General features: G+C 36.5%; 2 protein-coding genes, 1 long non-coding RNA gene and 1 other non-coding gene across 4 annotated transcripts; 1 reads left to right on the top strand and 3 right to left on the bottom strand.

Annotated features, from left to right (window-relative positions):
* Nucleotides 1-19,544: 19,544 nt before the first annotated feature.
* Nucleotides 19,545-22,171, bottom strand: LOC145627759 (uncharacterized). Its single transcript, XM_081680109.1, has 6 exons — nt 21,990-22,171; nt 21,715-21,900; nt 21,341-21,451; nt 21,157-21,241; nt 20,964-21,062; nt 19,545-19,835 (listed from the first exon to the last, which is right to left on the bottom strand). The coding sequence occupies exons 1-6, from the start codon at nt 22,169-22,171 to the stop codon at nt 19,731-19,733; spliced, it is 768 nt and encodes a 255-aa protein (XP_081536235.1). The 3' UTR covers nt 19,545-19,730.
* An 862-nt stretch (nt 22,172-23,033) lies between these two features.
* LOC145629830 (small nucleolar RNA snoR2/U65) lies at nt 23,034-23,186 on the bottom strand. The gene has a single exon (XR_014111963.1). It is a non-coding gene; the product is annotated as a small nucleolar RNA snoR2/U65 (small nucleolar RNA).
* A 25,713-nt stretch (nt 23,187-48,899) lies between these two features.
* Nucleotides 48,900-50,153, top strand: LOC145626802 (uncharacterized). The gene is made up of 2 exons (XR_014111077.1): nt 48,900-49,120; nt 49,466-50,153. It is a non-coding gene; the product is annotated as an uncharacterized LOC145626802 (long non-coding RNA).
* A 21,468-nt stretch (nt 50,154-71,621) lies between these two features.
* LOC145627758 (peptidyl-prolyl cis-trans isomerase FKBP62-like) lies at nt 71,622-72,035 on the bottom strand. Its single transcript, XM_081680108.1, has one exon. The coding sequence runs from the start codon at nt 72,033-72,035 to the stop codon at nt 71,622-71,624; it is 414 nt and encodes a 137-aa protein (XP_081536234.1).
* Between the last annotated feature and the right edge of the window lie 54 nt (nt 72,036-72,089).

Raw genomic sequence — 72,089 nt, 5'->3', positions numbered from 1 at the left:
GGAGATTCCTCCAAGATAAGAGGAGTTACATTGATCGGTAAATTAGAGATGAAGAGCTTTAATTTACAAAAGACATGAGCGGATTTGGTTGAAAGGAAACGACCAAGTTCAAAGTTCAGAGCGAAACCGAGCAACAACGGCAGCAAGAGCAGAATAGGGAAGACCCGACTCCAGCGCCAGACAACAACATCTGGCGTCTGGAAATAGATTTCAGCGCCTGGCGCTAGATCCCTGCGTCTGGCGACGGAGCAAAATCGCGGCGCCAGAGATATTTCAGCAGCGACAAGGCTTAAAGCCTCTCAGAACAGCAATTTCGGGTTCCTTGGTACGCCAGTTAGCGCCTATAAGAAATTTGACATGATTGAGTAGTCGGCTTGATTAAAATCGCAAATAAGTGATCAACCTAACGAAAGATCGTCTTACTTAGCTTAAAGCGCCTAAACATTGGCTCATCATAAAGGCACCGACATACAGGTTCAGAAGCATAGACGTAATAGTTCACAGCACCGACATACTGGTTTACAAGCAGCAGAAGCGCCGACGCACTGGCTAAAGCAAAGTTCAAGCGAGATTTAAAGATCGACAAGCGTTGGTCTTCGGTAGTTTTCTTCGGAATATTATCGCAACAACTGAGGATTACTTAAAGTAAAGTTATTTTCGACAGCGTTCGCTAAGATTGTGGAATTTGTCACCAAAGATTTGAGAAGATAGCACGAGATGGACGGTCTTACGCTAAGATTGTGGAGGTTGTCACCCAAGATTTGAGAAGATGGCACGAGATGGGCGGTCTTCGACGGCATTCGCTAAGATTGTGGAGGTTGTCACCAAGATTTGTGAAGGAAAGCACGAGATGGGCGGTCATCGACGACATTAGCTAAGATTGTGGAGGTTGTCACCAAGATTTGAGAAGGATGGTTCGTGATGAGGTGGTCTTCGACGACTTTTGCTATGATTGGGAAGGTTGTCACTATAATTCAAGAAAAAGGCTCAAGATGTAGCAGCATTGATCGACGGCGTTCCCTAGCTTGCAGGGGGTTGTCACAAACAACTGGAGGTGATTTCAAGAGAAGTTATCTTCGATAGCGTTCTCTAGATTGTGGAAGGTTGTCAAATACATCAATGCAGCAACAAATCGGTTACCTTCAGAGATGTGTTCTCGACAGTGAAAGATACGCGTTTCTTAACTCTTTTATCTGTTTAACTAACGCTAGTTTTCAGGTATCGGCGTTACAAGAGTGATTTAGGATTGCAGAACGTTCTGAATCATTCTCCGTCCCTATTGCTACTTTGACTTTTGTTTTCGGAACTTGCGTTTCTCCAAACTCAGTCAAAGCGGGGGCTTCTATGGACACCCATTTGTGTCTCCCCAAAACCAAATCCAGTGATGAGTACCTTTTCATGTCGAATCATAATCGGATGAAATGAAAGTGTGGAAAGTCTAGTGTTGCGGCTATTTTTTATTTCTTTTCTTTCTCTATATTTTTGAAAACCTATTTTTAAGAAAACAGCCAATCCAATTTGGTTTTGTTAATGGAAAGGGTCCAATAAGAGTGTAGTTGGGTCGGGTTCGTAAAGAGCTTTCCAACGATATATTATAAGCCCAATTCCGATGAATAATGAGGAAGTTATGGCCAAATAGCTAAACTGGGCCCGGTTTGATCTTTATATGCGGCCCAATGATCTAGAGGAGGGCCTAATATTGATTTATCATTCCTAATGCAATTACAATTGATTTTAGTTTTTTAGATTCTTCTAGAAGATTCTTTTCATTCCTAATGTAATTAGCATTGATAAATTGACTTTGGTTGACTTTTTAGAGTTTTAATCAGAATAAAAACAAGTATTTTTAAGGAAAATACGATTTTGCCCTTCTGTACGGCTAAATTTTATCAAAGTTAAGAAAACGCGTGAAGCTGATTTCTAGCGCCTGACGACAGGATTAGCGCCTGGTGCTAAGGCTTGGCATCTGGCGCTAGCCTTAGCGTCTGGCGCTAGCCTTAGCGTCTGGCGCTAGCCTTAGCGTCTGGCGCTAAGTTGTTTTATTCTTTTCGAAACTCTGATTCGTTTTTCTATCCATCCGGCTGATTTTCTCTATAAATAGCCTCCTAAAATCTCCGTTTTCAATAATCAATTCTCATCAATAATCGTCAACAACAATTAGTTTTCTTATTTTCTCTAGTTTTCAAGAATCTGTTCTCTTTCTCTCTTTTCTAAACTAGCTTTCTCTACAAAATTCCGCATTCACAAGATCTAGAAACACCTAGCATTGTTCGAAGTTGCCTTCGCCCTAGACGTGAAAGGTTTTAATTTCTGAGGGTTTGGTCCCAAATCTCTCTTTCAATTATTTAATTTAATTGTTTGATTATTATTTTCCTTGAAGTTACTAACGTGTGTATTTTGTTATTAGAAAGAGATACGAGGCATCCAATTAATTACTTTAATTGATTTATTGATATTATGATATAGAAATCATGTCTGGGTTGTTATTATGATTCCTAGTATCATGTTAGGATGTTTTTCTTAATTTGATGTTTAGAATGACAACAATAAGTTCCTAGTATCATGTTTAGGGTAAAGAATATAATGTCAATTATGATTTCTATGATGCTTCCTATTGTCTTTCCTAATAGCATGTTAGTATCATGTTAGGGTTAAAGCTTTGATTTTTATTGCTTAGTGACATGCTAGGGTTTGTTATTAATCTTGTTAGTATCATGCCTAGGATCTTGCTATTATGCTTTAACATTATTATTATGATTATGATTATTATGATTATTATAATTGTTATGATTATTATTATGTTGCTTGATGCTTATTTATTGTTATTGCTTGATCACGCCTTTTATGCATGTTTAAAGGGAATTGGTACTTATAATCACACTTAATAAGATAATTAATAATCCTGTTTAGGGTTAATTTGATTATAATTAAAGTGATCGCCAATAATAGTTTTATTTGTGCATTAATATTCAACCAACATAGATAAATAGGTTTTGGGTAAACCTAATGTTTGCATGTTAGTCAGAAAGCGCACATGAATACGATCAGAATAAAGTAGAGGCCTATTATTAGGGCAGGTTCAATCTCTTTTAGATTGGATTTGTACCTTTATTCCCAAACTAAAATTCATGGTTCCAGACCTATTGGAGTTGACGATCTCCTGGATCGTTAAGGGGTGTAATCTTCACCTCGTGAACGGTTTACAAGTTCCTAAAACTTGTTGGCGACTCTTTTGCTCTATCTTCTTTCCTTTTGGACGCAACTATGCTTTAGTGTATGATCACAGTGGGGTTCAAGTTTGGGGTAATGCTTGAAATATTCCCTACAGTTTTTGGCGACTCTAGTGGGAAAGATTTCTTGGGAGTTAAAACACTTCATGCATGTGGAACAAGACTGAGAAAAATAAATAATGACGCATGTCTCATATACCTACTAAAAGTCACCAACAAGTTATGACTTGTTTAAAGCGGATACTCCCTAAACTTTATATTTATTAAAAGATTAACTTATTTTTAGCAGACCGTTCAAAGTTTGTACACCCTCCGTTTTTTTTTTACATGTATAACTTTAATTTTTGCACTATTCAAATACCATGTGTTTTGGGTAATTTTACCCATGCCACGTGGGCCAACTAGCTCATGAAACGTGTCATACCCTGATTATTCCAAATTGGACTAATCTCCATTTGACATGTGTCATTCCTAGAATCTGAGAGAAAAGGCGGCCTTCAAGGGACCAAATCCTGAGAAAGCCGTAATTCGGTGCAGCCCAACAAAATTAGGTCAGAATGACCTAATCAGGGGCACATTTTCCAATGACCCTATAAATAGGGAGATTTCCCCCATTTTTGGGGCACCTATAATTATTACAGCATACCCTACATCCTCTTACATAAGAGAAAACACCTGATCTTGGAATTCGAGAAGATCCTCTTTACTTTTCCGCACCTTTTACACTCTCCAGCACGTTCTAACTTCATCGTTGGAGGCGGAGCTCCAACCACCCGGAGTCTCCGTTATTTTACAGGTACAGGCTTAGTCGGATTAGTCTTCAAGCTGTAACTCTTCCGAGGGACAAAACACTCAAAACACCATGGTTGACTTAATTTTTTCACCTTTATAAAATAAATAAATATTATTATATAATAATAATATCATTAGATTCATCATAAAGTCTAGTTTCATTTTTTTTTGTACTATTCACATACCATGACTGACTTAATTTTTTCACCTTTATAAAATAAATAAATGTTACAAGTATTATATAATAATATCATTAGATTCGCCATAATGTCTAGTTTCATAATATAATATTGTTACAATTTTTATTAATAAACAATTAAATATATTAATGGTCAAAGTTGCGTCTCGGAAAATGTGCTGGTCAAACTGATGTAAATAATAATAACAAAAAAATAGAGGGAATATTATTTTGATAATTTTTCCTAATAAATTCAAATCAACTGGTTCAAATTTGATGAATTCAAATAATCTTGTTCGAATTTCTCTTAATTTGATTTTAATTTGACCCAAAAGAGTATTTTCATCATAATTTTGATTTTCTAATTTTCAACTTTTGTATTTTGAAATTGTACGAATATGATAGCTCTTAATTTTGGTTATTCGAATTTAACATTTTAATTTTGCTAGATTTTTTTAGTTTAGTGCGCTTGCAATTGAGGATTTTTGTATTTCATGAGCAAACGGAATTAAAAGGAGAAAATAGAATTAAAATGAGCAAAATTTGAAGATCTAATAACATAAGGAAAATAAAAAAGGAAGTACTGAAAGAATTCATCAACTCAAAATGAATAGAAATTCATCCATTGTAACTGCATTAATCACATGGAACACTAAAAACTTCTCTCTCTAAACTTGAGAGCTTCTCTTACTAAAAAGTGAGTTCATCCTAATTTGCTAGGGTTCTTCCCAAATATTTTCTGCTGCAATCTCTTGCCCAGATTCCCTATCTTCTTCTTTTAGTCTTGTGAAAGGATTTGTGTAGCTCCTACTAGGTGGGAAAGATCTCATCAGTTTGCTTATGTCTGTGGGTTACTAAATTCTTTTTAGAAATTCAAGATCCTCTTTTTCTTAGTTGTGTAAAACCCTCGTTTTATCATAAAAGACACAAACCTTTCATCTGCTTTTCTCTCATCCCAATAGCTGTAACAGCGCCACCTTTGGTTTGCTCAACCAATATATTTTGAGCAGTTATTGTTCTAATTGAACTGGTGCAGTGTTCTTATAGATAGAGGCGAGTAGTTAATCTATAGTATTTATTTTTCTCAGTCTTGTTCCACATGCATGAAGTGTTTTAACTCCCAAGAAATCTTCCCCAATGGAGTCGCCAAAAATTGTAGGGAATATTTCAAGCATTACCCCAAACTTGAACCCCACTGTGATCATACACTAAATTATGGTGGCGTCCAAAGGGAAAGAAGATAGAGCAAAAGAGTCGCCAACAAGGTTTAGGAAGTTGTAAACCGTTCACGAGGTGAAGGTTACACCCCTTAACAATCCAGGAGATCGTCAACTCCAATAGGACTGGAACCATGACTGGTAGTTTGGGGATGAAGGTACAAATCCAACCTAAAAGAGATTGAACCTGCCCTAATAATAGGCCTCTACTTTATTCTGATCGTATTCATGTGCGCTTTCTGACTAACATACAATCAATAGGATTAACCCTAAACCTGTTTATCTATGTTGATTGAACATTAATGCACAAACAAAACTATTATTAGCGATCACTTGAATTATAATCATATTAACCCTAAACACGATTATTAATTATCTTATTAAGCGTGATTACAAGTACAAATTCCCTTTAAACATGCATAAAATGTGTGATCAAGCAATAACAATCATATAAATCAAGCAACATAATAATAATCATCAAAATAATAACAATTATAATTAAAATAATCATAATCATAACAATTATAAAAATAATCATGTTAAAGCATAATATTAATAGCAAGATCCTAGGCATGATACTAACAAGATTAATAACAAACCCTAGCATGTCACTAAACATTAAAGGTTAAAGCTTTATCCCTAACATGATACTAACATGAATATTAGGAAAGAAAAGGAAGCATCGTAGGAATCACAATTGTCATATTTGATATTAGAAATTATAGTTATTACCCTAAACATGATACTTGGAAGCAATAAAACATCCTAACACGATACTAGGAATCATAATAGCAATCTAGACATGATTTCTAAATCATAATATCAATAAAATCAATTAAAGCACTTAGTTGGATGTCTCGTACCTCTTTCTAATAACAAAATACACACGTTAATAACTTCAAGGAAGAAAATAAACAAACAATTAAATTAAATAATTGAAAGAGAGATTTGGGACCAAACCCTTAGAAATATCAAACCTTTCACGTCTAGGGCGAATGCAACTTCGAATTTGGCTAGGTTTGTCTAGGTCTTGTGAATGCGGAATCTTGTGTGCAAAAGACTAGTTTAGAAAAGAGAGAGAGAGAGTACTCAAGAGATTCTTGATGAGAGCTGGTGATAGAGAGAATTGATGAGAATTGATGATGGAAAACGGAGGTTTTAGGAGGCTATTTATAGAGAAAACCAGCTAGATGTGATAAAAAAACGAATCAGAGTTTCAAAAAGAATAAAACGTGACCGCAGCGTCAAACACGCGCATGTCACCAAACGCTAGAGTGCAGCGCCAAACGCCAGTGGCGTCAGACGCTGGAAATAAATTTCCACTCGTTTTCTTATTTTGATAAAATTTAACCGTACGAGAGGGCAAAATCGTATTTTCCTTAAAAACACTTCTTTTATTCTGATTAAAACTCTTAAAAGTCAACTAAAGTCAATTTATCATTGCTAATTAAATTAGGAATGAAAGAACCTTCTAGAAGATTCTAAAAGACTATAATCAATTCTAATCACATTAGGAATGATAAATCAATATTAGGCCCTCATCTAGATCATTGAGCCGCATATAAATATCAAACTGGGTCTTGTTTAGTAATTTTGTCATAACTTCCTCATTATTCATCGGAATTGGGCTTATAATATATCGTTGGAAAGATCCTTTCGAATCTGACCCAAATACACCTTTATTGGACCCTTTCCATGGACCAAAACAAACTGGATTGGTTGTTTTCTTAAAATAGGTTTTCAAAAACAGTGTGAAAGAAAAGAAATAAAAACCAGCCGGATGTGATAAAAAAACGAATCAGAGTTTCGAAAAGAATAAAACGCGACCGCAACGCCAAACATGCGCCTGTCACCAAACGCTGGAGTGCAGCGCCAAACGCCAGTGGCGTCAGACGCTGGAAATAAATTTCCACTCGTTTTCTTATTTTGATAAAATTTAACCGTACCAGAGGGCAAAATCGTATTTTCCTTAAAAACACTTCTTTTATTCTGATTAAAACTCTTAAAAGTCAACTAAAGTCAATTTATCATTGCTAATTAAATTAGGAATGAAATAACCTTCTAGAAGATTCTAAAAGACTATAATCAATTCTAATCGCATTAGGAATGATAAATCAATATTAGACCCTCATCTAGATCATTGGGCCGCATATAAATATCAAAATGGGTCTTGTTTAGTAATTTTGTCATAACTTCCTCATTATTCATCGGAATTGGGCTTATAATATATTGTTTGAAAGATCCTTTCGAACCTGACCCAAATACACCTTTATTGAACCCTTGCCATGGACCAAAACAAACTGGATTGGTTGTTTTCTTAAAATAGGTTTTCAAAAACAGTGTGAAAGAAAAGAAATAAACCAGATTTTGATCTAGATGATAGTAATATAAACTATAACTCGTGTGCTATTGGAATATTAATTGGTCCCACCCTCCATCTCAAGCGTTCGTGCAACATCTAGTCCAATCTCGTTGGATTATGAGAGGTGAAATAAGGGTCCATAGATTGGGGCCTTTCTTTTTGAGTGTGAAATTAGTCAAGACCTAGGAAGGCTGATTCAAGTTGTTCGGCTATTATTGATGGAAGGATCATTAATCTAAGAAGGTATCAAAGAGACTTTTTCCCACACCAAATGAGCTTCACTCTTACTCGCATTTGGGTGAGGGTATACAGATTTCCACTTGCCTATCTCACGGCTAGCTGGGCTAGACAAATCCTACGCCATACATTGTGGAGCTAGATCATGAAGAGAATGATCTACCGCCACAAGCAGAGCTTAGGGCTCGAATGTTAGTCAATCTCTCCTTGCCGCTTATTCCGGGATGTTTTATCCCTTTGGAGGGAGATCGTGTTATTTGAGTTTACTTGAGATATGAAGGTGTAATCCCCCGTATTTTTAAATATATTATTAATGAAATTATATTTTATTCATAATATTTATTTGTATTTTTTCGGATTTAATTTCAAAAGTTTCAAATTATTTTTGGAGTTGATAAACGATTTTATTACAAAGAACTTTTTATGAACCTTTCTTCACTAATTTATATCCAGCAAACAAACCAAACCCACTTTCTTTTCTTAATTGGCCCATTAATTTTATGAGGCCCAATCTTAAAACTAACCCTACACCACTCTCTCTCCTATAAATACCCCATACATCCCCAAAATTTCCCACACAAAAAGGTTAGTCTTATTTTCATCCTCCTTTGTTTCATTATTTTGCTTAATGTTATTTTAATTGTTTTGGGTTTTGATTTTAGTATAAAGATTATATTTTTAGTATTAAATTATATTTTAATGGTATAAAGATTATAAATTTCAGATTATATTTATGTTATAAATTTCATATTTTATGAATTATAAACCTAGGGTTTCAATTTATTGAAAATCATGATTTTAGGGTTTTTATGAACAATTGATTTAGGGCTTTTATAGTAATGATGTTTTGAAATTTTGGTGATTATATTACTAATTAGTTTCCAGATTATTTTGAACACGTAAATTCGTATTTTAATGTTTAGATTTCGGTTCGTTAATATTAATCCCGTTTTAATCCCGATCAGGTTCTGAACTCATCCGATTTTGACAAAAAAGTAGTGTTTTCCATGTGGAAACGATGTTTTAAGAAAGACTCACTACCTTTGGTAGTGAGCACCACCCTCTCGTGGCCAAATTCTGCCTCTAAATATGATTTTCGGGCAGTTTTTCATTTTTAACGAAGTTTTTTATTTTTAAAATTTTATCCTTGAGTTTGATTAATAAAATTAATTATTTTTAAAGTTAATTAAGCATATAAATATATGTTTTATTTATTTTAATAAGTTTTTCATCATATTATATTGTTGGAAATTACTTGGGATAGTAATATTAATTGTTGGTTGTTTTCTAGGAAGTGATTATTCCCTAGGAGAATTTTAAGTGATTAAAAGTGGCTCAAAAGGATTGTTTGTATGAGGTACGTACATGTCTACTTCGTTATAAGTAGTATCATGTTTAGGTACCAAAAGGAAAGAACTTAGTTTCATGATTAGGGAACACTTGGATGGAAATTGTTTGGTTACACATTGATTTAATTCATGTGCTTATGTTTATGAGATATGTTTTGGTGAATTGATTATGTTTGTATGGAATTATGGATGAAAACATGTTGAGTTAGATTGGATTAATTGTTTGTATGGAATTTTGATACAAACATATTCTATTGGATTGGTTTGTTAACCACATTTGGATGATTAAAGGATTGGAATCGAATGGTTTAAGTGGAATGAAGTTATTAATTATTCCACAAGGTTATTATTATTTATTTATTACTCAATCATAACTTGTTAGTATGTTGAGTAAAGGTGGATTAAGCCAAAATGGCTAGGTGAGTTGACTATGTTCAACAATTTTGGATAATTTGGAAGTTTAATGGAATTAAAGGTTAATTTGTGATGTGATCACCATTGTCCTAAATAAGATTAAAAACGAATTGATGTATGATTGTTATGTATGGTCTTCTTGATTGAGTTGGCTATTAATTAAAATTGTAATCACGTAAAGTGAAACATGGATGAGCAATAAAACTCTGGAAAGCGTGCACTTCTAGAGTATTGACAATTATGGGTTGGGGTACACGGTGGTAGCCCGTGGCTTTTCGAGGCTTGTTTGATCAACATGTCCTCTTCTCTTTTGGTATTTACATTTTATTTTATAATGAAAGTTAGATGGGATCCTAGACTAACTTTGTGAGAATGGAGTCGCGCCCATTCTTGCATCGCGCTAAACTTTTATTTCAAATGGTCATTTGGGACCTGGATTGGACAACCTGGTCTATTGCTTACTCCAAACTAAATTAAATTTATTAAATTGAATATGATGAGTCAAGTGTTTGGAATTGGTTAGTAAGTATGTTGAGTCAATTGAATTGTCTAAGTGTGGAGACTTGATTAATGAATTCGTGTTGTATGTTTAATTACTTTAATTAATTGAGCATGCTAGGTTTGGTACGTTGTAGCTTGTATGTACTCAGCTTTGCTGATTGCGTGCTTTTGTGTGTGTTTTCTTTTGGTCATGGCCTTCGCCTTTCAATGACCCTGTGATGATCCAATTATTACACTTGTATTATTGGGGAGCAGTATGCACAGGTTAGCTTGATGATGTGAAGTTAAGGGATTTGACAAACGCATTGTCAAGGGATTGGTGTGATTGAGAGTATTCGATTCTTGTGTTGAACTTATTTATGCTTTGCTATTTCGTTTATGTTTTGGATTTTTAATATTGGTTTGGTTTTAAATAAGGGCCTTATATGGTTCCAATTTGTAAGCTTTGACTTATTCGTTTTCTAAATTGTGTTATTTTAAATACTTAAGTTTGATTTTTCCGCTGCGATACTTTGATAAAGCCTTAACGTTTTAACACGTGGCGGTAACATGTCAATGGTTCTCCACTATTTTATTTAAAGTAAGTGGTTTGAAAAAGGGAGAATTATTGGGGTGTTACGGCATATTCAGATTTTGCAAGTCTTGTGGACGAGTAGGGCACTCAACATTTCGCTGCCCCTTCCATGCAACGGTAGCAAGGAGAAGGGTTCGGCGGCGGCTAGACGAAGTACAAGATGATGGTGTCAGGGTGCTGTACGGGCTGGCGGAATTTCCGTATTACACTAATCATATTCGCAGATTACCAGATTGGTATCGGTTTAGAATTACAAGTGTAGATCTGAGGCATTTTGAGGCACCAAATGATTCTCTTCTAAATAGGAGAGTGCCGAGAGAAAATTTTGAGTTTGAGGGAGGCTATCCTTGCGAAGGGCCGTTTTCATCTTCGGATAGTGATGATAGTAATCTCTATCATACTCTGGAGGAAGCACTCTCGAATGAAGAGTCAGGAGGGGCTGAAAAGGAGATCGATCCGGTGAGGCCGGATGTGATGCTCTCGCAGGGAAGAAGATTGAGGTTGAGGGAAGATCCCTATGCTGAGTTTGTTTCAAGAGGATATCCAAACCCTAATGTTAGTGTTACCCCTTTTGTGCGCAAGAACAATTCAGTAAATATAGGGGGTAGTGCACCAATAGCAAGAAGGGTTTTAGACTTTGATATGGGCATGCAGACGGGAATGGGAGTCACTCCTCCTCTTGCGGCTACCTTGCCACCACCACCTCGTCATTTTTTCTCTAGGTCAAGGTTTGAGGTAGGCGAGTCTTCCTTGGACCAACAGCAACCGCAAAAAAGGGGAGGGCTAGGGACCATTTTTCATACTTTGGGCATCTCAGAGTGGGCCACTACTCCAACTGAGTTCGTAAGAAACCGCCCGGTTTTGCTAGGAATGGGGAGTAGGCATAACTTAACTGCTGTAATTCCGCATCAAGACATGGAAAATTCTTCAATTATGGCTGCGAGGCGTGAATATGATGAACCACTTGATGATGAGGAGTACGCTTGCATCATGGAAAGAACTATTTTATCTCTTGGTTTTTGAAATGCTAGGAGGAGGAAATCAAGTTATCCACCAAAATGTGAGGGGTACTACTTCACCGTTTTTGAGACTTTCTCCGGCTAACTTGGGAGGATTGACCAACCTTCCTCTCACAGAGTTTGATCCTCCTAACACACCGGTATCGCCTAACACTCCTATATCGCATCTTAGTTCTTTCAATTTCACGGAATTGTTTAATTATGATGATAGTGACAACACGAAGAAGAGGATTAGGGAGGCGGTAGGGCATATGCCGCTATCTTATAAAGGAGATTCGATTCGCTATAGTGAGATGGACTATGAATGGATGGAACGGAAGAGGATGAAAAGGCTTCATATAGGTGGTCCGAGAAGGGTGGGTTTAGCATTTGGCTCAAGGATAGAAATGGTGTGAACAGTTTTGCTTCTAAAGCAATTTCGAATCCAGACATGGCTCGTGAGTTTAGGGTGGAAATTGATGAGGATATCAAGGAAAGGGTAAGCAACAAGAGGCACCTAGGGTTTTCTTCATCTTCATTTAAGTCATTCAAGAGGCAAAAGAGTGAAGAAGTGACTTTGGCATTTTGGGAGATAAAGGATGATATGGACATCGATCTACAATTGTCCATTCTTGAGTCTATGAGGGTTTCGTCAAATGGTAAGGAGGATGTAAGGAGGGTGTTCCCATCGTAGGGGATCCTTCCTTAGATGCCCATGCATGGCCATTTAAAAGCCTAGGACTTTACACTTTTTAGGGTGTATTAGGATTTGAATTCCTGACTGTTTGGGGGACCTTGAATTAGAATTGATTCTATCATCACGCTTTTTTGTAAGAAACAAGTAGGAGTCACCAATGAGTTTTGGAAAAAACCATAAACCTCGTTCATGCCTATCTCCCATGTGGAGTTCATGGGATATTTAGCACAAATCGTAAGTTTACCCATGCCCAAATTGGTCTACATAAACCAGAAATGAGTTCGGGAGCGAGGGTACTTAAATAATGTTCCCTTTAAAGGAGAATCGCTATTCTAGCCCTAGTGCGGCCTCACTAGCTCTTCCTTTTTTACAATTTAATCACCAAACAATATATGCAACGTGATACCTAAAACTAAGTTAGTTGATTTTATTTACAAGCATTACTCATGTAGGAATTACATTGCAAAGTCGTTATTCTTTATTTAATTCAAATTCGTAAAAGAGAAAAAGTAAACAAGATTCGCCTTGTCTTAGGGGATCAATCAATCAATTAATTATTCAATTCTAATATTATTTAACACAAAATACTATGTGGAATTAATTAATTAAATATCCTTTTAAAGTTGTCAAACAACACTATTTTGTTGATAAAAGTTCTCTTAAACGAGAGAAATAAATGTGATTTATCTAAGTGCTCGGGAATTTACCACTTCTCTTTGCTAGATCTTCGTTTAGAACACTTGCGAGCGGTTTTATAGTAAGATTCGTTTCTATATTTTTATAAAATTCTGAATCTTCTCCGAGCGCATCTCTAGAATTTGCGCTGGGTGTTGCACGCAACTGAACTAGTTGCACTCGCCAAACCAGCGCGACTTATTGAGATGCGCGCGGTTTTTTCAGCGGCAGCATTAATTTTAACCTAGGCACCTCTAAATCCGTCATTATTGGGTCTTAAGCACGGGCTTAAGCCTAATTATGATCAAGTTTAGTTAATTGGACCTTGTTTTGTATTTGTTTTGGGTTAGTCTAGTCTTTTTGTGTCTTTGCGGTTTAGCCAGTCATCCATAAGCAGTCTTCACTTCGATCCAACACGAAGATGGTTTTATTTATGTCATTGCACTTCCTGTCGGGACAGGAGGCCAAAAGTAGATGTCTACAGTTATCCCCCACTTTGATCGAGTCTAGAATAGACGAGGATCAAAGTAGCCAAGGAAATAAATCCGAGACTTATTCTGCGAAGTTCTCAAAGAGTAGAGAATCTTTCAGAAATGTTAAGGCTTAAAAAAGTATTTTCTATATCTTAACGCGCTTAAGAATCTAGATTGATCCTTTGCAATTGTAGAACGCTTTTAGAAGTAAAGGTGTTATGGGTGATGTCATGGCATGTCATGAGAAGAGATCAGTTTAAAAAGGATTAAAAGGGGATGATGTCCTCCCAATCATGTCATCGTTAGTCTAAAGTCCCTCGATATGTCATTGAAACTTTAGCCTGATTTTAACAATTTAAAATGATGATAAAAATAATGTTTCGACTTTCGCAGCCATTTGACTTTCGCAGCCGTTCGGCTTTCGCAGGCTTTTAGCTTTCGCAGCCTAAACATTTAGACTTTCGCAGCCAGAATATAGTTCTTGACAATTCGCTTGTCAAAACGCAATACTCGATGTCCACAAGATAGAAATGCATGTCTTAGAACTGGAGGCATATATCCAAATCCAGTGAGAAAGAAGAAAATCGGCAACTCTCTCAGCAGTTTTGTCCAAAAGATGAGTACACGTGTCTCAAGACTAGGGGCACGTGACTACATAGGTGCGACATTGTCTCGTCGCTCTTAATACAGGGGGTGGACGACACCCTAACTGTCCGGTAAACTAGTAAGCGCACTAACTACCGTAATTGCTTCCAATCAAGAAGTGTTTGTTCCTGAATGGTTCGGCCTGCCTGTCGACTCGTGAGCTAATGCATAAAGAAAAGTAATTCTCTACCTTTTAGTTTCAAGAGGTAGATCTGGCAAAGCTGGGGAAGAAGTGAAATTTTACGCTACACCTACACCATACAATTTTATGTTGTATGATAACGCCTTGCATTTTTACGCTGCATAATGACGCCTTCTTTTTTGCTGTGGACGTGAAAAGAGAATAAAAGTCAAACATTTATAACGTTAGTACAGTAAAATGACAAACCTGTCTATGGGAGCTTTTACATAAAGCACCACTATGGAACGTCTTAAGACACTTTTACGGAAAACGTTCAAAACGTATGCTTAGGGAAGGCACAAAGCACGGTGTGCATGCAAAATGATGCAAAAAACTATCAAAGAAGAAAACAAACTACAAAATGCAAAGCAATTTAAAAATATTTTGATAATTTGGGCGCCATTATGTCTAATAACGAGCAAAAACCGTTGGAAATTATTCAAACAGATCAAAATCTAGATACCGGTCATTTTAGGGACCAGTATCCGCACGCAATTCAGTGGGTCACGCTAGCCAGGTGCGCGCATTGTTCTGAGTTGCGCTGGTCTATCACGCGCAACTGTTTCAGTTGCACGCGACATTTAAGTCAGCAAAAAGAAATCGATGAGCGCGATTTTCACTTTTCTTTCTTCTTCTTCTTCCTTCGCCATTTTCGTTCCTTTCTCTCTCTAAGAAGCTCGGTTTATTGCAATTTTCAAGGCCAAAGGAAGTAGATCTCACCCTTAATTTACATCTGCCACAATCTAATGTAAGTTTTCTATTTGAATTCGTTTGTTTTTGGCGGAATTTAGGCCTTTTTTGAATCATTAAACCCAAATTTTCAAATTTGGGGGTTTTTTTATTCAGACCATTATTCTTGAAATTATTTGTTCTATGCTATTGTGCTATGTTTAAGGAGTGTTTTGCAACAATTTTTATGAAAAATGGCTAAGTATTGAACCTTATATGAGCATTTCTTTGTTTGAGTACGTTTTTTGCACCTTCCGTCGAATTTGGTTTGTTTCTTGTTATTTTGCTTGCTCATTTTGGCTATACTTGTTGATTATGAAGTAATTATAGTATTAGAACTTCTTGTACCTTCTTAAATAAGGTTTTGAAAATTTTGAATCTGAAAATTGGCGTGAAGTGTATACTTAGCTTATTTTTGCCATGTTCGAACTTCAAGATTGTTTGGTAGACGATAATTGTATTATTGTTACTATTATTCGCCTATGATTCTTTGAGATTTTGAAACATAATCTCTTGAATGCTTAGTTGAAACTGGTATAGGATGGATTTTTTGGGTGTTAGAAGCCCCCATTTACTGAGTTTAACTGCAGGTATCATAGCCCCCTAGCATGGGTGGCATTCGATTTTTGTGTTTTTCCCTTTCGGTAGCCATTATGCTGCCGAAATGGGTCTAGAACGTGTATATTAGCTTAGTTTAGAAAAATAAACTAACAAAGAAACTTTATCCATTCATAGCATGGATTCGCCTCCATTTGTCGATGATGAGGAGGTTCTAGGAGATCTCGTGCCTATCGAGGCGGTTCGCCCTCAAAAGAGGGTGACCCCTCCTCGTGAGGAGATTCGGGAGCGACGCGTCGATGCTAATTGTCGTCGCCAAGATGATGTGGTTTGGGAGGCTCCTCCCAACTAAGACCCTAGGGTGCTTAAGTGGGACCCGTACCATCACGTCTCGATCAAGGGTTGGCGCGACATCGTAAGTCCCTTGCGCCTTCGTTTTTTTTTCTTTTTTATTTGAAACAAGTTTTTTACTCTCTTTTGTGCCTTCCCTTTTTTAGAGTGAGCCTATCATGCGCCTATACGGCTCTGGTGATTTGCGAGGTCGTTTTGAAAGTTTACCCGAGGTGGCAAAGGAGGTTGTGGAGCTTTTGGGGATCAGCTCCCAGCTGGCGGCTCTTCGGGATTTATCGAGTCAGCCTGCGTCGTCGGCTTTCCTTCGTGGATTGTTGGAATTTTAGTGGAATTCCACCAACACTTTTCACTTTCCATGGGGATAGATGACGGTTACCCCTTACTATTTCTCTATAATTACAGGTTTTCCTTTCGGAGGTGAGCCTGTAGCTATGAAGGTCGTTAAGGGGTCAGACGAGAGACTACGTGACCTCGTGGAGGACTGTCTTACGTCGGCCATTCACATGTATGTGCAGTCTTGTCTGTACCCGGTTCTTGCCGATGAGTTGTCGGTTGACGAGGTTGATTGGCAGTGTACACTTGAGCAACTGGCTCGAATATCTATTGCTCACGTTCTTTCCGTCACTATCTTGAGTGATCGGGGAGAGCGTTTTTCCATTAGGTTACTTATTTGCATCAGTGATTTGGGGCAGGTAGGTAACTTGATTTGGGCGGATGTGTCGTATGCCCGTATGCTTACAGCTATGGGCAAGGCAACCCGGGTGATGGATTTCGCGACAGCTACTAAGGTGCCTCGGATCTCCCTTACGTGGCATGGTCGTATCCTTGAGGTGCGTACTTATCCTTTTTTTTCTTTTAATCGCCATTTTTGTTTTTTTTACTTATTATTTTTCGCGTCTTATAGGCTTGGGGATATTCGTACCTACCTTTCTTAGCCCCCAGGATGCTCGGGGCTGCTCGCTTTCTTATCAGCCATCGACTGGTCACGATTAAGAAGAGGCGAGCCACTTCGGCCGGCAACTTTTGCCAGAGGATCCTTTTGGCTACTCGTGTGTCGGTGAGTATTTCAACCACATGTGCATCTTCTCTCTATTTTTTTCGATTTTTTGTTTTTTTTTATGATATTTCATGTGGCTGTGTTTATAGATCGATCTCCGTCCTTGGAGTTTAATCGTCGAAGTCCCTGAGGCTGTCCGGTCTGGCATGATTTGTTGCCGTTTCTAGGCCCTTTATTAGGGACTTCCAGTCCTCCATAGGACAGAAGCTTGGTTTTTAGGCGAGCGTGTTCTCTGGCAGTCTACATTCGCGGAGCCTACGGTCCCTGCGGATCCTCCGATCCGAATGTTGCGTCCGGAATTGCTGTCTACCAAGGATCGAGCTCAAGCGATCCTTAGTTATCTAGCGGAGCAGCTGGTGCTGCCGGATGTATCTTACTAGGCTTTCATCGCATCCAGGCTGACTCCTTTCCTAGCTTTTGTTCCGATTAGTATTTTACCATATGTTTTTTTTAAAATTTTTCTTTTATTTTTGGAACCTTGACTCTATTATTGTGATTTCAGCGAGTCGGGATAGGTGATTGGGTGCCTCCTACGGCGGCGGTCACGTATACCGATGCTTTTAGATCGGTAATTCGCGAGATTCTCCCAGCAGCAGAGGAGGAGAAGGACATACTGTATATTCCTGAGACGGTTGAGTCGGTATGTTTATTTTGTATATGTATTTGTTTTTACATTTTTTTCATATACGTTTGTTCGTTAACTGTCCTTGTATTTAGAACACGTACCGCGAAAGACCATGAACGGCATGGTGAGGACTATACGTGCGTTCCAAGCTGCTTATCGGAGAGCCCTCGTGGCTTTATCATGTCGTGATCATTGAATGGTCGTGGTAAGTTTATTTCTTTTTCTTTCATCAATGTTATTACACAGTTTTGTGTATTAATCTTTGTTTGGATTTAGCAGGATGTACATCAGCCGTCTAGGAGTTAACAAAATTTAAGCGTATGATTATTCATAAGATTTCGTCAATATTTCGTTATTATGGAGTTCAAAATACGAAAATAAATCAAAACGACATGTCGCGACAGACCAGACGCGCGCAACTAAATGTCCTGAGTTGCGCGAGCCACTTGTGAGTGAACTTTCCTTATACCGAAATTTGCCCCTCTTGGTTCTATTTAAGCGTGGTTTTGTGTAGTCTTTTGATCATCTCGAATTCATTCGCTTAGTAGTGTTATAAAGAATTAAAAAGAATTAATCTCTCTAAATTCTTTCCCTCTCCTTTTTTTTTACACATTGACCAATGGCAAAAACCTTTGAACAACGGTTGAAGCAATGGGTAACTTCCCTTTCAACTGAGGATAAACTAGCCTTCAAAATATACCACCTTGACCCTCTATTAAATTATATGCAACTAGTTATAAACTTTGGTTTTCTCCATGCTGCTGTCAATCATTGGGACTCGAACCACCATCTCTTTCTTTTTAAAGGGGATGAAATTGTCCCATTACTTGGTGAGTTTAAGGCACTACTAGGCTTCCCTATAAATACTCTCCCTGTGACATATGCCCCTAACTTGTCAGATCCCAAACCTGTTTTTCAACGATTTTTTGGTTTGAGTGACAATGATATGGTTATTATTGGAAAAGAAGAAGGCGTGGATTTAATTCAATTTATTGAACATTTCGTCGCCCCTCGTGACTACTTGACTAAACAACGTTTTAAAATTCGTGCTTTATGTTAATGTCTTGTTGTCAATTGTTTACTTAGGACAGGTAAAGAATACGGAGATTATTCCATCACTACTACAAAATTAGCCAAAGAAACCATACCAAAATAGCCTAAGAGACTACCTTAGGTGTGGTCTCTAGCTCACAGGTGTCTTTGGCCTAAGAGACCATTTCATAAAAGGTGGTCTAACTTTACAATACCTGAGACCACCTAGCTAAAATAGATGGTCTCTTTTTTTAGTTTAATAATAAATAATATAGAAGGATAAGAGACCACATGTTTTAAATAGGCGGTCTCTGGATTTAAATACTGAGACCACCTATTTTAATTGAGTGGTCTTTGTTTTTGAATAATGAGACCATCTATTTTAAATAGGAGGTCTCTCTGAGGTCGTTTTTTTTTTTAAAAAAAAATAAAATAAATTGCCATATTCCTTTTACAATTCATATTCATCCAATAAATTTTGGCGCCAATATGTTGCATTGTTGAACCTGCTATGCCACTAATACAGTACATATATAGAAACATAATAAATTTTCCAAATAATATATATATATAAATAAATATATTTAATACAAAAACTAATTCTCTACAATAGAAATAAAACCCAAAATTTACTGATTTGGACTCTTCTGCTTAATATATTTGCTCTGTTTGCTTCAAAAAAAAATAAAAAAAACCCAAAATTTACATTTATTCTAATATTCAAAAACAAAACTCAAATGTAGAGCTTTTCCTCCAAAAAAAGAGTCAAAAGTAGAGCTAGATTCACAAGTATAATGATTAACACTAAGCTTATCTCGTACTCAAGCTTTGCTGATTCATCATCAAGCTCATCCATCATGAATCTTCTTCATCTGGCTCATGATCAAGAAAATATTTAATCCACAAATCTCGCATTTCATCAATATCTTCCGAAGAATATGTACAAATTGGGGGAAAGACCTGCAACATACAACATTTTTTTTAACACAAACTAGACGACATATATTAATTAATTAGAGTTTTACAACTAAAGCAGCCCTCCTCATTCCATAAATCAAAATTAGAGGAAGGCAAATAGCTATTAACATAGAACCATTCACTAAGCTGAAAACTAATGGCCCTAATATTAACAAACACAGTGCCCCTTCGAAAAGCAATTAAAACAAACTTTATGACAACAGAAGCTATACTACTACGAACAGACCCCAACCGATCACTCCTCCTCAGATTCTTCATCAGCATTTAGAGCTGCCACAGCAGCAAGTTCAACATTATAGATTGGCATAATAGGCTCAGGACAGGTGAGATACAAACAGAAGCAACATACAACATATGCCCTTAAATAAGAGTATTATTTATTTACTTATTTTTGACGGAAATCAGATAGATATTTAACCAAAAGCTGAAAATCAGACATAAAAAATCAAAAGAGCATTTTGACAAACATCCTCAATCCACACCCTTAGCTCACTTAATTTCAAGACTTGGTGTATTTCAGACATAACAAAACACTGAAAAGAAATGAATTTCAGAACTTAAAATCACAACTATAATGAAATTTCAAAGGGGGGATTAGAACTCCAATTTCAAATTTCATTCCTAACTTAATTTCAAAGACTGATTCAAAAATAAAAAGGAGACCTGACAATTAGAACTACAATCAGAACTACAAATCAGAATATACAAAACCTTATAGCTATTATAGATTGCATAAGCTGATGATGTTCTAGTCATTAGAATATACAAATCAGAATATACAAAACCTTAATCAGAACCTTATAGCTATTCTGATTGCATAAGCTGATTTGATTATTTTTGGGGGTTAATATGATTAAGCTGCATGCAGACTACAGAGTTACACTTGAACACAGTTCAGACAGTTGGTTAGAGCAACAGACAGATAGAGTTACATTCACAATTCAGACAGTTGGTTGCACAGTTCAGAGTTACATTCATAGTTGGTTTCACAGTTTAGAGTTAGTTTCACCAGACAGTTTGTTTCACAGTTGGTTTCACAGTTCAGACAGTTGGTTTCACAGAGCTAAGGACAGTTTATACCAATTTAAATGACATATATTTGTAATATACCTGCTTGGAAACCCATAGCACTCTTTTCTGCACAATATCTAGCATATATCGACAAACAAAGTATCCACAATACTTGGTGTATGCTGGTTGACGAGGACACTATGATAATGCAAACAATTAATCATTAACAAGATATTAGATTTTAGGATTAAACTGCATAATATCAACTGCTGTAAAACTTTAGATAACTTACTTGTGGTTGCTCCCACCTAATATATGCATTCTTTTTTATTTTCTTGATGTCCTTCCGATGGACAGAGCTGAATTGTTTGATTCCTCTACACAATTACATGAAGATAGGAAAATTGTAATAGTTTCCAAATACACAGTAAGAACAAAATAAGAATTAATGACAAAGTTATTGCAATTATACATACTCAGTGATGATCTTTTCAGCGAATGAGTTGATTTTATTTTCTGCTCCAAGTGGATCTAGCCAATACACCAACCCATTCCACGGACTAATAACAACTAACGTCCAATGCATACTAAACCAGCAGCAAGGCACTTTTAGAAGGAAGAATGGATAAGAAAAACAACAAAATGTAAAAGGGGGCAGAAACTGTTTAACATAGCAATGTTGCCCTGACTTTGTTTGCTTTAAGAAGAATTTATTAGTAAAAATAGCATAGCATAGCAATATAGAAGCAATCAGGTTAAGAAAATTGAAATTACATATATTAAAGCATAAATAATGAACAAGAATAACAATCAAAGTAACATAATTACATAACAAAGGAACTATACTTACTTGTCATTAAAAGGAGCAAAGAATAGCTGATTATAGTTCTTCCCCTCATTGCACCCAAAAACACGAGCTAGATAGTTAGATCGAACTTGCTCGTTTGTCGTTGGTGTCAAAGGCGATAGAACATTAGAGTCACAAAACCCATACATTCCCGAGATACCTTCTTTGTGACAATGTTCTTTCAAGATCCTTATCCCATCAAAAGTTGTAAATATATAAGAGAATGGACCAAAAATTTTCCACATTGTAATTAGAAACTAAATTGGAGGTGAACTTACTTCATGAATATATTCATTTGCGATTCTCCAACCTCCCTTTGGAAACACCAATCAAGCAAGTCTTCGTAATCAAGTGAAACATTTAACCCATTTTCATTAAGAAACATGCTCTCTGGAATAGTGGTAGAGATGGTATCACCGGTCTTTTGCATCCCCATAGCTTTTTTTCTCATAACACGCATCAAAGTAGATGTCACCTTCTCACGATCCTTGTCGGTAATAACATACTTACGAGTTGATATTCAGGGTCACCTGGCTTTGTTGTTGTTATCCAACTTCGATCCATTTCTAACCACGAAGAACAAAACACAAACTCCTCAAAATCTATTAACACATGTTACTTTCATGAGTCATTCTTAGAATATTCATAGCACAAAGACCAAATCACAATTAAAAACAGAGGAAGGTATGCAATTGGTGGCAACTAATTAAATCCACATGAACCCTAAGCATTATTTGCCAGAAACAAACCATAAAATCCTAATCACTAATGGAAAAAAAATATTCCTACCAATCAAACAATTTTAAATGTGGCATTAGTTGTAAACAAATGGAAACAAATATTTTATTCACTAATGGAAAAGAAAATACTCCTAGTAATCAAACAATTTTAAATGTGGCATTAGTTGTAAACAAATGGGCATACATTATGTACAAGCTTGGTGAAATGGTTCCTTTTAACTACCCTCCTCCTGAAGTTTACCAAACATATGCAATGGAGATTCTAGAGGGACAGGACACTTAGTTCCATGGTGCAGCTATTCACTCCATTTGCTGCTGTAAACAATTACTATGATGTTGTTAACTATCTCTACTATGTTTTTATGCTTCTTTTTTTAGCTTATGTTGTGTGTTTTAGTAAAATTAAACATAACTCTTGATCAAAATAAATTTTAACCACACAATTGACAAAGTTTAAAAACAAAGTCTCCATGTAGCCTCAGAAAGAGAGTCAAGAATCATCAAATATCACACGGTAATTCCAACTTTGATTTTAATTTCACCCTTAGCAACATAATTAAACTTACTAATTTCGAATATTAAAAATGTAATAGCACAAACGGCTCTGTTTAATCACTAAAAATAGACCAACAGATTTCTATCAAAATGCAAAACAATAATTAAAGTGTAATCTTGGTCTAATCATAGCATCTATAATCATTGCATTGTATGCTATTAACGACGTGGCATCGGACTGTATAAAATAAAAAGAAAAAAATTCCAATCACAACAAAGTTCAGATAAATGATGATAATCAAAGCCAAACACAAATTTTTTTTAACACAAAAGGGAGCTATTATATTATATCATAATTCTTCTGATGAATAAATCCATCAGAGCAAAAGCAGACCAAGTAGGAGATTGGTCAGTGGGCTCCAAAATAGGATAGTTAAGCTTACATACATCAAAGTAACAAAGACATACTAACTGAAGATAAACTAAGCAGACTAGACTAAGAGACAGGAAGTGAAAGCAGCATATAGTCCGACAGTAGGCAGAGACAATCAGCAGCAGAATGGAAGACCAGAAAATTGGTGCTGAAATAGTCTTAGCAGCATGAATATTAGGCTGCCATGAAAGCAGCATATAGCCAAACACATGAAAGCAGCATATAGCCAAACACAATTACACGATAGCAAATAAAAAGAGAAAAATGGGCATACATTATAGCAAATATTTTATTCAACTTTTAAAAAATCCAAACTTTCGCGGGAAAATCAAAATCAAATAACTCACTACTGTATAACTAAAAACAGGATTCATATATGAACAAGATGGGCAGATTACTATAACAATAGAACATCGTAGCAAACAATCAATAAACACAATTATACGATTCATATACAAAATAATATGTACATAAAACAAACAAAATAAATATGATACCTAGCTTAGTTGCGGTGACCCTAATAGGGCTGGTTAGGGTTTTCCGTCTGGTCCTGTTGGCAGTGGTTGGCCGGAGGTAGAAAGCGTCAGTAGTCGATTGTGGTCTTGCGGAGGATAGCTAGGGCAGTAGTACTAAAATTGCGAATTCAATGCCCAAAACAACCAATCAATTGCTACCCGTGCGACCCTATGTGGTGCTAGTAGCGCAGTAGGCGACTGTAGGCGGTGTTCTCCGGCTAGTCGTGCGACCCTAGTGGTGGAGCGATTGCAAGAGTCGCGGTGCGTGTGTTTAAGGGTTTGTGCAATAGACGAAAGGTTTGAAATTGGGTTCTAAACTTCAAAAGATTGTAATAAATTTCTCTTTAATGGGTTTGGAAATGAAATTGGAGGAAGATGAAAATGGAAAAGGTGGAAATGAAGGTGGAAACAATGGCGGAAGAATCGATGAAGTGAAGGTCGATGGTGCGCCGCTGCTGCTGCAAAATTATTTGTTTTGGCGGTTTAATTGTTTTGGGGGAAAATGAAAATTAAATTAATTAATTGGTTTTAACCCAAAAAAAAAAAATATTAATTGAATTGGGAATGTGTTGACCATCTTGACTGATGATAATGTAGAGAGTAGAGACCATATTAGACTTTCCACCGGTCTCTCCTTTGTTTTTTTTTTTTAAAAAAAAATTTATTATATGTATTTTTAAAAAAAAGACCACTTATGTAGAAAAATGGTCTCTATTGTTTTAAATTAAAATTTTGAAAAACTACCAGAGACCTATTATTTCAAATAAGTGGTCTCTCGAAATATCAAAGAGACTACATATTTAGGATATTTGGTCTCTTGATACTAAGAGACTACCTATTTAATTAAATGGTCTCTAACTTGTGGTCTCTTTGGCCAATTTTGTAGTAGTGCATGGTGTCAATAGTAGAGAAAATAGAGGGATGTCATTCACCGTTCTATGCTTGAATCGCCTTAGAGGAGACCCTAAAGAGAATGGTTTCACGAGATGTCCACTCCTATTATACGTAAGTTTTTTTTTCAACATAAAGCACGCAAGTTTTGAAGTTGCGCTGGCCTTACCAGCGCAATCTTCGCCGATGCGTGCGGATGGCGCGCACAACTGATTTTGATGCATGCGCCACCTGCTCGTATAATGTCGCAAATTAATTTTCTTCGATTTTTTTCAAATTTGGCTCATGGAGCGCTTGCGAATTATTTAACAGCCAGAAAATTTTGAGCCTCATGGAGTGAGAACATTCCCTGGACGTCGAATTCTCAATAAACACAAGAATGAAGAAGAATGGACGTCGTTTTTCTGTCATTGGTTTCCCAACATACACTTTGTGATTCCTTGGTGGAACATTTTTTTTTAATAGCAAAAATATTTCATTAATTAAAAATCATACGACATCTACAATAGAGATTCGACGTTAACAAATACATAAGATATTGAATCAAATAGAATTTTCCTTCATAAAAACTACAATCGTCGAGTAGATCTTGCACTGCGGAGCATCTCCCGCTTCTATAGCTGAAAATTACAGCCTTGTTGGAGAGACAATCTAACGATTCTTTGTAGCCGTGAGGATGTTTTCCTTTTGATTCATCTGTTTGTATTTGAAAACTTGATAACTTGTTCACCAACAAAATAATTTTACGACAATCCATTAGATATGCTACCATGGATTCAAAAATAAGAAATTTCTCCCTCTAAAAGAGGAGATAAACCTTTTCTTTGGAAGGAGGTCGAAAAACCCTTGTCTTTCGAAAGAGATCGGAAACCCTTTCTTTCGAGGGAGAAAAGTTCCTCCCAAAAGGAGGAAGCATTATTATAAACCTAAAAAAAACAATAAAGAAACCGGGATTGGGGCTTTCCACCAATTTTAATCGATGGAAGCCCCTTCAAAATTCAACAATGGAGGCTAGGGTTTTGGAGAGAGAAAAGAGGAAAAAGGAGGAGAGGCGAAAAAAATTGATTCCTTGATGGAACATAAGTAGTATGGTTGGGAATAGTTTTAATTGTCCCTATATTAGGCTTTTAGGCCTATCTAGTACTACATTCATTTTTCCTTGTAGGGTGATGAGACAATACGGAATGAAACAAGTTATCCCCTCTCAAGATTGTGATGCCCCTAAAGATGTGATTTTTAAACCTGAAAGGATCCCTCGTTGGATGGAATATTTGTCAAGTCTCCCTAGATGGGTAGTACAAAGTCCAACTGCGAGTATTGTGTTATCTTCCTTCTACAAGGCTTGGATGAATGCGGCGGACAAGGGTGATCTAAACAAGGCCCGATCACAAAATCAAGCTGCCTCGGCTCGCAATCCACCCAAACCTTTGATGCATTCGGCCACCACTACTCCTCCTATTGGCCAAAACAAAGGAGTGAGAAGAAAATTAGACTTCTCATCTCCTAAGGCTCGTTCAAAGGAACCTAAGAGAAAGGCTCCTCTTAAACATGTGCAACAAGGGTGAAGATTAAAGAACCTTCACCAAATACTCGCAAGAAGACCCCAACAATTGTTAAAGGTGGCTTGCGTAACGTCTAAGGTTGTGCGAGCCTGTCGCGCGCAACTGATACCGTTGCGCGTGACATCCGCGCGCAACTGATACCATTGCGCGTGACATCCGCGCGCAACTGTTTTAGTTGCGTGCGACACCTGTGCTACGAGTGTTAAAATTTTTTTTTGCATTATTACCCCCCCACTAGTGGAAAAAAGCTTACTTGTAACAAGCTATTTGTAACAGGCATATGATTTCCCGTTACACTTACATCATTTGTAACGGGCAAAATCAATGTCCGTTACAAATAAGCTGTGACTTGAGCAGAAAAAGATATATTTGTAACGGGCAGATTAGTGCCCGTTACGAATAAGTTGTTATTTGTAACGGGTAGAATTCTGCCGGTTACAAATAACAACTTATTCGTAACCAACAAGTCTTGCCCGTTACAAATAACCAACTAGTTGTAACCAACAAGTCTTGCCCGATACAAATAACCCACTAGTCGTAACTAACAAGGAATGTCCGTTACGAATAATTTTTCAATGTAAACCCTAACTTTTTAATTTCCCCTTTCTCATCACTCTCTCTCATCAAAATATTTCCCCTTTCTCTCTCCAATAATATTGAAGCTCAGTTCGGACCTCAGCTCCCCGAACTCCGGCCGATCCTCAGCTCGGTCCTCTCCAAACTCCGGTGCGCTCTCTCATCGCGACTCAGCTGCGCTCTCTCCATTGAAGCAGCGCTCTCTACTCCCTCTCACGCAGCAGCGCTCTCTCCATTGAAGCTGCTCAAGCTCTCCCTTCCTGCTCAAGAAACTCCCATCAATAACTTCCTGTAAGCTCAATTTGATGCTATCTTTCTATCTCCTCCCCCAATTTCGTAATCCTTGTTTCAATTTGCTTAATTGCAATTACTTAATTATAGGGTTTTTTTAAAAAAAAAAAAATTCCGAATTAATTGATTGATTTTACATGTTTAATTTGATTTTTTCCATTGGGTGGAAATAAATCTTATATTCATAATGTTTTAGATGGATTCGAATTAAGATTCTAATTTATTTCTGGCTGAAAAGTCAATTTGATTTTTCATAAATAAAATCATAATTAAAGCTGAACTATATAGCAAGATTGAATAATTAAGGTAGATTGATATACTCCATAGTAGATATCTGTAGTATAACTTTGCATTTTACTAGATGGAAATGCGAGGGGTAACACGATATTGTAATTATAAAAGGGTGTTATAAATAATACTGTAATTATAATAATATTGAATGGTAAAATAATTATTTCAGGAATAAAACCTGAGAGGGGGTAATGGGTGAGCAATAAAGACTTTCTTACTTTCATGGCTGTTGCTTGGGGTGCGTGGGCCTACAGAAATTCTATGGTGTTTGATAATCCATGGAGTAGCAGCGTGGTAGGGGTAATGGGTTTTGTGAAATTGGTGGAAGATTATGGGAAGTATAAGGGGGCTGTTGGTGGGGTGAGCAGGGGATGTGGTGTAGCGTCTCATAGCACTTGGCAGAAGCCTTGCCCTGGGGTAGTACGCTTTGTTTGATGTGGCTAAGGTGGGTTTAGGAGCGATTATCAGGAATGAGGAGGGTAAGATAGTTGCTGCTGCTGTGAATAAATGTGTAGGCTCTGATTCGGTGAAATTGGCGGAAGCAATGGCAGCTTGCCTTGGCATTGCTATGGCAAAGAGACTTGAGTACTTGAGAGTGGAGCTAGAGTGTGATTCCCTTTCTGTGTTGCAGCTGATCCAACAAAGGAATGAAGATATACGGTCCTTTGATTCTTTTTCTTGCTTTCATATTAGACGAAACGGGAATGTTGTAGCTCATTTAATGGCCATAATTGAACCTTGTAATGGGGTGGAGCAAATTTTCTTGGACTCATTTCCGTAGGGTGTTATTGCCCTTGCGGAGCTTGACTCTTTGTAAATTGTTTTTGTGTGTTTAATAAAGCTCCCCCTCTCCCGTTTTGCTCTAAAAAAAAATTTGAAGCTGTTAAGTTTGTTAGCCTTAATTTATGTAATTTTAATAATTTTTTTGGTAGCGAGGTGAAGAACAATTCTGTTCAACCATGGCTTTTATGAGTTCTATCTTCAAAAACTTACCATTGAGTTTTAATCACTTAATTCGTTTCTGTATTGTCTGCAGGAACCATGTGGAAGTAATGAGTCTGGGATAGCCAGTTTAGTGAGGTTAGGACAAGCTCCGGCGCCTTTATCAGCAAGGGCAAGGTCTGATTTTAGTCTTAATTTTCGGCATTTTTGTTGTGGTGTAGTGTATTTTGTTGATTGATTTTGTTTTGTCTTAAACTTTTAACGAAGATTTGTTTAGCTGAACCTGATATGAAACTAAGATTGATTGTGTATTAGATAATGTGATTAGCATAGAAATTTTGAATCCCGGGAAACATTTTGTTTGAAAAACAAGTGATGATGAAGACTGAGTGTTTTAATTGGGTGTGTTCAATGAAGAATGAGTGTTACTATGTAAGAGGATAGGAAATGATATTTATGTGACGAATTCCTAAGAATTAGAGGCAGAGGTGAATATTTTTCTCGCATTTGGAAATTTTGAAGTATGTTGTACTTTATTTGGATACTTTTAGTGTATAGTTTCATTGGTTGGTCTATTTTATTGTATGTGCATAATTTATTTGCATCAAATATCAAATTTTCTTTGTTAGGTAAATAACTCATGTTTATGTGTTTGGTTATTTTTGTTAGTTATGCACTTTGGCTGCCCTGAATAGCCCCTCCTATGTTCTTTGGTCTCGTTAGGTTTAGTAGCAATCACTCGTTATTGAATTCGAGTTTTTGATTAATACCATAGACATCTAGATAAATTGAAGAATAAAAGTATAGTTCCGATTTGTTCCGATCAGTTTCGATCAGTTCTAAAATTTCAGTTCTGATTAGTTCCGATCAGTTCTGATCAGTTCCGATCAGTTCTGTTCAGTTCCAATCAGTTCTGATCAGTTTCGATCAGTTCTGAAATTTCAGTTCTAATCAGTTTCGATCAGTTCTGAAATTTCAGTTCTGATCAGTTCTGAAATTTCAGTTCTGATCAGTTCCAATCAGTACTGATCAGTTCCGATCAGTTTTGAAATTTCAGTTCTGATCAGTTCTGAAATTTCATTTCTGATCAGTTTTGAAATTTCAGTTCCGATCAGTTCTGAAATTTCAGTTCCGATCAATTCTGATCAGTTCATTTCAGGCCTTTTCAGTTTATTGCTCGAGTCCCCGCTTGTTATCATGTTCACTGCCATCATTGTTCTATGCTGATCAGTTCTGATTAGTTCTATGCATATTGCTTTTTATGCTGATCATTTATGATCAGTTCTATGCTTTTTATGTTGTAGGCTACAAGTCTCTCTATTTATGCATATCATTTTTTTTCTATTCATGTTCTTGTTCTGCCATATCTTATATATGTTTTTTTTTTTTTTTGGAATAGTTGGAAAACTTGCAAAAGAATGTTGTAGATTATTTTGTTCAAAGTGTTAGAATATATATTATTTTTGTAGGGCTTATAAAGTATATCGGGCGAATCTCACAGGGAGTGAATTGAAATCACATAGGCAAAAATTGAAATTCATACAAATGGAGGTAAATACACTACTCACCTCATATTGTTATACATTGTTCACTTTGAAAACAAAATTTTTAACTATTTGTTATATATACTAGTGCGCTCAACAACAAGGAGGCGTTGAATGTGGCTACTACATTATGAGATACATGTATGAGATTGTTACTTCTCACTTGGAGTGCAAAGGTGTCTTAGAGGAGGTTAGTAGTTTTTTTTTTTGCAAATTTTGAAGCCTTTTTAGCTCTATACGCTCCCAAAAGTGAGATAATGGTCAATTTTCATTGATTTCAATTCATAGAAACCAAAATATAAGTTAATTAAGGATGATATGTGTTATATTGTGCCAATTTGAACCAATACATGAAATATGGGAAAGATAAAAGTCCCTTAGGCAATTTTAAAGCCTTTTTGGCTCTATACGCTCCCAAAAGTGAGATAATGGTAAATTTTCATTGATTTCAATTCATAAAAACCAAAATATAAGGTAATTAAGGATGTTATGTGTTATATTGTGTTAATTTGAACAAATACATGAAAGATGGGAAAGATAGAAGTCCCTTAGGCAATTTTGAAGCCTTTTTGGCTCTATACGCTCCCAAAAGTGAGATAATGGTCAATTTTCATTGATTTCAATTCATAAAAACTAAAATATAAGGTAATTAAGGATGTTATGTGTTATATTGTGCCAATTTGAACCAATACATGAAATATGGGAAAGATAGAAGTCCCTTAGGCAATTTTGAAGCCTTTTTGGCTCTATATGCTCCCAAAAGTGAGTAAATGGTTACTTTTCATTGATTTTAACTCATAGACCAAAATATAAGTTAATTAAGGATGTTATGTGTTATATTGTGTCAATTTGAACCAATACATGCAAGATGGGAAAGATAGAAGTCCCTTTGGCAATTTTGAAGCCTTTTTGGCTCTATACGCACCCAAAACTGAGATAATGGTAAATTTTTTAATTGATTTTAATTCATAAAAACCAAAATATAAGGTAATTAAGGATGTTATGTGTTATATTGTGCCAATTTGAACCAATACATGAAATATGGGAAAGATAGAAGTCCCTTAGGCAATTTTGAAGCCTTTTCGGCTCTATACGCTCCCAAAAGTGAGTAAATGATCACTTTTCATTGATTTCAACTCATAAACCAAAATATAAGTTAATTAAGGATGTTATGTGTTATATTGTGTCAATCTAAACCAATACATGAAAGATGGGAAAGATAGAAGTCCCTTAGGCAATTTGGAAGCCTTTTTGGCTCTATACGCTCCCAAAAGTGAGTAAATGGTCACTTTTCATTGATTTCAACTCATATAAACCAAAATATAAGTTAATGAAGGATTTTATGTGTTATATTATGTCAATTCGAACCAATACATGAAAGATGGGAAAGATAGTAGTCCCTTAGGCAATTTTGAAGCCTTTTTGGCTCTATACGCTCCCAAAAGTGAGGAAATGTTCACTTTTCATTGATTTCAATTTATAGAAATAAAAATAATAAGTTAATTAAGGATTTTATGTGTTTTATTGTGTTAATTTGGACCAATAATGAAAGATGGGAAAGATATAAGTCCCTTAGTGCAATTTTGAAGCCTTTTTGGTTCTGTACGCTCTAAAAGTGAGTAAATGTTCACGTTTCATTGATTTCAATTCATAGAAATCAAAATATAAGTTAATTAAGGATGTTATGTTTTTTTTTCTATATTTTGAGTTTTATTTCTATAATTTGGACCATCACATTTATTCTAATGATTGTTTTTATGATGGATTGTTTTAATTTTGTAACCTCATTCATATGGTTTTTTTTTTCAATAGGATTTTTGTCAAAGGGCAGCCCTGATGATGTTGACAAGTTGAATGTGGTTCGAGAATAGTGGGCGCAATACTTTAGAAGTAAATATTTATTGAATGCATAACTATTAGCTTAGGTAGAACAAAGTAATATTTTTAGTGTTGTATGTTGTATATGTTGGATAAATTTATACAAGTTTTTATTTGTAATGTGTTACTACTTCAATTTTTATATTACGTTGTATTAATTTTTATGAAAGATTGTTCGGTATAATTGTGTATATACAGGAACAGGTTTATTATAATAGGTTTTAATTAATATATATTAATTATATATAAATACATGCTGTCGAAATTTAATTAAAAAAAACATAATTTAATTATTATTTGTACTGTGACGGGTAGGAGATTTGTCAAATACAAATAACCACGTATTCGTAACGGGCATTTTTGTTTCTCTTTACAAATAAGTGTTTAACTATATACTATAAAACTTTATTCGTAACGGACATTTAAAATGACAGTTACGAATAATCACTTATTCGTAACGGGCGTTTGAGGTGCCCATTACGAATAAGGACTTATTTTAATACAAAAAAGGATTTAATCGTAACTAACATTTCAAATGTCCGTTACGAATAACCCATTATTCGTAACGGATAGTGCCCGTTACGAATAACAATGGCCATCCGTAACGGCCGCATACGTAACGGACGCTGCCCGTTACGGATGGGCCCTTTTTGCCCGTTACGGATGGCCTTTTGCACTACAGACCAGACGCGGGCAACTAAATGTCCTGAGTTGCGCGCGCCACTTGCGAGTGAACTTTCCTTAGACCGAAATTTGCCGAAAATTTGCCCCTCTTGGTTCTATTTAAGCGTGGTTTTGTGTAGTCTTTTGATCATCTCGAATTCATTCGCTTAGTAGTGTTATAAAGAATTAAAAAGAATTAATCTCTCTAAATTCTTTCCCTCTCCTTTTTTTTTACACATTGATCAATGGCAAAAACCTTTGAACAACGGTTGAAGAAATGGGTCACTTCCCTTTCAACTGAGGATAAACTAGCCTTCAAAATATACCACCTTGACCCTCTATTAAATTATATGCAACTAGTTATAAACTTTGGTTTTCTCCATGCTGTTGTCAATCATTGGGACTCGAACCACCATCTCTTTCTTTTAAAGGGGATGAAATTGTCCCATTACTTGGTGAGTTTAAGGCACTACTAGGCTTCCCTACAAATACTCTCCCTGTGACATATGCCCCTAACTTGTCAGATACAAAACCTGTTTTTCAACGATTTTTTGGTTTGAGTGACAATGATATGGTTGACATTGGAAAAGAAGAAGGCGTGGATTTAATTCAATTTATTGAACATTTCGTCGCCCCTCGTGACTACTTGACTAAACAACGTTTTAAAATTCGTGCTTTATGTTATTGTCTTGTTGTCAATTGTTTACTTAGGACAGGTAAAGAATACGGAGATTATTCCATGGTGTCAATAGTAGAGAAAATAGAGGGATGTCATTCACCGTTCTATGCTTGAATCGCCTTAGAGGAGACCCTAACGAGAATGGTTTCACAAGAAGTCCACTCCTATTATACGTAAGTTTTTTTTTTCGTCGTAAAGCAGCGCAAGTTTTGAAGTTGCGCTGGCCTTACCAACGCAATCTTCGCCGATGCGTGCGGATGGCGCGCGCAACTGATTTTGATGCACGCGCCACCTGCTCGTATAATGTCGCAAATTAATTTTCTTCGATTTTTTTTCAAATTTGGCTCATGGAGCGCTTGTGAATTATTTAACAGCCAGAAAATTTTGAGCCTCATGGAGTGAGAACTTTCCCTGGACGTCGAATTCTCAATAAACACAAGAATGAAGAAGAATGGACGTCGTTTTTCTGTCATTGGGTTCCCAACATACACTTTGTGATTCCTTGGTGGAACATTTTTTTTTAATAGCAAAAATAATTCATTAATTAAAAATCATACGACATCTACAATAGAGATTCGACGTTAACAAATACATAAGATATTGAATCAAATAGAATTTTCCTTCATAAAAACTACAATCGTCGAGTAGATCTTGCATTGCGGAGCATCTCCCGCTTATATCGCTGAAAATTACAACCTTGTTGGAGAGACAATCTAACGATCCTTTGTAGCCGTGAGGATGTTTTCCTTTTGATTCATCTGTTTGTATTTGAAAACTTGATAACTTTTTCACCAACAAAATAATTTTACGACAATCCATTAGATACGCTACCATGGATTCAAAAATAAGAAATTTCTCCCTCTAAAAGAGGAGATAAACCTTTTCTTTGGAAGGAGGTCGAAAAACCCTTGTCTTTCGAAGGAGATCAGAAACCCTTTCTTTCGAGGGAGAAAAGTTCCTCCCAAAAGGAGGAAGCATTATTATAAACCTAAAAAAACAATAAAGAAACCGGGATTGGGGCTTTCCACCAATTTTAATCGATGGAAGCCCCTTCAAAATTCAACAATGGAGGATAGGGTTTTGGAGAGAGAAAAGAGGAAAAAGGAGGAGAGGCGAAAAAAATTGATTCCTTGATGGAACATAAGTAGTATGGTTGGGAATAGTTTTAATTGTCCCTATATTAGGCTTTTAGGCTTATCTAGTACTACTTTCATTTTTCCTTGTAGGGTGATGAGACAATACGGAATGAAACAAGTTATCCCCTCTCAGGATTGTGATGCCCCTAAAGATGTGATTTTTAAACCTGAAAGGATCCCTCGTTGGATGGAATATTTGTCAAGTCTCCCTAGATGGGTAGTACAAAGTCCAACTGCGAGTATTGTGTTATCTTCCTTCTACAAGGCTTGGATGAATGCGGCGGACAAGGGTGATCTAAACAAGGCCCGATCACAAAATCAAGCTGCCTCGGCTCGCAATCCACCCAAACCTTTGATGCATTCGGCCACCACTACTCCTCCTATTGGCCAAAACAAAGGAGTGAGAAGAAAATTAGACTTCTCATCTCCTAAGGCTCGTTCAAAGGAACCTAAGAGAAAGGCTCCTCTTAAACATGTGCAACAAGGGTGAAGATTAAAGAACCTTCACCAAATACTCGCAAGAAGACCCCAACAATTGTTAAAGGAAAAGAAAAACAAGTTGCATAGACCCCAATCCCTAAATTGAAGAACAATGTTTCGGTTAAAAAGAAGAGTGAAGGAGAAAGCTCTAAGGTTGCTGAAACTACTGCAATGGAAACTACTCCTTCGTCTACTGTGACAATTGAGGATATAGTAAAACCTTAGAGTGTTACACAATATGTCATTAGTTTAATTCGAATAAAGTGTAATCACTACTATGTTTTTTTAAAAAACTATTATCTAGTTCAACAATGCCTCTTGGTTTTTTTTTTTTTTTTTTTTTAATTTTCGAATGGAATAAAATGAGCTTAATTATATACTTTTTTTATATGACCGAATCATAAAGATTGCCTACGTATTCGTATTAAGAAATCAGGTCTTTGCGTAGTTCTTTGCAATGTTTGTATTATGTTTTCTTTATATATTTTTCTTCAACCTCTTATGTAGAAATTAAATGAAAAAATTAATCAAACTTTGTTTGATAATTTAAGTCAAAGCTTAATTTTTATTTTTCGAGTATATGTTATTTTCAAGAAACGCCCTCTTTTTTATCGCAAGTAAAAATCACAATTTTATTCTAGCGCAAAAATTTTGGGTCCGTAGTTCGTCATCAGGTGGCTTGCGCAACGTCTAAGGTTGCACGAGCCTGTCGCGGGCAACTGATACCGTTGCGCGTGACATCCGCGCGCAACTGTTTTAGTTGCGTGCGACACCTGTGCTACGAGTGTTAAAAAAAATTTTCGCATTATTACCCCCCCCCCCATGTGTGAAGAGTTTTTCATGGTGTTTGAAAAAATATGAACACTTGAATTGTATATGTTTTGTTTTTAAATTACCCCCCAAGTGTCATGAACTTTACCGTGTTATTCGGTAAAGTGCGTAACATAGAATCTTTTAATTGAATGCTAAAAAAATGATTTATTTAATGAATGAACAAGTTTATCCGGATTTCGTATGTAATATTTTTTAAGTCGATCAATGTTTATTAGTTGGCGAATTTCATCACCTCCAATGTCCATTAATCTGACAACTCCTCCTGATAGAATTTCAATTACACGGTAGGGCCCTATCCAATTAGGTTTGAATTTACCTCTTGGATCGGTTGGTGGGCCTCTAACCTCTTTTAGTACAAAGTCACCTTCTTTGATATTTCTGGCTCGTACCCTTTTGTTAAAATGTCTCGCAATGCATCGTTGGTAGACTTGTACATGATGCAAAGCTCTTAATCGTCGTTCATCGAGGAATAGTAACTCTTCATACCTCGCTCATACCCATTCAGCTTCCGGTAGCTTACTTTTGAGTACGATGCGTAAGGATGGTATCTCCAGTTCGACTGGTTGAACTGCGTCCATTCCAAAAACTAAGGAGTATGGGATTACTCCTTTTGATGTTTGTATGGACGTTCTATAACCCCATAGAGCGAAGTGTAGCTTATTCGGCCAGTCCTTATAATTTTATGCCATTTTCTTAATGATGACTGTTATGTTTTTATTTGTTGATTCTACAGCTCCATTCATTTGAGGTCTATATGGGGATGAATGATGGTGTTTTACTTTATAACGAGTTAAGAGGGTCTCATCTTCAGCTTTGAATTGAGATCCTTGATCACTAATTAGTTCGTGTGGAACTCCATATCTACAAAATATGTTTCTTTCGAGAAACTTTGCAACATGTTTAGAAGTGATATTCACGTAAGAAGTGGCCTCAATCCACTTAGTAAAGTAATCGACGGCTACTAATACGTACTCGTGCCCTCCTGCTCTTGTTGGAGATATTTTTCCAATTATGTCAATTCCCCAAGTCAAAAAAGGCCAAGGGGAAGTGAGATTATATAGTTCAGATGGTGGAAGGTGTTGTAAGTTAGCGAACATTTGACACTCTGGATATTTTTTAACATATTGTATGCAATCATGTTCCATGGTGGACCAATAGTACCCTTGTAGTGAAATTATTTTAGCAAGCATTTTACCATTCATGTGAGGACCACAAACGCCTTTGTTAGTATTCTCCATAAGGCGTGTGGATTCAGGTTAGTCTATACACAATAAGCTTTGACCGTTAGGCCTCTTTTTCCATAATTGACCATTTAATAGACCATATTGAGCCGCAAGTGTTCTTAGGATTTGTTGGTCTTTCGATGAAGTATTTTCAGGATCTGTGCCATGGGTAATATATTGGAGGATATGATCATACCAAGGATTGTCTCCTTCAATGTAATTTATTTCCACTATTGCGTTGCAATATGCTGGTTCTTCTCTTCTATCAACGCATAATGACATCATATTTAAATGATTTGGAATGTTGATCATTGAGACTAATTTTGCTAGCGCATCGGCAAATTGATTATCATCCCTTGGGAGGTATTTAAAATCAATATGTTCAAAATGCTCGATGAGTTGCACTAGGTGTGCTTGGTATAATATCATTGTAGAGTTATTTATTTCCCATTTTTCTAGTTTATGATTTATAATCAAACTAGAATCTCCACATACCTCTAATTTTTGCACACCTATGCTAGCTGCTGCTTCTAATCCAATAATGCACGCTTCACATTCCGCGGCATTATGAGTAACACTCCCACGCCACATCCTTTTTGATTGGATGCACCGTCGAAGTACATTACCCAATTGTCATCTTGCGTCATCAGAATCTCTTCATCCGGGAGATGAGTAGTTTCTGCATGACTCGTTTGAATAGGATGTTGAGCCAGAAAATCGAAAATTACTTTTCCTTTTATTGATTTTTCAGGAATATATTTTAATTCAAATTCGGCCAACAGTACATCACCAACCACTTGGATATTCTTCCTTGTATCGATAGGTGGTTGTTCAAACAAATACTTTATAGGATTTTGTTGAGAAATCACATGAGTAGTGTGTGATAACATATAATGTCGTAATTTTTAGTTGCCCACACTAATGTTAAACTTGTTTTTTCCAAGGTGCTATATTTTGTTTCATATTAAATGAATTTTTTTACTTATGTAGTATATTACACGCTCGACTTTTTCTACCTCTTGTGCTAGCATGGCACCTGTGGCCGTGTCTATAACCGTGATGTATAGCGTAAGAGGTAGTTTGGTTACTGGTGGTGCTAAAATTGGTGGACTTTTGAGACGATCTTTGATTTTCTCAAAGGCCCTTTGGCATTGATCGTCCCATTCATGTTCTTCTTCTTTTTTCAATTTTTTGAATATTGGCTCACAAGCCATTGTCAATTTGTTGATAAACCGACTAATGTATAGTAGTTTTCCAAGAAACCCCCTGATCTCTTTTTCTGTTTGAGAGGGAGGCATATCAACTATTGCCTTTACTTTAGAGGGATCGATCTTAATACCACGTGTGCTTACTACGTATCCGAGTAACTTACCAGAAGTTACTTCGAAGGCGCATTTTTGTGGATTCAATCGCATATTATATTCTTTTATGCGAGTGAAAAATGTGAGTAAAGCTTTTATATGTCCCATTCTATTTTTGGACTTTACAATCATATCATCCACATAAACTTCTATTTCTTTATGCATCATATCATGCAAGAGAGTCGTAGCCATTCTTTGGTACTGTAGGGAATAGTTTCAAGCCTTTAAAATCCCACTAGCTTGAACCCCACTGTGATCATACACTAAAGTACGGTGGCGTCCAAAAGGGAAGAAGATAGAGCAAAAGAGTCGCCAACAAGTTTTTTAGGAACTTGTAAACCATTCACGAGGTGAAGGTTACACCCCTTAACGATCCAAGAGATCGTCAACTCCATAAGGTCATGAACCAAATAAGGGTTCGGGGATGAAGGTACAAATCCAACCTAAAAGAGATTGAACCTGCCCTAATAATAGGCCTCTACTTTATTCTGCTCGTATTCATGTGCGCTTTCTGACTAACATGCGATCAATAGGATTAACCCTAAACCTGTTTAATCTATGTTGGTTGAATTTAATGCACAAATAAACTATTATTGGCGATCACTTGAAATTATAATCACAATTAACCCTAACAAGATTATTAATTATCTTATTAAGCGTGATTGCAAGTACGAATTCCCTTTAACATGCATAAAAGGTGATCAAGCAATAACAATAAAAAAATATACCAAGCAACATAATAATAATATCATGATAATAAAAATCATAATCATCATAAAAATAATAATAATAATATTCATAATCATCATAAATTATAACAATTATAATCATAATCATGTTCATGTTAATATTAAAGCATAATAAAAATAGCAAGATCCTAGGCATGATACTAACAAGATTAATAACAAACCCTAGCATGTCACTAAGCAATAAAAATCAAATCTTTAACCCTAACATGATACTAACAATCATAAATATTAGGAAGAAAATAAAAGGCATCATAGCAATCATATTTAATATTAAAAATACCCTAGACATGATACTAGGAATATCATAATAACAATATAAACATGATATCTACATCATAAATCAATTAATCAATTAAAGTACTTACTTGGATGCCTCGTACCTCTTTCTAATAACAAAATACACACGTTAGTAACTTCAAGGAAAACAATAATCAAAACAATTAAATTAAATAATTGAAAGAGAGATTTGGGACCAAACCCTCAGAAAGTAAAACCTTTCACGTCTAGGGCGAAGGCAACTTCGAATATGGCTAGGTGTTTCAAGATCTTGTGAATGCGGAATTTTGTATTAAAAAAGCAAAGAAGAAAGAATGCATGAATGAATGAATGTTATTGAAAAGAATTGAATATGATGAAAAGAACTGAATAATTTTGTGAATGAAGAGAGTTGATGATCGATGATGAAGATAGTTGATCAAAACTTAAGAATAAAGAGAATTGGTGACCCTTGATCGTTGAAAACGGAGTTTTTGATACGATATTTATAGAGAAAATCATCCAAAAAAGATAAATTTATCAAAACAGAGTCTGAAGACCACAAAACTAACTTAGCGCCATCCCTAGCTCATTGGCGCTAGGACCAGTGGCTAGCGCCAGGCGCCAATGCTGGCGTCTGGCGCCAATCCTGATTCCAGGCGCCAAGGCCTGGGGTTGGACGCCAAACCGGCTTTCAACGCGTTTTCGAAAATCTGATAAATTTCCCGTACTGGAAGATAAAATAATATAATTTCAGTCGAAAATGCTATTTGATCTAATTAAAACTCTGAAGAATCCTAATTGAATTAAGAATGATAAGACCTTCTAGAATGTTCTAGAAGACCAAAACCATTCCTAATTACATTAGAAATGATAAATCATATTAGGCCCTCCCCTAGATCATTGGGCCGTACTTAAAACTCAAACCAAGCCCAGTTTAGTAAATTGGCCATAAATTCCTCAATATTCATCGGAATCGGGCTTATAATATATCGTTAGAAAGGTCTTTGCAAACCCCATCCAACTACACCACTACTGGACCCATATCATGGACCAACCAAACTGGATTGGCTGTTATCTTAAAATAAAGTTTTCAAAAACAGGGAGAAGAGAAAAGAAAAGAAATAAAACTTCCCGCAACTCTAGACCTTTCCACACTTTCGTTTCATTCGATTATGATTCGACGTGAAAGGCACTCATCACTGGGTTTGGTTTTGGGGAGACACATTTGGGTGTCTACGGAAGCCCCCACTTTGACTAAGTTTGGAGAAACACAAGTTTCGAAAACAAAAGTCAAAGTATCGATAGGGACGGAGAATGATTCAGAACGTTCTGCGATCCTAAATCAATCTTGTAACGCCGATACCTGCAAAACTAGCATTAGTTAAACAGATAGAAGAGTTAAGAAACGCATATCTTGCACCGTCGAGTACACGTCTCTGAAAGTAACCGATTGTTGCTGTTGCTGCTTTTTTTGATGACCTCCTACAAGCTAGAGAATGCCATCCCGCTTGAAAACCGCTACGCCTTGTAACTGCTTCCAATTAGAAGATTGCTTCGCCTGAAACTATCCTCTCCGCTATGATAATATTCCACGTCCAAGGGAATATCATCAAAAATTATTTCTCTTAAAATAATTCTCATCCGCATTATGATCATCTTCCATGCCTCAGGAATTATGATCGAAGACAATTTCGCCCTGAAATTACCTTCAGTTGTCCATGACAACTTTCCACTATCTATGGAACGCCATCCTGCTGTTTTTTTTTACGATCTTCCGCAATCTAGGGAACGCCGTCGATCAATGTTGCTACATCTTGAGCCTTTTCTTGAATCATAGTGACAACCTTTCCAATCATAGCAAAAGTCGTCGAAGACTGCCCATCTCGTGCTATCTTCTCAAATCTTGGGTGACAACCTCCACAATCTTAGCGAATGCCGTCGAAGACCGCCCATCTCGTGCCATCTTCTCAAATCTTTGGTGACAACTTCCACAATCTTAGCGAACGCTGTCGAAGACCGCCCATCTCGTGCTATCTTCTCAAATCTTTGGTGACAACCTCCACAATCTTAGCGAATGCCGTCGAAAATAACTTTACTTGAAGTCATCCTCAGTTGTTGCGATAATATTCCAAAGAAAATTACCGAATACCAACACTTGTCGATCTTTAAAGCTTGCTCGAACTTTGCTTCCGTTGTGCCTGTACGTCGGCGCTTTCGTTGCTTTGAACTTATACGTCGGTACCTTTTCTGCTTTTGAGCCAATGCCTAGGCGCTTTAAGCTAAGTGAGACGATCTTTCATCAGGTCGATCACTTATTGCAATTGTAATCCAACTGACTACTTAATCATGTCAAATTGCTTATAGGGGCTAACTGGCGTACCAAGGAACCCGAAATTGCTGTATGAAGTCGAAATCACCTTTCTGGGAGGCTTCGAGCTCTGTCGTTGCTGAAATATTTCTGGAGCCAAGAATTGACTCTGTCGCCGAATGCTGTGATAGGGTCTTCCCTGTTCTGCTGCACCTGTGTTTATTTTTTACTATAGAACTTTGCCAATCTCTTTAATCATCTTAGGGTTGACCTAAGGCTTAACGTTGCTTGACTCATTGACTTGACACGACTCAAGGTATAAACTTGACTCGATATGTTGACTGACTCGAGGTTGACTCGACTCGAAGTGTAATGACACATGTGTTAGACTCAAATCAAAGTGATATGGCACGACATGACTCAATGTGTACATGACTCGTGTGTGCATGTAATGTGATCGTGCGACTCGAAAAATGCAAAAAAGCAAAAATTTTCCGTCAATTGTGGAGGGTACCGACTTTCTCCCGAAAAAGAAAGACGTGAAAAAGAAAATCAAAAGTTTGAAGATGCATGGTGAATGAGCTTAGTCAAATGTTGTTTGATACTATCTCTCAAGGTTCAAGGATTAATTCATCCTAGGCTATCTCAATGGTTGACTCAATGATGAAAGTATTTGGGTAATTTAGGCACAGAGGCTAAGCACTTCGTACTTCATGATGCAATGATGATTACGATTGATGAGCGATTTTGATATGACAAGGCATGCTTCAGCGTTATGTTTTCATGACAAAGGGTTCCTAAGGGAAGTATATTTGGTCATGTATCTGTGCAGTGTGTGAAAGTGACACTAAGGCTAGGCCGCAAGAGCTAAGTGTGTGGAAAAATATATTGAAAAGAGTCAAATGGTGGTGACTCTTAGACTAGGTAAGCTAATAATATAGGGATCAAGCCCCCAAGTCTAGATCTAAATGAAAAGGGATGAGCATAGGGAATTCCTTGATATGATCATGGTGTAAGTGTGTGAATGTGAATATGAATGCATGTTTATTACGGCCGCACCTCGATGTGAGGTTGCCTACGTATCCGTTAGGAATCAGGCCGAACGTAGCTCTAGCCGAACCTCGCACAAGCGTGTATACCTAAAAAAAAAGGTCTTTTTAAGGGTTGTAACGTGGTTAGGCTAAAGGTTATAGAAAAAAGGGATATAGGCTAAAGGTTATAGAAAAAAGGGATAAAGGCTCAAGACCCTAGATAAGCCCCCAAGGTGTGCAACCTCGCTTTTGAATCTTCGTATTTTTATGCTTGAGGTTTTCTACTCTTTTTTTTTAGCTCTTTTGTTTTAGCATTTATTTTATTTTAATAAGTGTGACCAATCTCGATCATGCGGTCTATCACTCACTTGGCATTCATGTTTCTCAGGCACAGTACCAAGCACTCGATAAGAGACGCAATCTGAGACGTGTTCTTATCGAAGATATTTTCATATCAAAGACATTGGAACACTTGCCCTTTTGTACACTTTTATTTATTATTTTTTTTGCTTATTTTTGCTATTTTGATTTTCTGAAATCACTCAAGCTTTTTTTAGAATTGCATAAGTTGCACACCATCCCATCCCAACATTAGATAGATGTAGGTTGAAAAAAGAAAGGTCTATCATTAGACAAGGCTCAAAGTGGTTTATGAAGAAAGGATTGTAAATTTGAAAGGTGAAAGGAGATATGATGTGGCTACAAGGGGTGCCTCAAATCATTGGTATACCTTGTGCTTAATTCGACATGGATTTTTTTTTTTTTTTTATGCAATGTAATGAAATGATCATATGCAAGGAATTAAATGCTCATTTTATTAAAAAAAAAAAAGGAAAAGAAAGAATCTACAAAATTAATCTAAGGGAAAAGAAAAGATGCCTATGCTAGACTTATTGGGGAAAGAGTAAAAATGAAAAAGAAGTAGAAAAAGAGGTCATGAAATCTTTTCGTTGGAGCTCGCCTCTTGTCTTGTGTTGTTTCCTTTATCATCACTCGCTCTTCTTGTTAACTGGAGGCATGGGAAGCTTGTTATTATCAATCAAATGTTAGATAGCCTACTTTAGCTTCCAACAGCTCTCAGTAGTATGACCCCTACCTTGATGATACTTGCAGTGTTCGTCTGGATTCCAACTAGGCAATCTCTTTTCAGGTGCGGGATCTTGAATAGGTCCAATGGGAGTAATGAGTCCTTTGGCATGGAGTCGATCGAAGGCAGTATCGTAGCTCATCCCAATGGGGGTGAAGTCTTTCCTTAGTTGCTTCTTAGATCGTTGGTTATCTATGGCTAAAACTTCACTGAGATCAAAGGTACTAACATTGTTACTAGAGTGGGCGTTTTCGGAAGAAGAAGGATTGTCGTTCTTCTTTCCTTTCCAGCCACCGTGGTTGCTATTATTAGTAGCTTTTTGCTTTGCGAGGTCATCTTCGATTTCAATTCCGATGTCATAAACTGCCTTGAAAGTATTCAAATTGTGTTGATATTTTAAGTGCTTCGAATATTTTTCTTGGAGATTCTTGATAAACATCCTCACAGATTCCTTTTCGGTGGGGACCTCAATCATCTTGGCGGAAGTTTCCCTCCATTTATTAAAGAAAGAAGTAAAGCCTTCATTCTCATTTTGTCTTAGCATCTCAAGTTGTCTATGATCGGTTTCAACTTGAATATTGCACTTGTACCTATCAACGAAAGCGTTTACTATCGATTCCCAGGTAGAGGTTTTCCCCTTGTCAAGGGAGAAGAACCATTGTTGGCAAACGGTTTCAAGAGATAGTGGGAACAGAGAGGGGAACACCTTCTTATCAATACCCTTAATGGTCATTATAGTTTCGAAAGCTTTTAGATGGAAGTAAGGATTATCTGTTGCCTTGAATTTTGGGATGTCGTTGGCATTGAACTTATGCGGAAGAAGTTCTTTATCCAGCGAGATCCCTAGCGAGCTCATGCCCTGAAATTTATGGTCACTAGATAACTTGCTCAGACTCTCTTGCATGAGGTCCATCCGTTGTTGCTTCACGGGATCATCGACCTTAAGTGTGAGGAGTTTCAGTGTCTCAGTCATGATAACCAATTGATTCCTAAGCTCATTGACTTCTTCTTGAGTTGCCATTATCTTCTTATCCTTTCTCTTTTGACGAATCGGTTTATCAAAAAGTAAGACTGGAATAAAGAAGTTGTCCTTGATCAATCGCCCTTCTCTCCTCGACCAAGTACTGTGGGAAAGGAATTTGGGGATACTTATTGTTAATTATTTGACTCAAACTTTATTCAACATGCAATGGATGGAGGAGGTGAAGAAAGATGGAAGAATGTGAAGAAAGATTTAGATAGAGGGATATGAAGAATTAGGAATAGAATGTACCCCCCAACTCAAATGACGGAAAGACCGACTCATGCATGGACCTACGACATGGTCATGGTGATGTGTACTCAAAGTGTGTGCTAAGACTAGTGAGTGTAGGTGACATGTTAAGACTCGTGTCATGACCATGTGGCTAGACTATGTGACCAAGACTCGATTTATGACTGGACGAGGTGTTATTGACAGCGAAAATTAACCGAATTAATTAGCAAACTGGTTAATTAGACATTAGGTGATGAATCGACAAATAATCCGAACTGTCGGCCAAGAGACAGAACTGGCGTCACAGTACGGTGGTTGGCGCCAGACTTTTTAGTAAATGTTTGGCGCTACACACCATACAGTGGCGCTACAGCTCAGATTTTGGCACCAATTTTGGAGCCTCGGTCTGGGACTGTTTTCGATATTATTAGTCAACTGGGGTATGCCTAAAGTCGTACTAGGTCAATTCCGATTAAAAGAAGAAAAAAAAAATTTTATTGACTCGAATTAATTAATTAATTAATTAATTAGGCAAAGTTCTTTTAAGTCATTAATTATAATCTCAACACAAATCAACAAACGGTTAGGAGGAGCATAGGATATATATGCGCAACAAATAATGCACAATTAGTCAAGTAGGCACAATATGATGCAATGAGTTCGCAACCTAACCATGGCTCTAGTTCTCTAAAGTTCGGGATATGGTTTAGTCAAATAGGGTCCATGGTTAATTGTTCAGATGCACCGCGTAGAAGCCTAATCGTGAAGGGTTAACGCGTGTGGATAGAACACCGCGAGTTTTTAGAAAAAACTCACTTCCATGGTTTGGTGAATTCAACCTCTCAGATGTACCCTTTGTTGCCAGGAGCGTTCAATCAGGTAGATAGAGCATGAATTCCCAAAGGGTTATGTCCATATGTAGAACACATATGGGTTTCAGAAAAGTGAGAAAAAATTCAATCAGGAAGTAGGATCGAGCAAACAATACGAAAAACCGGTCGAAATTAGAACGCATATTTCTGGCTCGGTATTGGGGGGAAATTGGCGCCAGCAAACAGAGACTGGCGCCAACTTTTAACTGTAGCATCTGGCGCCAATATTGGCGTCTGGCGCTACGGCTAAAAGTATGGCGCCAAGCTCTGGCCCCTGACGCTACTTCCCACATGCCTCAGCAGCTTTCTGTGCTCAATAAAATCATCCAGTTTCGCGCGGTGTTATTTCAGTCCTAGTTGTGAAAGACATTTCTCAAATTTCCTACGTGTAAAAATCCTATGTTTTTGACTCATTACGGATGGTCTTTCCAATGAGAACCTTTTTATGCATATGCCACAATGTTAGTCAAAATTACGCACATGAAATACTTAGAACTTTTCGAGTCTCATCCACTCATTCTAAATCATTGCCGAAACAAATTCAGGAATTAAAATAGAAATCCTCCCCAGTGGAGTCGCCAAAAACTGTAGGGAATAGTTTCAAGCCTTTAAAATCCCACTAGCTTGAACCCCACTGTGATCATACACTAAAGTACGGTGGCGTCCAAAAGGGAAGAAGATAGAGCAAAAGAGTCGCCAACAAGTTTTTTAGGAACTTGTAAACCATTCACGAGGTGAAGGTTACACCCCTTAACGATCCAAGAGATCGTCAACTCCATAAGGTCATGAACCAAATAAGGGTTCGGGGATGAAGGTACAAATCCAACCTAAAAGAGATTGAACCTGCCCTAATAATAGGTCTCTACTTTATTCTGCTCGTATTCATGTGCGCTTTCTGACTAACATGCGATCAATAGGATTAACCCTAAACCTGTTTAATCTATGTTGGTTGAATTTAATGCACAAATAAACTATTATTGGCGATCACTTGAAATTATAATCACAATTAACCCTAACAAGATTATTAATTATCTTATTAAGCGTGATTGCAAGTACCAATTCCCTTTAACATGCATAAAAGGTGATCAAGCAATAACAATAAAAAAATATACCAAGCAACATAATAATAATATCATGATAATAAAAATCATAATCATCATAAAAATAATAATAATAATATTCATAATCATCATAAATTATAACAATTATAATCATAATCATGTTCATGTTAATATTAAAGCATAATAAAAATAGCAAAATCCTAGGCATGATACTAACAAGATTAATAACAAACCCTAGCATGTCACTAAGCAATAAAAATCAAATCTTTAACCCTAACATGATACTAACAATCATAAATATTAGGAAGAAAATAAAAGACATCATAGCAATCATATTTAATATTAAAAATACCCTAGACATGATACTAGGAATATCATAATAACAATATAAACATGATATCTACATCATAAATCAATTAATCAATTAAAGTACTTACTTGGATGCCTCGTACCTCTTTCTAATAACAAAATACACACGTTAGTAACTTTAAGGAAAACAATAATCAAAACAATTAAATTAAATAATTGAAAGAGAGATTTGGGACCAAACCCTCAGAAATTAAAACCTTTCACGTCTAGGGCGAAGGCAACTTCGAATATGGCTAGGTGTTTCAAGATCTTGTGAATGCGGAATTTTGTATTAAAAAAGCAAAGAAGAAAGAATGCATGAATGAATGAATGTTATTGAAAAGAATTGAATATGATGAAAAGAACTGAATAATTTTGTGAATGAAGAGAGTTGATGATCGATGATGAAGATAGTTGATCAAAACTTAAGAATAAAGAGAATTGGTGACCCTTGATCGTTGAAAACGGAGTTTTTGATACGATATTTATAGAGAAAATCATCCAAAAAAGATAAATTTATCAAAACAGAGTCTGAAGACCACAAAACTAACTTAGCGCCAGCCCTGGCTCATTGGCGCCAGGACCAGTGGCTAGCGCCAGGCGCCAATGCTGGCGTCTGGCGCCAATCCTGATTCCAGGCGCCAAGGCCTGGGGTTGGACGCCAAACCGGCTTTCAACGCGTTTTCGAAAATCTGATAAATTTCCCGTACTGGAAGATAAAATAATATAATTTCAGTCGAAAATGCTATTTGATCTAATTAAAACTCTGAAGAATCCTAATTGAATTAAGAATGATAAGACCTTCTAGAATGTTCTAGAAGACCAAAACCATTCCTAATTACATTAGAAATGATAAATCATATTAGGCCCTCCCCTAGATCATTGGGCCGTACTTAAAACTCAAACCAGGCCCAGTTTAGTAAATTGGCCATAAATTCCTCAATATTCATCGGAATCGGGCTTATAATATATCGTTAGAAAGGTCTTTGCAAACCCCATCCAACTACACCACTACTGGACCCATATCATGGACCAACCAAACTGGATTGGCTGTTTTCTTAAAATAAAGTTTTCAAAAACAGGGAGAAGAGAAAAGAAAAGAAATAAAACTTCCCGCAACACTAGACCTTTCCACACTTTCGTTTCATTCGATTATGATTCGACGTGAAAGACACTCATCACTGGGTTTGGTTTTGGGGAGACACATTTGGGTGTCTACAGGTACGTAGCTCCTGCATTTTTTAGACCAAATGGCATGACTGTGTAGCAATATGTACCCCAAGGGGTGATAAAGCATGCCGTTTCTTCATCTTCTTTTTCCATTAGGATTTTGTTGTAACCTGCGTATCCATCCATAAAGGATAACATCGCATGTTCAGCCGTGTTATCTACCAATGTACACTACTACAAAAAGTGGAATAAGAAACGCAAGAGACAAAACGGTTAACATAGGTAAGCGTTTTGTAAAACAAAATAGAACGTTTTCCTTTCCCAACCGTTCTATATGTTGAAAAATATAGAACGGTTTGCTTATCCAACCGTTCTCTATTTATTTACCAAAATAAAAAATTATTAAATAAAATAAATAAGTAAATATAGAACGGTGTTTCACAATAACCGTTGTGCGTCTTTTACCCTTAAATTACTACTGTATTACTTCCGTCTAATAAATGGTTGCCTTTTCTAGTTTTCTTCCTTTTTCCGAAAAATCTGTCTAACTATAAGATGCTATTACTCTTTTCTTTTAAAAACATAATTTTTAATCTTCAAAATTTTTAGATCTTCAATTTTTCTCACGTTCGTAGTTTTCTATTTGATTTAATCCTAAATTCCCATTTTCGTTGCTCTTATAAGGAAATGGAAAGTTAGGGTTTGGACAAACACAGATATGGAGAAGGCTTCAAAGGTTCGATTCTATTTTTTAATTGATGGAATTTGTTTAATCATCATGAAATTATTTGACATGATTAAGGTTTCAATTATCATCCTGTTGTGCCAAAATCGAAAAGAAATTTTGTATTTATTTGACCAGTAATTTTTGTGACGAAATCTTTTTTTTTAATCAAAATTATTATGGTTTAGATCTGACTTGTTGATTTTTCTTGATTAATATTATTCAGATCTTGAATTTGAGGTTAGTTTTGAAAGTATTTTTATAAGGTTTCGTAAATTGTTCATGGTGAGATTATAGTTCTCATAAATTTATATACTGTAGTTTCTTTCAATTCATGGTTTTACTCATGTTGTGCAGTTCGGCCATGTCCACGGCGACCCGATTGGAAGGAGGTATTCAACTTCATAGGACTTGCGGTGGTCACCATTGACAGATCGTAAACGCTATGCTTTAACTCCACTAAGAAGTTTTACCATATGATTCTTTGCCTTTTTTTTTTTGTAATTTTACTTTTAATTAAATTTGGGGTTGATTTTTTTTTATTTACATATTCGTTTTTTTGTCTTCTGCTTTTCGATATGGAATGTTTGGGGAACAATCTAGAAGATTTAGTTTAATGGTGGAACTTGTTTTTATGGATTTGAATGATATTAGAAGTGATATTTTTCGATTAGTTGTGTAATTGTTGCTCATATTTTTGCAGGTTAATAAAATAAAGGTGAGAAGTCTTCATAAAAAAGATGAGAAGTCAAGTCTTCAAAAAAAAAGATGAGAAGATGGAGTGCATACAGATTTTTTTTTTTTTTTTTTTTTTTTTTTTTTTTTTTTTTTTTGAGAAGATGAGAAGATGGAGTGCATACAGATCTTTATAGAACTAGTTTCTTTTTATTTTCCTTTGATATCTTGTTATATTCTTTTTTTTTTTTTACATTAATTGTATAAACTTTTATGCTGTTGTAGTTCAGACTTCAATTTTATATACTGTACTCTATATATTTTTATTTAAAATTTTCTATTTATAAATTAGATGTCGAACATTGTGCAATTTTTTTTTTATACATAAAAAAAAGTAGAATAGAGAACTGTTGGCTTTCAAAACCGTTCTCTTTGGTAATAGAATTATTTAGGAAGGGAAAAGAGAACGGTTATGTCTGACTACCGTTCTCTATAGTTAAGCAAACAAAACGCCTGTCTTAACCGTTCTATATACTTTACACATCACTTAGCAGAAGAACGGTCCTAAGGCGCTTTATAAAGCCTATTTCAACTGTTCCATAAGCCCTTTTTTGTAGTAGTGATATCAATATGAGGTAGAGGAAAATCGTCTTTAGGGCTATCCTTGTTAAGGTCCCTAAAGTCGACACACATGCGAACTCGTCCATCCTTTTTACGGACTGGGATGATGTTCGCTACCCATTATGGGTAATTACATACGCGAATGAAACCTGCGTCTAATTGCTTTTGTACTTCTTCTTTTATTTTCAAAGCGACATCAGGTTTCATTCGTCGAAGTTTTGTTTTACTGGTTTAGAGGTAGGGTTCAAGGGAATGGTATGTTCTGCAATTTCCCTATCTATTCCAGGCATGTCCTTGTATGACCAAGCGAACACGTCTTCGAATTCTTTGAGCGTTGATATAAAAATCGATCGCTCTTCCGGATTTAAAGTTAATCCAATTTTGACTTCCCTTTTGTTTTCATTAGTTCCTATATTGACTGTTTCACTTTCTTCAATTATAGGGTTCTTTTGTTCTCGTTCATTCATTAGTTCAACCAATTTATTAATATTATCATCTTCATTAGATTGATTATTATAGCATTCAAAAGATTCAAGAGAAGACATATACTCGGAAATAAAGCTCATATTATTGAATTCAAAAGAGAGTACATCAAGAGATGGATCTTTTTTGGGATCTTCATCCTTAGAACTAGAAAATAAAGTTTCAGTAATGGCCACAAGGCTCAAATTTTTAGCTTCCTTAAAGTCTAAGCTAAACTCGTCATCCGATTCTTCAAACATCTTCCCTTCGCCCGTGACGATTTTCAGCTTGTCACCTTAATGATTGTTCCACTTGAAAGATTTCCTCCCTCCATGCTTGAAGGTTTCATTAGAAGGGGTGATCAACGAGGTAGGGTAAAAAGCTTCATCTTAGATGGCATTTTGATTAGTCATGGTAGCAACATGGTGTTGCTCTAGTCCAAATAGCAAGTTGAATGCTTGCCTATCATAGCACCCTGGGGTTGGGTTTTTTGATTCAACGATTTCGAGATCGTCATTCAAGAAGTAGAAATCATGAAATATCTTTAATCCAGGATTCTTGATTCCTCCCAGAACTAATGGTTTTGGAAAGTCATAGCAAGGGTAATCTTCTCCCTCACTAATGAATTGTCCATTAAGGGTTCGTTGGTAAGAGGGGAGCAAAGTTATTATCCCTTTCTTATTGTTGTCTCTAAGTGCTTTGTTTTTAGCATCGTGAGACTCTAGTTCTTCCGTGGTTGGTTTGTATCCCATTCCAAAAGAGAGACTTTTCTTTGGGATAGGAAGTAAAAGAGATTTCTTCATTCCTATTCCCAAAGGCATCCCAGGAAAGTAACTACTCTTAAACAAGATGCCGTTTACTATCCGAGTGGAATATGGATCAAGCTTGAATGATTCTTCAATGCTCTCTTCCATTTTGATTGTGCAGATTGGCTCAGCGGCAAATCCCCACATGTTCTCTTCATCATTATCATGGTTTATTTCTAGAAGTGATTGGTCATTTATGGCTATTTTGAGAGGAGAAGCATGTATAATCATAGGAAGCCCTTGATAGTTCAACCTAATCATTTGCTGAAGTGAGGATGGTATTGCACCTTGCTCATGTATCCAAGGACGTCCAAGTAGAAGTTTGAATGTAGGTTTAATATCCATGACATGGAATTCAACCACCTTTTGAATTGGGCCTGTGGTAACTGGTAGCTTAATAGTTTCACACACCGATCTCCTTGAGTTGTCATAGGCCCTAATGCTTTGTGTTGTTGAATAAAAATCTTTTTCTGTATTAAGGCCTAGATATTTTCTTGTTCGTAGTGGGCACACATTTACAACTGACCCATTGTCTACTAAAGTGAGAGGGATATTGTACCCTTTTCTTCCTTAAGAAATGATCACAATCAAGCGCTCCATTTGTCTCATTTTAGAGACAAGATGGAGGTGGGACGGCGGCATACTTAGAGACATATAAGTCTTGAAAGTCATCGTCCCATAACCCACACACTTCATTAGTTTCCCCTATGAGTCTTGTGGTTAGAGGTTTCCCTATAGGTGTGATATAGTCCAAAGGATTGAACGTATCATTTCCCATATGGTCCTCATCAATGTGAAATACCCCTAGTGGGGGTACATTCCTGTTAGGTTTAGGCGTGGGAATTCTCCCATCGTCTACTAGATCTTGTACTTTGTGTTTTAATACATAGCAATGTTCGGTATCATGCCCAACGCCCCTATGATAAGCACAATAAGCACTACCATCCCATTGAGCATACCTTCTTTCTGGTGGAGTGGGTGGTGTTGGCCCTGTTGGTGTAAGTAGACCTTTTTTGCTCAATTTTTCTAATAATTCTTAATAGCTCACAGGAAATGGTGTAAATTTTCTTTCTTTTGTCCATCTTCTTCGAGGATCATTACTGTTATTATATTGCGTGGAGGTTACAAATACATCAATAGAGGATGAAGTATTATCATTCTCCTTTTTGTAGTTATTCCTAGGTTGATGGTGATAAGGTTTGTTTGCTTTTTCTTTAGCAAGATCATCTTCAATCCTAGTAGCCACAGAATATACCTTTTGAAAAGTGTCTAAACCAAGGTAACGTAGATGCTTGTTGTACTTTTCATGATAATTGTCAATGAACTTTTGTACTAACTCGAGTTCAGGTGAGCCTCCTTTTCTTGCCATCTACCATAGAAAGCAAGGAAACCTTCATCGTCGCCTTGATTAAGCATTTCAAGTTCACGTAGAGTCATTTTGAACTATGTGTTACTCTCATATTGGGTAATGAAAGCAGAAACTACATCTTCCCATGTTGTTTTGAATTTTAGATCTAGCCCATAGTACCATTCTCTTGTGGTTGGGTCTAGAGATAAAGGGAAAGTCAAAGCATAAAGCTTAGGATCAACTCCCTTTAATGCCATGGTGCCAGTAAAACACATTAAGTGGTTTTGTGGATTATTGGTCGCCTTAAATATTGGCAAGTCCATAGCTACGAACTTTTCCGGTAAAGCAAGTCCTGGGGGAGGAGAAAACTTTTCTGCGTCGAAGTACTTATTCCCCAAGGTAGAACGAAGAACAAGCTTCTCCAACGACTTTTCTTTGACGGATAATTGTTCCATCTTTTATTGCAAGGCTAGAGTCTCGACATTTTTCTTTTTAGTCTTTTCAAGTTTCTTAATTCTTCTTTCCTTGGCCTCTTGAGCCTTTTCTTCTCTCAAGCGAGCAATCTCTTCTTGGAATTGCTCAATGGTTGACATTATTGTTTGACTAAGACTAGTTGTCGAGGGAAGGAGGTTTGAAAGGGGTGGATTATTTGATGGTAAACGTAGAATGCGAGCGCCATGGAGTCTTTGTTCCCAAGCTTGAAAACCAGCCCTAAAGAAGTATGAAAGGATAAGTAAATCGATACGCTTGTTTAGGAGACAAAAAGAAGAAGAAAGAACGCAAAATATATTCGAATGGATAACATCACATTTAAACAATTCCTCAATGAAGATATTGTTTGAACGAGCCAATTTGTTTTCGCAAAAATCAAAATGGCTCGTAACATTAGGCGCGCGCAAGTGACTAAGCTGTGCGCGGCTGGCGCGCGCATCTGAATCACTTGCGCTGGCTGGGGTCGCGCAACTCATTGAGTTGCACGCGCCACCTGCTCGTAATTTTTTTTAATTCAAACATTTTTTTTATATTTGCCATCATTTTTTCGATTTTTTTAATGTTACCCTTCGAATATGACTCAAAATACAAAGCTATCCTAACACATCGCATATAGTCACGTAATCACATAAGCATACCATAAGCCAAGATACACATAATGCCATTCTAAGGTCAAAGGCTTGGGCGTCCAAGGGTACCATATCTTAAGAAACAATGCACAAATCAATCACTCAACGTGTTGACTCATGACATTGCTCTCTCAACATTTTGTTGACGATATGGGTGGGATGATTGTTATTAATTTCGGGATAGAAGCCTAGTGTTGGCGACCTATAGTCAATGAGCCAATCCCCAAAGGTTAAAGTGTGCTATGATTATGCATGATGCAATGTTTCTTGTTTGGTATTTACTTTTGTGCAAAAGGAAGATATTATGCGTTCAAGTCTCACTCTCTAACTAGAGATTATCCAAGTTAATTCCCGCTACAACCCATAGGCAACCTAGTGTTGGAAACCTTGGACCATAACTAAGAACTAATCTTGTAACCTCTAAGTCCCCACTTGAGTAGCCACTGTAAGGAGGGTGTTCCCATGGTAGGGGATCCTTCCTTAGATGCCCATGGTCATTTAAAAGCCTAGGACTTTACACTTGTTAGGGTGTATTATTATTTGAATTCCTGATTGTTTGGGGGACCTTGAATTAGAACTGATTCTATCATCACCCTTTTTTGTAAGAAAAAAGTAGGAGTCGCCAATGAGTTTTGGGAAAACCCATAAACCTCGTTCATGCCTTTCTCCCATGTGGAGTTCATGGGATATTTAGCACAAATCGTAAGTTTACCCATGCCCAAATTGGTCTACATAAACCAGAAATGAGTTCGAGAGCGAGGGTACTAAAATAACGTTCCCTTTAAAGGAGAATCGCTATTCTAACCCCCAGTGCGGCCTCTATTAGCTCTTCCTTTTTTAGAATTTCATCACCAAACAATATATGCAACGTGATACCTAAAACTAAGTTAGTTGATTTTATTTACAAACATTAATCACGTAGGAATTACATTGCAAAGTCGTTATTCTTTATTTTATTCAAATTCGTAAAAGAGCAAAAGTAAACAAGATTCGTCTGGGCTTAGGTGATCAATCAATCAATTAATTATTCCATTATAATCTTATTAACACAAAATACTATGTGTAATTAACTAAATAAATATCCTTTTAAAGTGGTCAAACAACATTATTTTGTTGATTAAAGTTCTTTTAAATGAGAGAAATAAATGTGATTTATCTAAGTGCTCGAGAATTTACCACTTCTCTTTGCTATATTTCCGTTTAGAACACTTATGGACTCCTACTTGTTCGGGAACCTCCACCATTGTAACAAAGATTAAGAGGGGTGAGTGTTTAGGACAGGAGGGTTTGGTAGCAAAAGTTCACAAGAGTTTCTGCCATGATTTTAGGTTAATTTTCGTATGTTAAGGCTCATATTAAGCCCCTATTTATAAGGAATGGGTGCAATTAGGGTTTTAAGCATTCTGCCACAGAAAGTGTCGCGTGCATCTGGATGAGTTGCGCGCGGCATTCTAGCACAAGTGGTTTAGTTGCGCTACTATGGGCAACGCAACATAATGTCTTGCGCGCGGTTTTATGGTAAGATTCGATTCTATATTTTTATTAAATTTTGAATCTTCCGCGAGCGCATCTCTATAAGTTGCGCTGGGTGTTGCGCGCAACTGAATTAGTTGCGCGTGCCAGACCAGCGCGACTCATTGAGATACGTGCGGATTTTTCTGCGGCAGCATTAATTTTAACCTAGGCGCCTCTAAATCCGTCGTTATTGGGTCTTAAGCACGAGCTTAAGCCTAATTATGATCGGGTTTAGTTAATTGGACCTTTTTTTGTATTTGTTTTAGGTTAAGCTAGTCTTTTTGTGTCTTTGCGGTTTAGCCAGTCATCCATAAGCAGTCTTCACTTTGATCAAACACGAAGATGGTTTTATTTATTGTCATTGCACTTCCTGTCGGGACAGGAGGCCAAAAGTAGATGTCTACAGAGGTTGTACCAGATCAGCCCCCAAAGGAGATATGAAGGTTGTGGCGTGGAATTGTAGGGGTTTAAATGATCCACACTCTCTTACAATTCCCTACATAGTGTGGCTCTACCGTTCAAAGTCTTCTTTATTTATGTTCATTTCAAAAACAAAAATGGCTTTTAGTGAAGCGGCTTCAGCATTAGATGTTTTGGCTCCTTCATCCACTTTTAGTTGGGATTCGGATGGGAGTAATGGGGGGTTATTAGTTTTAAGTCTGTCTAATCAATGTTGTAGTAGATTGCTTTTATTCTTCAAAAAAATTTATCCTTTGTAAGATCTTTGAATCTAATGGAAATTTTAAGTATGTCCTTTTTCTTTACAGTGAGCCTCAAGTAGAAAATAGGAAGTTAGTTGTTTGGGAACAACTTCAATGGTTCCTGAATGAGTTCAAAAATGTGTTAGTAATAGGAGATTTCAATCAAGTGGAAAGTGGAAGTGACAAGCAAGGGGGCTTGGTTCTAATAAGAGGCCTTGATGCTTTTCTTGATTGGAGGTAGCAGTGTTTCGGAAGTGCCTTTCTCAAGGCCTCGGTTTACTTGGAGCAATAAAAGGGTGGACAATGGGATTATTCTTGAAAGGCTAGATCTTACATTACGGAGGAATGGTTCCATCATTCTCCGAATGGGAAGATAGTTCATGAATCAATCATTTGCTCTTATCATGCAGCCATTACGTATCACTCTCAAGCCAAAGAGGCCATCTCAAATAGGCCATATCAACTTGAGAACTGGTGCCTCAATTTCCCGGAAGTTAAGGAAATTGTGGAAACAGAATGGAAAGAGATGATTCAAGGCTCTTCCATGTTTCAGCTTTCGAGGAAGCTTAGTAGGTTAAGGACCCAGCTTAAGTATTGGTGCTTGGAAAATAAGAAAACACGGGGGATCAATTGGAGGAAACTGACTAGGGATCTTCATGACATAGCCTCGAATATTAGGTCAATTTAGGATGAGGATAGCTCACTAGTAGAAAAAATTAATTGGGAAGCCCCAAATTGGAAGCGGTTATTGAATTTCGCTTCCAAAAACCCGCCAAAAAAAAGAGAGAAACATACAAATGGGAATCGGTTTATGAGTGAACCGCTTCCAAATATTCTAATTGAAAGCGGTTTGAATAGTGAACCGCTTCCCTTTTAAAAAAAACCCTAAAACTTAGTAGATTCCCCTTATATTCTCTCTCCCTTCATGTTCTTATTCTCTTTCTCTCTCCTCTCTTCTTTCTTCTCTCAGTGCTTTCTCTCTCCTCTTCATCTCTCTCGTTCTCCTAGTCTTTTCTGTTCTTCGATCTTCTTCATCTCCTTCTTCCTCTTCTTTTCCTTTCTTCGATCTCCTTCTCTTCCCTCTTCTTTTCCTCTTCTTCGATCTTCTTCTCTCTTCTAACCACCACAAATGCCGACCGAGCAAGCACCACCGACTCACCTAGCAAGCACCACCATGTGTTTCTAGGTTGTTAGGTCAAATTCGACCATGAAAACCCTATATCTAGAGTTTTTCATGGTCGAATTTGACCTTAAAACCATAATTTCAAGCCAAAATCAGGGTTTTGTTGGATTTTAAGGTATGTTCCTTTTTTTTTAGGTTTTTTATTTTATTTTACGGTGATGTGTGGTTGTTTTGGTTTGTTTCAGGTGGAGGCGGATCTGGTTTGGGTGGAGGTCGTGGTGGGTAAGATGGGTTTTTTTTAAAATTTTAAAGGTTGGTTAAAGGTGCTTGGTGGTGGTGGTGATACGGTATAAGGAGGTGGTGATACAGTTTTGGTGGGTGAATGTTGGTGTTTGGTGGATGAATTGCGCGTGGCTGGTGGCGGTGGGTGGCGGTTGGTGGCTGCGGTTTGGATGCTTTTTTATTATTATTTTCTTTTTTTTGTCCAGGAAAATGCTGTATTTTTTTATATACATATGTTAATTGTTTGTATTTTAATTTAAGTATTTTTTCATATTACAATTTTTTTTTTTGATGAAAATGTAATAATACATCATTTGATTAATAAAAATAATGTTTATGCATATGATAATTATTTATATTTTAATTTAATTGAAAAAAAAAATTGTCAAAAAAATGATTTTTTGAGGCATAATGGGAAGCGATTTGGCGCCAAAACCGCTTCCCATTACCTCTAAAAAGGAAGCAATTGGAACCGCTTCCCATTTAAATGTGCAATGGGAAGCCCCTAAGCCGGAGCGGTTCAAAACCGCTTCTCATTAGGGGGTTTGAACCGCTTCCCTTTTAGTGTTTTCTACTAGTGGCTATATCCAACGGGTAAACCTTATTATGCCAGAAAGCCAGCTATGTTTCAGTTTTTGGAAGCAACGAATGAAGGCAAACTGGGTTAGGTTGGGGGATTTACCCACTCCTATGATGTATAGTAAGGTTAAACAGCGTCAAGCCCACAATGAAATTTTAACTTTGAAAAATGAGATAGATGACTGGGTGGAGGGGCAAAGGGAGGTGGAGGATGTGATTTTAGGCTCAGTAAAAGAGGTTTTTAATCCGGTATATTCTGGGAGTCATGGGGAGGACATTGATCTTCTTCTTCTACAGCTAGAGATACCCCAAATCTCGAGTGATGAGAGGATGAGGCTTGACAGGTCGTTCACTGTTGCAGAAATTAAAAAGGCAATGTTTAGCATGCATTGTTCGAAGTCTTTGGGGCCAGATGGGTTCACAGCAAACTTCTGTAAGGCTTACTGGGAAGAAGTAGGGGAGCTAGTAGTGGACAGTGTGAAGCAATTTCTGAGGACTGGAAACATGCTAAAAGAATGGAACCAGTCTCTTCTGGTGGTGATACCTAAGGTTAGGGTCCTTGAACTTACAAGTCAGTTTAGACCCATCAGTTTATGCAACACGGTTTATAAATGCATATCCAAGTGTCAGGTTAATATGTTAAAGAATATTCTCCCAGACCTCATATCCGAAAACCAGCATGTCTTCATCCCAGGTAGGTACATGGAGGTTAACATTCTTTTAAGCCATGAGCTTATGCATTTAATTAATTCAAAAAAGGTTCAAATTTCAATGCGGTTAAGATTAACATGTCAAAGGCCTATGATAGAGTGGACGGGTTATTCCTTTTAAAGGTCTTACAAGCTTATGGGTTTTCCAGTCACTGGATAAGGATAATTTCGCAATGTATCTCAACTGTAAGATTCAAAGAAGTCATCAACAAGAGAACATTGAATCACTTTGCTCCTAAGTGTGGCCTAAGGTAGGGAGACCCTCTTTCTCCATATCTCTTAATCTTCTGTATGGATGTCCTTTCGAGAATGCTTTCACTAGCAGAGGATATCAATCAATTCAAAAGTTTTAAAGTGTCAAGAAAGTCTCCTTTTATCTCTCATCTTTTCTTCGCAGATGATGCTATGTTGTTCTTTAAGGCAGATGAGGAGTCGTGCTTATGTATTAATGATATTCTCCGGAGATTTGGTAAAGCCTCGGGGCAACAGTTAAACCTTCAAAAATCTTTTGTGAAGTTATCCTTCAAAAAGTTATCCCTGGGTTTTGACAACAACAAAAGGTTAGTATTAAAGAGTATTCTTTCTATGCCAGAGACTGATAATATGGGAAAATATCTAGGGGCCCCAATTGATTTGCATGAGAAGAGTTTGGCTTTCCAATTCTTGGTGGATAAAGTATCAGATAGAGTGGTGTCTTAGGCTTCTCTCAAGCTTTCACAAGTAACAAAATTAGTTCTTATCAACACGGTTCTGGTAAGTATATCAGCACATGTTATGAAATGCCTTAATCTCCCTCAAGGTATCACCAACAAGATTGATTCTCTCATTACAAGATTTTGGTGGTCCAACAAAGGTTGTAAAGGTATGCACTGAGTAAGTAGGGATATCATTCAAACGCCCAAAAGCATGGGGGGTTCTAGGGATTAGAGGCACTTCTGTCCTCAAGGACGCACTCCTTTTCAAGAAATCTTCAAGGATGCATCACAATCCTCAACTTTTGCTTCAAGAGTACATAGAGGATTACAATCTTGTGGTGTGTGCAATATGTCTAGGTCTTATGTTAGGATGGCAAATCCATCATTGGGAAGATCAAGTCTTCAAATGGTTTCTCGGGTTTTTAGGGATGGGTTTGCTTGGAAAATTGGTAACGGGAAAGAGGTTAAGGCCATCAGTATGCCTTGGGTGGAAGGAGAAGTACCAATGGTAAATTCTAATCAAACATTAGGAGCGGCTCTAGGTTAGATGGTGGAGTACTTTATTGATAGTAGCACAGGGTCTTGGGATGCAGGAGAGGTAAGAAGTTGTTTTGATTGGAATAGTGCAAAGGCTATCTTGGCTATGGAAATCCCGCATAAAGGAGATGACGACTTCTCCTATTGGAAATTTCATTCGTTCTGGGGAAACATCCCGTATTGTTGTTAAGGTCAACCTAACAAGAAGAGGACTACAAGTCGATGATGTTTGTGACTTTTGTGGTTCTGATCCAGAAGACAGTCAACATCTCTTCCGTTATTGTTTTCTTGCAAGGGAAGTTTGGGGAAACTCCCCCCTTTATATTAGCCATGATTCTACTGGTTCCAGCTCTCTAAGAAGGTGGATCCACAACTATATCCTGCTCTTTCATAGCGAGGATGGTAAGTATGGTACTCGTAATGCTTTGTTCATAGCAACTTTATGGGGTCTGTGGAAATTAAGAAATGCTAGATATTTCAAGAATGCAAATGGGAATGCTGGTTTGGTTGCGGAATTCATAAACCAAGAAATGCAAGACCATGAGGTCTTCACCCATAAGAGTAATCAAGACAACTCTAACAGGGTGATGAGGAGCAATGACCCAGTCATTCCCCCAGGTTTTAATCATGTGCAGTTGGGAAGAGACAAGAATGGTTATGACAACTTCATTGTGGAAGCTGATGGTTCGTGGGATAAAAGGACTTCCACAACAAGAAAAGGGCCGTTTTGCGACGGAAATAATTCGTCGCAAACTGGCAAAATTCCGTCGCAAAGTGACTTTGCGACGGATTTCCGTCACAGGCATGGCGTCGCTCGAACTTTCGTAGCAAACAGTCCTTTTGTGACGGAATATCCGTCGCAAAACGAATTGCGACGGATTTTGCGACGGAAAGGTAGTTGTAGCTGAAAACAACATTTGCGACGAAAATTCCGTAGCAAGAGGAATCATTTTGCGACGGAATATTCCGTCACAAATTTTGCGACGGAATGTATTTCCGTCGCAAAATGGATTCTTTTGCGACGGAATAGTCCGTCACAAATTTTGCGACGGAATGTAATTCCGTCGCAAAATGAAGTTTTTTGCGACGGATTATTTTCCGTCGCATGTGTGCGACGGAAAATAATCCGTCGCAAAATACTCCATTTTGCGACGGAATTACATTCCGTCGCAAAGTTATTGTAATTTTAATTTTTTTTTTTTTTGTATTTTGTTTTTTTTCCTGGAACCTGTATTCCTGCAATCCTGTTTAATTTTTTTGTATTTTGTTTTGTTTTCCTGGAACCTGTATTCATGCAATCCTGTTTAATAAAATACGTGCATTTAAAATAATTTCAGTCAAAAAGTCCACGCCCTAACATAATTCAAATATATACAACACGTAGCCGTAACTACCAAGTACGGTACATGATATAATTTTTTAAACTACAATGTCATCCATATACAAAAATCGAAAAATGACACCTAACTAAACACAAGCTGGCTGTCCTTGGCCTGCACCACCACCACCACCACCACCCGGGTCGTTCCTGGGGTCTCGAATCTGAGGCTGAATCGTAGAACAAGTGAAAGGAGTGGTCAATCCTGTAAATCTACTGGCTAACTCCTCTAAGAACTCCTTGTTCTTCCTCTCGATTTCAGCCATCCGTTCTGCCACTCGAGCCTCCACTCGAGCATCGAGCTGTTCCGCCACACGGCTATCGATCTGGCTCTCAATTGCTTCCACCCTCTCATTCAACTCCTTGTGGAAGTTTTCCTGCATTTGAGTTATGACCGACGGTACGTATTGGCTGGAAGAACCCGATCCTCGTCCCCTAGATGTGCCGTAGTACAAGTCAGCACCAACACCAAGACCTCTAACACGACCCTTCTTATTACGACCACCAGCCGCCTCAAAGAAAATTTCATTTTCAGACAGTTGGGAACCCTGGGTTCTTGATTCCTCCTGTCTGTGTTGGTACGCCTCCTGTAACAAACAAAGGATATACAATGCAGAAATAAAAATAAAGAATGAGAACCAATAGTTTGAGGCTTGATATAGTTCATAAGTGGCAATATAGGTTCACTAGGTCCTAAAACTAGGAAAATTGGGTGAAAATGGGGCGTTTTTGGTTCTAACTTGTCTATTTCTCACATTTGTTATCTAATGAACCTATTTTTGACCTTAATACACCTAACTAACATAGTTACTTGAGTTTGAGGCTTGAAATTGTTTATAAGTGGCAATATAGGTTCACTAGGTCCTAAAACTAGAAAAAATGGGCGAAAATGGGGCGTTTTTGGTTCTAACTTGCCTATTTCTCACATTTGTTATCAAATGAGCTTATTTTTGACCATAATACACCTAAATAACATAGTTACTTGAGTTCGAGGCTTGAAATAGTTCATAAGTGGCAATATAGGTTCACTAGGTCCTAAAACTAGGAAAATTGGGTGAAAATGGGGCGTTTTTGGTTCTAACTTGCCTATTTCTCACATTTGTTATCTAATGAACCTATTTTTGACCTTAATACACCTAACTAACATAGTTACTTGAGTTTGAGGCTTGAAATTGTTTATAAGTGGCAATATAGGTTCACTAGGTCCTAAGATAGAATTTGAACATCATCCGAAGATAGAATTTTCTTATTCTTGCATTTCACACAAGGACACCTAATCTCCTCGGGGTCACTACTCTCAGGATGATCTTTGCAATACTGAATGAATTCCTTAACCCCTTTCACGAATCTAGGATCAATAGAATTCCGCCCACACAACCTCTCATACATCCAGCTACGCTCTGTTCGTTTCATTGTCACAACTTCTACACAACTCACGCATATAATCATATCAGTCACAAACAATAGTAGCAAAGTATCAAGCTAAGTTCTTTTCTTCATAAAATCAAACCTACATGAGGTTTTAGATGACATATATCCAGGGGTCCTTACCACTCCAACCTAACCCATCCTTGGACATCTTATCTCACTAGTGAATGTATGCCTAGTTTTCAATTCTATAGAAAATCCGACAGCATATCCCTACAGTTCTCCAAGTACACGATGTAGGTAATTAAACACACCAACATATGTACCCAGAAAACATTGTAGAGAAATGAGACGCCAAGATATTCCATAGAATCAAAAACATTGCATACATTCACCACCTAAAGTGAGATTAAACGTCAAAGGACAGTCCCAACCGGGGACTATTCAAGACATACTCCTAATGTGTATGTCTTGAACGGGTATCTAGGAATAAGAAGATGCAAATGCTTTCAAATCTTAGTGAACATATATAATTAACATACATACCATAATTGTTTAATTTAAACAAGTTTAAAGCAAGTGATGAAACACATATAATTAACACACAATTACCCACATTCAAATAAACATACATACACTAACATGTATTTTTAAATTAACATATATTTTAAACTAATCTAACATATATTTTAAACTAATCTAACATATATTTTAAACTAAACTAACATACATTATAAACTAACTAACATATATTTTAAACTAAAATAACATACATTATAAACTAATCTAACATATATTTTAAACTAAACTAACATACATTAAACTAATTCTAACATTGCAATATATCTTAAAAATTAAACTAATTCTAACATTGCAATATAAATTAAACTACACTACACTAAACACAAGTAATTAAATAATAAAATTTAGTTACAAATTAAATTAAAAAACATAATTAGAAAAAGTTAGGGTTTACATTAAAATTAAATTGAAAACAAAAACAAAGGGGGATAGTGGAATACTCACCGGGATTTGAGGGTGTTGTGGCGGAAATCCGGCTGCCGGAAGGAGGGTGGTGTGGTGGCTGCACACCGCCGGCGAACGGAGGGGCGTGAGTGGGCTTGAACGGAGGGGGTGGCGTGGGTGGGCGTGAGTGCGCGTGAGTGGGAGTGAACGGAGGGGGTGGGCGTTAGTAGGTGTGAGTGGCCGGATTCCGGTCGTTCCGGTGGCGACAGCGGCGGTGAAGTGGCCGGATTTTCTTTCTCTCTCTACGCTTTCCTCTATCTCTCTCTACGCTTTCCTCTTTCTGTTCTTCGTTTTCTTTTTCTCTCTCCTTCAGCGAAACTTCAGTTTTTTTTTAAAAAATTTAAAAACTTTTTGCGACGGAATTTCCGTCGCAGAATCCGTCGCAAAATGTTTTTTTTTATTTTTTTTTTAATATTGTTTTGCGACGATTATTTCCGTCGCAAACAAACTTTTGCGAGGGAATAAATTCCGTCGCAAACTTTGCGACGGAATTTCCGTCGCAAAAGTTTGTTTCCGTCGCAAAAGTTCGAGGGCAGGGGTTGGTTGGGCAGTCGTTTGGGAATAGTTCGAAAAACATGTTGGTGGAAGGGGAAAAATGTGGAGCGGTCTCATCAGTGGTACAGTGTGAAGTGTGGGCTTCTCTTGAAGCGATGAAATGGGCAAAAGCACAGGAGAAGCATGGTATCCTTGTGCTTTCTGACTCTATTTCATTCCTTAACAACCTGTAAGATAGCCTTGGTAAGGATGTTTCGATTACTTGGTTAATTAAGGAAATTAGGGAAGTAGGGGCCACCTTTATGAGGTGTGCAATCTTAAAGGTGCCAAGAGAACAGGTAAAACGGGCTAATGACATGGCTAGAAGATTTCGTATTACTTTGTCTACCTTCTCTTAGTTTAATTTGATGTTCTTTTGCTATTGTAAAATAAAAAAATTAAAAAAAAAAAAAAGGAACACTTAAGGATCAGTACATATAACGTAACTAAAAATTTTCACTAAACAGACACCTACCAAACTATCAATTCTAACTTTCTAAGTGATATTTTTATCTACTATATTGTTCTTAGCCTATTGCCTCGATTGCCACAAAATTATAACAAATAATAAACTATGTCTTACGACTATGGCAATGCTATACAGACTATAGAGTAATTCCCCCATAGATGTTAAGGCTCTGTTATGTTCACCTTATTTCCTTTATTTCATGGTTAATAAGTTGAGATAAGTTCATATAAGGGTTAAGTTCAGATAAGACAAGTTTAGATAAGTTGTGATAAGGGTTAATCAGGGCTATCCAAGTTAATTTATAACTAAAATAAGTTCTAATAAGGGCTAATAAGTTCAGATAAATTAGTTCAAGTATGTTCAGATAAGATCAGATAAGTTAAGATAAGTTCATATAAGATTATATAAGTTCAGATAAATAAAAATCAGGTGAATAAAACGCACCCTAACTGTTTGGTAAAAAACTATTGACACTTTCATATATTGAGGTTTGACCTTACTCAAAATACTCCTTTAGAAATAGTGAATTTGTGTATATTATCATAATTTCATTCGAATTTCTTTTTCTGATTTTTAGTAGATTCATATATTAAGTTGATAATTATGGATGCACAAGCAAATATTAGCAACAATGAACAACTTGATAGTGGTTCTAATGACGATGACGATGTTCCAGCTTACTCCTACAGTAGTAGTTACTCCTACATTAGTATGTACCTTTGTTAACTCCCCAAGGGACAAAAAAAATGGATTCCAATGTGCTCCAACGAGTAAAAAACCAGCATTAGGAATAAAATTTTATAGTGTTGATGGGGGTCCTGTATTTCATAGAGCTTATGCATATGCTGCTAGATTTAACACACACACACACAAAAAAAAAAAATAATTATTATTATTATTATACTACTGTAGACACCCATTTGTGTCTCCCCAAAACCAAACCCAGTGATGAGTACCTTTCACGTCGAATCATAATCGAATGAAACGAAAGTGTGGAAAGGTCTAGTGTTGCGGAAAGTTTTTATTTCTTTTCTCTTCTCTCTGTTTTTGAAAACTTATTTTAAGAAAACAGTCAATCCAGTTTGGTTGGTCCATGATATGGATCCAATAGTAGTGTAGTTGGATGGGGCTTGCAAAGACCTTTCCAACGATATATTATAAGCCCAATTCCGATGAATATTGAGGAAGTTATGACCAATTTACTAAACTGGGCTCGGTTTGAGCTTTATGTACGGCACAATGATCTAGGGGAGGGCCTAATATGATTTATCATTCCTAATGCAATTAGGAATGGTTTTAGTCTTCTAGATTCTTCTAGAAGGTTCTTTTCATTCCTAATTCAATTAGCATTGATAAATTGACTTTTGTTGACTTTTCAGAGTTTTAATCAAAATCAAATAGCATTTTCGAGGAAATTATATTATTTTAACCTCCAGTACGGTAAACTTATCGGATTTTCGAAAACGCGTTGGAATCAGGCTTGGCGCCTAACCCCAGGCCTTGGCGCCTGGAACCAGGCCTGGCGCCTGGCGCTAGCCATTGGCGCCTGGCGCTAGTGCTGGTGTCTGGCGCCAGTTAGCCAGGGTTGGCGCCAGCCTTATTTTCTGAGCGTCAGACTCTATTTTGTCTAATTTATCTTTTTGGCTGATTTTCTCTATAAATATCGTATTTAAAACTCCGTTTTCATGCACCAATTGATTCCATTCATCAATCATCATCTACATCTATCATTCACCAACTCTCATCAAGATTTTCTTGATTATTCATTTCTCTCTCTCTCTCTTTTTCTAAACTTTGCTTTTTCATACAAAATTCCGCATTCACAAGATCTAGAAACACCTAGCCATATTCGAAGTTGCCTTCACTCTAGACGTAAAAGGTTTTAATTTCTGAGGGTTTGGTCCCAAATCTCTCTTTCAATTATTTGATTTAATTGTTTTGTTTATTATTTTCCTTGAAGTTACTAACGTGTGTATTTTGTTATTAGAAAGAGGTACGAGGCATCAAAGTAAGTACTTTAATTGATTAATTGTTGTTATGATGTAGAAATCATGTTTTAATTGTTATTATGATATTCCTAGTATCATGTCTAGGGTAATTTTAATATTAAATATGATTCCTGCGATGCTTCCTACGTTCTTTCTAATATTTATGATTGCTAGTATCATGTTAGGGCTAAAGATTTGATTTTTATTGCTTAGTGACATGCTAGGGTTTGTTATTAATCTTGTTAGTATCATGCCTAGGATCTTGCTATTATTATGTTTTAATATTAACATGAACATGATTATGATTATAATTGTTATAATTTATGATGATTATGAATATTATTGTTATTAATATTCTGATGATGATTGTTTTATCTATGATGATATTATTATAATTTTATTGTCATGATGTTTATTATGATTATGTTGCTTGATATTTATTTATTGCTTGATCACGCCTTTTATGCATGTTTAAAGGGAATTGGTACTTGTAATCACGCTTAATAAGATAATTAATAATCTTGTTAGGGTTAATTTGATTATAATTCAAGTGATCGCCAATAATAGATTTATTTGTGCATGAAATTCAACCAACATAAATAAACAGGTTTAGGGTTAATTCTATTGATTGCATGTTAATTAAGAAGCGCACATGAATACGATCAGAATAAAGAATAGGGATACAAAAAGTGGCAAATGGGAACTTAAATGAGCATTAAATTATTTGCTCATTTGATAAATGAGCATTGAATTGTTTGTTTATTTGAAAAATAGCATTGAATTGTTTGCTCATTGAGCATTGAATTGTTTGTTTACTTGAAAAATAGCATTGAATTGTTTGCTCATTTGAAAATGAGCAAATAAACTTTTCACAAATCCAAGCAACCTTCACCCAACAGTCAGTCATGCTTCTACATTCACCCAACACCATGCTGTAGTAGGTGGATCCCAACTAGGCAATAGAAACCTCCACCAAGTGGCAAGAGCATATGTTTTAATGTATAGTACTTTCCATACAGTTAAAGATTCTCTGTTCTCTAGCAATAGAAATTGGAAACAAACCTGAATCGGACCGATGATCGAAAATTAGAATTTTAAGAACCGAAGACCGGACTGATTAAGTTAGGATCAAACCCGACATGACCGAAAGAATCGGTCCAAAATCCGGACTTGACCGCTTTGGACCGATTTAAGAATTTTTAAAAAAAAATTCTAACTTTTAAAAAAAAATTCTAATTTTTTAAAAATTATTTTATGAAAAACGCGAAAAAAGTAAAGAAAATCTACACTTCAACGTCATTTTTTCTGTATATTTAGTACAAAAAATCTCATAAATTTAAAGTTTTCTAAGTTTATTAAGGATAATCTTAACCATTATTTAAGGTTTCATGCATATTTTTAATAAAAAAATCGATCCGGTCTAAGACTAGTTTTTATAGGGTTTTGGACAATAGGTCTTTACTACATATTAATGTAGCTATTATAGCTACTACTACAAAATTGGCCAAAGAGACCCGTTCAAATTAGCCAAAGAGACTGCCTTAGAGGCGATCTCTAGCGCAGCGGTCTCTTTGGCTTAGGCAAAGAGACCGCTTTGTTAGAGGCGGTCTCTAGAATGGGAACGCTGAGACCGCCTTTTAAAGATAAGCGGTCTCAATATTGAGAAAGTTGAGACTGCTTTTATAAGAAAAGCGGTCTCTCTTTATAGAAAACTAAGACCGCCTATCTTAATTAGGCAGTCTTTTTTTTAGAAAATTGAGACCGCTTTTTAGGCTTAACGGGTCTCTTTGGTCTCATTTTAAATAAAAAAAAACGTATTTAATTTGATTTTGTTAATTAAAATACAATATATGCTATATTTTTAAATGAATTGGTATAAAATTACACGTATCAAAGTACAAAATAACTTTAAATTCACAATAAAAAAATGTAGATCGGAATATATAAATTATTCCGATCTACAGTACAAAAATAATTGCATCAACACAAAATGTAGCTGAAGTACTCCAACTTCTTCCTTGTGAAATCAACATATCTGTAAAAGCAAAAACCACAAAATTAATAAATCAATTATAGTACTAATAAATCAAAATGTAGTAATTGAGATTATTTAGAAAAATTAACTAATGAGTAAAAGATTAACTCACTAAAGAATCAATCTATGCTGCCCTGATGATGAACAAAAAAATCACCTCACCAAAATGTACTACATCTGTAAACATAAACCCATATCCCAGAAATTGCTGAAATTTAAAGGGAATATTTCTAAACGCAAGAAACTAGAAAATATGAGATTAAAATAGCAAAAAAAAGATACCTTTTTTTTTCCCTCGTAAATTTTCAATTTGGGAATTTCAGAGAAAACCTGCAAAAATTATCAAAATAATTTAACAGAAAAGTCAAACAATTACCGAAAATTAAAACAGAAAATGACGAAACTTTCTCAAAAATTAAAGTTTTTTTAGAGCATGCAAGCAATTGAAACAATAAAACCCCAGAAATTAAACTCAAATGTCGGAGAATAGGCGCAACAAAAATGGAAGAAAATGGGTAAAACTTACGAGCATTTGGGGAGCAGTTGAAAAGATTTTGGAGGAAGACTTGAAGTAGTATAGTGAGAGCGTCAGTGAAGAGAGAGAGGAAGGGTTTTTGGGTTTTGGGAAGAGAGAGAGTGAAGAAAGAGAGGGAAATTGAAAGAGTTAATGATAAGTTGGGTCAATTGCCAAAAAAATGCCAAAGATTAGGAGGAGGTAGATCGTGGTGGTGGTAGTGATGGTAGTGGCCGGTAATGGTGGTGGTGGTTAATTCATTTAATGGGTTTGTTTAAACAAATGTTGGAGAGAGAAAGGATGGAGCTAGAGAACTCATAGAAGGATATGAAGAGGCGGGATGAAGAGATTCGTGAATTACTAGGGTTTCATTTCTTTTTTATATTTGTAAATTAGGGAGACCGCCTATACACTAACACAAGTCTCTCCTTTTAAAATTTAAAATAAAAAAAAATCAAGAGAGACCTGTCATGTATTAAAACAGGTCTCTCCTTTTTAAAATAAAAGTTAAAAAATCTAAGAGGGACCGCTTATTTGTAATATTGGGTCTCTTGAAACAAATTGACCCGTTATCTACTTAAACGGTCTCTTATTTACGGTCTCTTTGAGCAATTTTGTAGTAGGCATATGCATGCTGCAACAAGCAAAGGGCCTAACGCGCGGCCCAAATCAAATAACCCAGAAAATATATTCGCGATCCGCCCAAATCAACTCCACGCTCTATAAAATGAACATTTAGTTTGAAAAAATGAGCATCTAATAATAAAAAAAAAATGAACATGTAAAAAATATGTAGTACTAAAAAGTGAACATGTTACAAAAAAATGATCATTTATTAAAAATGAACATGATTATCATATAATTATATATTTACTAGACCATGACCTTAAAACGAACATTTAGTAAAAAAATGAACACGTAAAAAAAGGAATATTTAGTAATAATTTTTTTTTTTTATAACAGCAAAATCCTAAATTAAACATAAACTTAATTACACATTAAAATATTAGTGGTAGAACCATATAACAACTTTCTATTCGGAAACCAAACGATTTCGATGGGGTAGGACGCTTTTCTTTTTTAACCACTCATCCTGCAAAACAAAGAGTTAGTAAAAATAGAGGAAGGTAGACTTCTTAGCAAATGATTCTTCCTTCTAGCTCTGGAACGACGGGAGAAAGCCAAAATCATCAAATTTTGAGAAGAGGATTTGTTTAGGCTGCCAGTAGACTTCGATGGGGCGCAGACTAGAGCAACCGAAAGGGGCACCGATAAACTTTCACTTGATGACACTTGATAAACCATACATATGGTCAACTCTTCTTGTGCCAAATTTGGAGTTGTTTCACACCTATCATGTCCTTTCATAGGGGGGTGACTAAACTCCATTAGTGTTAAAACTTCATGAGTTTTAATATAGTCTATCTTCTTTGGAGGATCCAGTACGCGGATGTTAATGAAATCTTTCTTGGAGGAACAATAGTAGTGTAGTGTTTGTCCCTTAGAAATCGCTCCATACATGGTTGGAGTTAGATGCAAATAGGAATCAATACATTTTTCGGTTACAAAACCGCAAAACCGATAACTTGATCTTGCAAGATTTAGGTTTTTTTTTCTGAAGTTAACTTCAAATTAGAATTGTTATCAATAATGTTAGGCCTTTAATCTTGATTGATAAAGTTGACTTTACCCTTCTCCGAATTCAAAGATTTTCCAGCAACATCCTTTTTCTTTTTGGTGACATCTTGTACACCAATACACCTACGAACACAATCATCTCCACCACCATGTCCTTCTCTTATTTTCCCTTTTTTCCCTAACTTTTTCTTTTCTCCTTCCTTCCCAAAAGTAGCGTAATCTCTAAACATTAATCATTTCTTGTAACTTCTAGTGCCTTATTAACAAATTCTGGAGACCAACCCAATAAAGACGTCACCTCCTTGAGTTTCTGTTGAAAATATTTGTTATTGGGATCAATCTTAATCGCTTGTGCAAGATCCATGAAAGCTAAGTCGGGTTTATTGATCTATATAGCTGACACCGCTCTTCTAAAGTAAGCTTTCACACTAATAGTATCATAACACAAAACTGCAGAACACAACTGACCCACCTTGTCAAAGTTTTTCTCTTTGACATAACAAGCACCTAAGATCAAATTAAGAGACATAGAAAGGCTTGAAAAAACTGATTTATCTTCATCATTACAGACCATAACAAAAGATAAGATCTTGAGTGCAAGAGAGTATTTTGCAAGCGCTAATCCCATATTACCCTCTTTGTAGAAAATGTTACCTTCGTCTTTCAAACCCCTAACAAAGTTCAGAATACCAAAAGGATTCTCCAACTTCCCAACTAACAGCTCTAAATTATGAGAAGATATATCATCCTCTTCAACATGAGCAATACACAAAATCCCCCTAAGTTCTTCAAAGTTATCCATAAATAATTAAAAACAAAGACAAACTTAAAACACCAAACAACTAATACCTAAGGT

This window comes from Chenopodium album, chromosome 4 (assembly GCF_948465745.1).
Source record: "Chenopodium album chromosome 4, dcCheAlbu1.1, whole genome shotgun sequence".
NCBI classification, from domain to species: domain Eukaryota; kingdom Viridiplantae; phylum Streptophyta; class Magnoliopsida; order Caryophyllales; family Amaranthaceae; genus Chenopodium; species Chenopodium album.
This window is presented reverse-complemented; position numbering and strand designations above follow the sequence as displayed.

What these genes read in the sequence shown, in the direction of transcription:
- LOC145627759 (XM_081680109.1), bottom strand. Translation starts at nt 22,171, where the DNA reads ATGCGTGTTATGAGAAAAAAAGCTATGGGGATGCAAAAGACCGGTGAT. An exon ending in CAAATGAATATATTCATGAA is followed by an intron (nt 21,901 to 21,989) that starts GTAAGTTCACCT and finishes TGATGGGATAAG; the next exon opens with GATCTTGAAAGAACATTGTC. An exon ending in TGCTATGGGTTTCCAAGCAG is followed by an intron (nt 19,836 to 20,963) that starts GTATATTACAAA and finishes TGTATGTTGCAG; the next exon opens with GTCTTTCCCCCAATTTGTAC.
- LOC145627758 (XM_081680108.1), bottom strand. Translation starts at nt 72,035, where the DNA reads ATGGATAACTTTGAAGAACTTAGGGGGATTTTGTGTATTGCTCATGTT.